Raw genomic sequence first — 72089 nt, 5'->3', positions numbered from 1 at the left:
CGTTATAACGTTTGACCACAAGGTGGCGCTGCCCCCAAATTTTTTGTGTACATTCAGGGCCTGGTACCGAACATTTTTGTAATTATTTGCGAAACGATACGCTAATGCGTTCTTAAGATACAGCAATTTAAAGGTAAATTCAAAATGGCCGACGCCCAAAATGGCTGAATTGGGAAAATTGGATATCGATCGACTCGGCATGATGTACTGAATCTAAAGACACCAGTTTTGTGATTTTTGGTCAGAGCATTCAGAAGTTATGAGCAAAAATATGCAATTTTTATATCTCCTGACCACCAGGGGGCACAGCGCCGAAACACTGCAGGTAGTCTCAGGTCATGCTTGTTACAACACACACCCAGTTTGGTCTCAATAGGCCAAACTGTTGCGGAGATATAGCCTCACGTTCACTTTGACGTGGTTTTCGTAGAATTTGTTCGTGGGCTATTCGGAAATGGTTTGACAAATCAACTTGAATTCCATAACTTTTTGCCAGCATGGTCTGTAGATGATCTGGTTCAATTTTCGTGAGATTCGGTGCAACGGCCTAGGACGAGTTCGAAAGAGTAGGTTTTACGAACAATTGAAAATAGCGAAAAAACTAAACCTTACGATTTTTGAATTTTGGTGTCCATTCGACTCAGCATGAGCCAAGGAATCAGAGGAAAAAAGAATTTTCATTTTGTGGCTTACGGTTCAAATGTTATTAGCATTTAAAAATCGCATTTTTGGACAATTGGTGGCGCTAGAGAGTTTGAGTTAGAGACTCCAAATTTGCTACGTTTAATGGTGAGACTGGCCTCTATCAGTGTGCCAAATTTTACAACTTTCCCGCAATCGGTTCTATGGGCTGCCATTGAATCGCGGCGGAAGAAGAAGAAGAAAAAGAAATATAGCTGCAAGCAGCAATCACGGGGCCAAGCACTCCAATGGCAAAGTCAGGAGCTAAACATGGCACGGAGCATCAGACCAAATGCAACAATGAGTAACACAAGCAATAATTGCACGATTGTAATTGAAATGGCTGAAAATTATAAATAAAACCACCAGTAATATGATTAAATGGCTTATCACTTTTGGCCAATAGGTGACGCTCTAATCAAAGCACTTTGTTGCGTTCTGTGTGAGTCGACAATGGCACACACAAAGTTTGGTGTAATTACGTCAAAGCTTTGCATAGATATAGTCTCAGACTCATTTTGGCAACATGCATAAAATTTGTAGCAGCACTACACCAAAACGGTTTTATCTGTCGACATGAAATCCATAACCTTTTGTCAGCGTGGTCTGAAGATGATCCCATTCAATTTTGGTGAAAATCGGACGAACGGTCTAGGAGGAGTTCGAAAAAGTAGGTTTTCAACATGAATCAATATGGCGGACAGGAAGATCGACTTATTATAGAATAATTGGTATGTATGTTGTCGGCATGACCCAAGGAATATTTTGAGACCAGTTTCATGACAATAGGCTGATGCAATCAAAAGTTATTAGCATTTATGTAAGTTCAATATTCAATGGTTACTGAATGATCTATTACTCTTGACCTATAGGTGGCGCTGTGACCAAAATTACGTGGCTTGGTCAGATTGAGGTGACAATGACACATGCAAAGTTTGGTGTAAATATCTCAAAGCTTTGCAGAGATACAGCCTCAGATGCAGTTTGGCATATTTCCAGCAAATTTGTTGATACGTTAAACGAAAACCGTTTCGTGTATCGTCACGAAATCCATAACTTTTTGCCAGCATGGTCTGAAGATGATCAGAGTCAAATTTGGTGAAAATCGGACGAACGGTCTCGGAGGAGTTCGAAAAAGTAGGTTTTCAACATGAATCAAAATGGCGGACAGGAAGTTCAGCCAATTATGGCAAAATTGGTATCAACGTTCTCGGCACGAACCAAGGAATCTAGCAATACCAGTTGGATAACAATAGGCTAATGTACGCAAACGTTATTAGCATTTTTCGAAATTTCGTTATAACCTTTGACCACAAGGTGGCGCTGCCCCCAAATTTTTTGTGTACATTCAGGGCCTGGTACCGAACATTTTTGTAATTATTTGCGAAACGATACGCTAATGCGTTCTTAAGATACAGCAATTAAAAGGTAAATTCAAAATGGCCGACGCCCAAAATGGCTGAATTGGGAAAATTGGATATCGTTCGACTCGGCATGATGTACTGAATCTAAAGACACCAGTTTTGTGATTTTTGGTGAGAGCATTCAGAAGTTATGAGCAAAAATATGCAATTTTTATATCTCCTGACCACCAGGGGGCAGAGCGCTGAAACACTGTAGGTAGTCTCAGGTCATGATTGTTACAACACACACCCAGTTTGGTCTCAATAGGCCAAACTGTTGCGGAGATATAGCCTCACGTTCACTTTTACGTGGTTTTCGTAGAATTTGTTCGTGGGCTATTCGGAAATGGTTTGACAAATCAACTTGAATTCCATAACTTTTTGCCAGCATGGTCTGAAGATGATCTGGTTCAATTTTCGTGAGATTCGGTGCAACGGCCTAGGACGAGTTCGAAAGAGTAGGTTTAACGAACAATTGAAAATAGCGAAAAAACTAAACCTTACGATTTTTGAATTTTGGTGTCCATTCGACCCAGCATGAGCCAAGGAATCAGATGAAAAAAGAATTTCCATTTTGTGGCTTACGGTTCAAAAGTTATTAGCATTTCAAAATCGCATTTTTGGACAATTGGTGGCGCTAGAGAGTTTGAGTTAGAGACTCCAAATTTGCTACGGTTAATGTTGAGACTGGCCTCTATCAGTGTGCCAAATTTTACAACTTTCCCGCAATCGGTTCTATGTGCTGCCATTGAAACGCGGCGGAAGAAGAAGAAGAAAAAGAATAATAACAATATAGCTGCAAGCAGCAATGACGGGGCCAAGCACACCAGCAGCAAAACGAGGAGCAAAGCATAGCACGGAGCATCTGACCAACTGCAGAAATTAGAAATTGAAGCCATTTTAAGATTATTGCAGTCCAAATGAGTGAAAAATCATTCAAAACTAGCAGTAATAGGATTGATTGACTTTTCACTTTTGACCAACAGGTGGCACCGTCAACAAATCGATGTGATGTGTTCTGTGTGATGTGACAATGACACACACAAAGTTTTGTATCAATATGCCAAAGCATTGTAGAGATACGGCCTCAAGTGTCATTTTGGCCTCATACCTCAAATTCGTTGTTGTGGTATGTCAAAACCAGATAACTGACTATGGCAACGTTGGTATGACTGTTCTCAGCATGACCCAAGGAATCTATTAATAACAGTCTCGTCACAATAGGTAAAATTCACAGAAAGATATAAGCACTTTTTTGCCATTTCATTATGAATTTTGACCACAAGATGGCACTGTCTGAAAACATTTTGAGTACTTTCAGGTCGTGGTCTCCATGATACATATAAAGTTTCGGAATGGTACACCAATGCATTCGTAAGATAGTCAATGACAATTTCATGTTTTGTTCAATTATAGCGCCACCAAGAGGCACAATCCCACCTAATTTTTTAAGTGTCCTTAGAGTGTGCCCATACATATGCGTGTCAAATTTGGTGAAAATATCTCATTTTGTTTTGGAGTTATAGACATATTTGTGAGTAAGTAGATAAAAAATGACTGACTGTTGACTTTGTTTGCATTTTTGTGCCACTTACGATCAAAATTTTGGCAATTGGTCAATGGATAAAATTACCGGGACGCTAAGTTTCCGAACTTCCTACGGTGGTTTCGTGTCGATCGGAGTAACGGTTTCTACGATATTGCCAGATGTTTTTTAAGCGCAAAAATGCTACGTAGCGCAAACCATAAGGCTAAACCTGACAAATTTGGTAACAATGGACTCGGCTACGATTCAGCAGTCTAAAAAGGTGACTGCTGTGAAAATATGTGAACCCCACCCAAAGTGATAAGCATGTGAAAATTTGATTTTACCACTAGGTGGCGCTGCTTCGAAACTTCTCAGGCTCCTTCAGGGCGTCGTGCTAATGACCCATACCAAGTTTTGTAACGATACGTTAATTCGTTCGTAAAATATAGCATTTTACTACAAAATTCAACATGGCCGACGCCTAAAATGGCTTACATGGTAAAATTTGATATGATTGGACTCGGCATGATGATCTGAATCCAATGAGACCTGTTTTGTGATTTTTGGCCAAATCATTCACAAGTTATAAGCAAAAATATGAATTTTTCATATCTCCAGACCACTAGGTGGCACAGCACCGAATCACTGCACGCAGCCTCAGCTCATGCTTGGTATAACATACACCAAGATTCGTGTCAATACGCCAAACCCTTGCGGAGATATAGCCTCAGATCCATTTTTGCGTGCTTTTCAGCAAATTCGTTAGTGTGGTATTCGAGAACGCTTGGACGAATCGACTTTAATTGCATAACTTTTGCCCTCCATGGTCTATAGATGATCTGAGCCAATTTTGGTGAGAATCGGACGAATCGTCTAGGACGAGTTCGACAAAGTAGGTTTTACGAACAATTGAAGATAGCGAAAAAACTAAACCTTGCGATTTTTGAATTTTGGACATGAGTCAACTCGGCTTGAGCCAATGATTCAGAGGAATTTTAATTTGAATTTTGTGGCTTACGGATCAAACGTTATTAGCATTTCAAAATTGAATATTTGGACAAGTGGTGGCGCTAGAGAGTTTGAGTTAGAGACTCCAAATTTGGTGTGATTAGTATTTACAGTATCCTCTATCAGTGTGCCAATTTGTACAACTTTCCCGCAATTGGTTCTATGGGCTGCCATTGACTTTGCGGCGGAAGAAGAATAATAATAATAATAATAATAATAATAAGAATTCTAACAATTACAATAGGTGCCTAAGCACCTTCGGTGCTTGGCCCCTAAATATAGCTGCAAGCAGCAATCACGGGGCCAAGCACTCCAATGGCAAAGTCAGGAGCTAAACATGGCATGGAGCATCAGACCAAATGCAACAATGAGTAACGAAAGCAATAATTGCACGATTGTAATTAAAATGGCCGAAAATTAGACATAAAACCACCAGTAATATGATTAAATGGCTTATCACTTTTGGCCAATAGGTGACGCTCTAATCAAAGCACTTTGTTGCGTTCTGTGTGAGTTGACAATGGCACACACAAAGTTTGGTGTAATTACGTCAAAGCTTTGCATAGATATAGTCTCAGACTCATTTTGGCAACATGCCTAAAATTTGTAGCAGCACTATACAAAAACGGTTTTATCTGTCGACATGAAATCCATAACTTTTTGTCAGCATGGTCTGAAGATGATCTCATTCAATTTTGGTGAAAATCGGACGAACGGTCTAGGAGGAGTTCGAAAAAGTAGGTTTTCAACATGAATCAATATGGCGGACAGGAAGATCGGCTTATTATAGAATAATTGGTATGTATGTTGTCGGCATGACCCAAGGAATATTTTGAGACCAGTTTCATGACAATAGGCTGATGCAATCAAAAGTTATTAGCATTTCTGTAACTTCAATATTCAATGGTTACTGAATGGTCTATTACTCTTGACCAATAGGTGGCGCTGTGACCAAAATGACGTGGCTTGGTCAGAGTGAGGTGACAATGACACATGCAAAGTTTGGTGTAAATATCTCAAAGATTTGCAGAGATACAGCCTCAGATGCAGTTTGGCATCTTTCCAGCAAATTTGTTGATACGTTAAACGAAAACCGTTTCGTGTATCGTCACGAAATCCATAACTTTTTGCCAGCATGGTCTGAAGATGATCAGAGTCAAATTTGGTGAAAATCGGACGAACGGTCTAGGAGGAGTTCGAAAAAGTAGGTTTTCAACATGAATCAAAATGGCGGACAGGAAGTTCAGCCAATTATGGCAAAATTGGTATCAATGTTCTCGGCACGAACCAAGGAATCTAGCAATACCAGTTTGATACCAATAGGCTAATGCACGCCAAAGTTATTAGCATTTTTCGAAATTTCGTTATAACGTTTGACCAGAAGGTGGCGCTGCCCCCAAATTTTTTGTGTACATTCAGGGCCTGGTACCGAACATTTTTGTAATTATTTGCGAAATGATACGCTAATGCGTTCTTAAGATACAGCAATTTAAAGGTAAATTCAAAATGGCCGATGCCCAAAATGGCCGAATTGGGAAAATTGGATATCGTTCGACTCGGCATGATGTACTGAATCTAAAGACATCAGTTTTGTGATTTTTGGTCAGAGCATTCAGAAGTTATGAGCAAAAATATGCAATTTTTATATCTCCTGACCACCAGGGGGCACAGCGCCGAAACACTGCAGGTAGTCTCAGGTCATGCTTGTTACAACACACACCCAGTTTGGTCTCAATAGGCCAAATTGTTGCGGAGATATAGCCTCACGTTCACTTTTACGTGGTTTTCGTAGAATTTGTTCGTGGGCTATTCGGAAACGGTTTGATAAATCAACTTGAATTCCATAACTTTTTGCCAGCATGGTCTGAAGATGATCTGGTTCAATTTTCGTGAGATTCGGTGCAACGGCCTAGGACGAGTTCAAAAAAGTAGGTTTTACGAACAATTGAAAATAGCGAAAAAACTAAACCTTACGATTTTTGAATTTTGGTGTCCATTCGACTCAGCATGAGCCAAGGAATCAGAGGAAAAAAGAATTTTCATTTTGTGGCTTACGGTTCAAACGTTATTAGCATTTCAAAATCGCATTTTTGGACAATTGGTGGCGCTAGAGAGTTTGAGTTAGAGACTCCAAATTTGCTACGTTTAATGGAGAGACTGGCCTCTATCAGTGTGCCAAATTTTACAACTTTCCCGCAATCGGTTCTATGGGCTGCCATTGAATCGCGGCGGAAGAAGAAGAAGAAGAAGAAAAAGAAATATAGCTGCAAGCACATCAGCAGCAAAACGAGGAGCAAAGCATAGCACGGAGCATCAGACCAACTGCAGAAATGGGAAATTGAAGCCATTTTAAGATTATTGTAGTCGAAATGGCTGAAAAATCATTTAAAAGTAGCAGTAATAGGATTGATTGACTTTTTACTTTTGACCAACAGGTGGCACCGTCAACAAATCGATGTGATGTGTTCTGTGTGATGTGACAATGACACACACAACATCATTTGGTATCAATATGCCAAAGCATTGTAGAGATACAGCCTCAAGTGTGATTTTGGCATCATCCCTCAAATTCGTTGTTGTGGTATGTGAAAACCAGATAACTGACCATGGCAACGTTGGTATAACTGTTCTCAGCATGACCCAAGGAATCTATTAATAACAGTCTCCATTATAGTCAATGACATTTTCATGTTTTGTTCAATTATAGCGCCACCAAGAGGCACAATCCCACCTAATTTTTTAAGTGTCCTTAGAGTGTGTCCATACATATGCGTGTCAAATTTGGTGAATATAGCTCATTTTGTTTTGGAGTTATAGACATATTTGTGTGTAAGTAGATAAAAAATGACTGACTGTTGACTTTGTTTGCATTTTTGTGCCACTTACGATCAAAATTTTGGCAATTGGTCAATGAATAAAATTACCGGGATGCTAAGTTTTCGAACTTCCTACGGTGGTTTCGTGTCGATCGGAGTAACGGTTTCTACGATATTGGCAGATGTTTTTTAAGCGCAAAAATGCAACGTAGCGCAAACCATAAGGCTAAACCTGACAAATTTGGTATCGATGGACTCGGCTACGATTCAGGAGTCTAAAAAGGTGACTGCTGTGAAAATATGTGAACCCCACCCAAAGTTATAAGCATGTGAAAATGTGATTTTACCACTAGGTGGCGCTGCTTCGAAACTTCGCAGGCTCCTTCAGGGTGTCGTGCTAATGACCCATACCAAGTTTCGTAACGATACGTTAATTCGTTCGTAAAATATAGCACTTTATTACAAAATTCAACATGGCCGACGCCTAAAATGGCTGACATGGGAAAATTGGATATGGTTGGACTCGGCATGATGTTCCGAATCCAATGAGACCAGTTTGTTGATTTTTGGTCAAACCAGTCACAAGTTATAAGCAAAAATATGAATTTTTCATATTTCCTGACCACTAGGTGGTACAGCGCCGAATCACTGCACGCAGCCTCAGCTCATGCTTGGTATAACATACACCAAGTTTCGTGTCAATACGCCAAACCCTTGCGGAGATATAGCCTCAGATCCATTTTTGCGTGCTTTTCAGCAAATTCGTTAGTGTGGTATTCGAGAACGCTTGGACGAATCGACTTTAATTGCATAACTTTTGCCCTCCATGGTCTGTAGATGATCTGAGCCAATTTTGGTGAGAATCGGACAAATCGTCTAGGACGAGTTTGACAAAGTAGGTTTTACGAACAATTTAATATAGCGAAAAAACTAAACCTCACGAATTTTGAATTTTGGACATGAGTCGACTCGGCTTGAGCCAATGATTCAGAGGAATTTTAATTTTAATTTTGTGGCTTACGGATCAAACGTTATTAGCATTTCAAAATTGAATATTTGGACAAGCGGTGGCGCTAGAGAGTTTGAGTTAGAGACTCCAAATTTGGTGTGATTAGTATTTACAGTATCATCTATCAGTGTGCCAAATTGTACAACTTTCCCGCAATTGGTTCTATGGGCTGCCATTGACTTTGCGGCGGAAGAAGAATAATAATAATAATAATAAATATAGCTGCAAGCAGCAATGACGGGGCCAAGCACACCAGCGGCAAAACGAGAAGCAAAGCATAGCATGGAGCATCAGAACAACTGCAAAAATTAGTAATTGAAGCCATTTTAAGATTATTGTAGTAAACATGGCTGAAAATTCATTCAAAACTAGCAGTAATAGGATTGATTGACTTTTTACTTTTGACCAACAGGTGGCAATGTCAACAAATCAATGTGATGTGTTCTGTGTGATGTGACAATGACACACACAAAGTTTGGTATCAATATGCCAAAGCATTGTAGAGATACGGCCTGAAGTGTCATTTTGGCGTCATACCTCAAATTCGTTGTTTTGGTGTGTGAAAACCAGATAACTGACTATGGCAACGTTGGTATGACTGTTCTCAGCATGACCCAAGGAATCTATTAATAACAGTCTCGTCACAATAGGTAAAATTCACAGAAAGATATAAGCACTTTTTTGCCATTTCATTATGAATTTTGACCACAAGATGGCACTGTCTCAAAACATTTTGAGTACTTTCAGGTCGTGGTCTCCATGATACATATAAAGTTTCGGAATGGTACACCAATGCATTCGTAAGATAGTCAATGATAATTTCATGTTTTGTTCAATTATAGCGCCACCAAGAGGCACAATCCCACCTAATTTTTTAAGTGTCCTTAGAGTGTTCCCATACATATGCGTGTCAAATTTGGTGAATATATCTCATTTTGTTTTGGAGTTATAGACATATTTGTGTGTAAGTAGATAAAAAATGACTGACTGTTGACTTTGTTTGCATTTTTGTGCCACTTACGATCAAAATTTTGGCAATTGGTCAATGAGAAAAATTACCGGGACGCTAAGTTTGCGAACTTCCTACGGTGGTTTCGTGTCGATCGGAGTAACGGTTTCTACGATATTGCCAGATGTTTTTTAAGCGCAAAAATGCAACGTAGCGCAAACCATAAAGCTAAACCTGACAAATTTGGTATCGATGGACTCGGCTACGATTCAGGAGTCTAAAAAGGTGACTGCTGTGAAAATATGTGAACCCCACCCAAAGTTATAAGCATGTGAAAATGTGATGTTACCACTAGGTGGCGCTGCTTCGAAACTTCGCAGGCTCCTTCAGGGCGTCGTGCTAATGACCCATACCAAGTTTCGTAACGATACGTTAATTCGTTCGTAAAATATAGCACTTTATTACAAAATTCAACATGGCCGACACCTAAAATGGCTGACATGGGAAAATTGGATATGGTTGGACTCGGCATGATGCTTTGAATCCAATGAGACCTGTTTTGTGATTTTTGGCCGAACCATTCACAAGTTATAAGCAAAAATATGAATTTTTCATATCTCCTGACCACTAGGTGGCACAGCGCCGAATCACTGCACGCAGCCTCAGCTCATGCTTGGTATAACATACACCAAGTTTCGTGTCAATACGCCAAACCCTTGCGGAGATATAGCCTCAGATCCATTTTTGCGTGCTTTTCTGCAAATTCGTTAGTGTGGTATTCGAGAACGCTTGGACGAATCGATTTGATTTCCATAACTTTTTGCCTCCATGGTCTGTAGATGATCTGAGCCAACTTTGGTGAGAATCGGACAAATCGTCTAGGACGAGTTCGATAAAGTAGGTTTTACGAACAATTGAAGATAGCGAAAAAACTAAACCTTGCGATTTTTGAATTTCGGACTTCATTCGACTCTGCTTGAGCCAACGGAGCATCAGACCAACTGCAGAAATGGGAAATTGAAGCCATTTTAAGATTATTGTAGTCGAAATGGCTGAAAAATCATTTAAAAGTAGCAGTAATAGGATTGATTGACTTTTTACTTTTGACCAACAGGTGGCACCGTCAACAAATCGATGTGATGTGTTCTGTGTGATGTGACAATGACACACACAACATCATTTGGTATCAATATGCCAAAGCATTGTAGAGATACAGCCTCAAGTGTGATTTTGGCATCATCCCTCAAATTCGTTGTTGTGGTATGTGAAAACCAGATAACTGACCATGGCAACGTTGGTATAACTGTTCTCAGCATGACCCAAGGAATCTATTAATAACAGTCTCCATTATAGTCAATGACAATTTCATGTTTTGTTCAATTATAGCGCCACCAAGAGGCACAATCCCACCTAATTTTTTAAGTGTCCTTAGAGTGTGCCCATACATATGCGTGTCAAATTTGGTGAATATAGCTCATTTTGTTTTGGAGTTATAGACATATTTGTGTGTAAGTAGATAAAAAATGACTGACTGTTGACTTTGTTTGCATTTTTGTGCCACTTACGATCAAAATTTTGGCAATTGGTCAATGGATAAAATTACCGGGACGCTAAGTTTCCGAACTTCCTACGGTGGTTTCGTGTCGATCAGAGTAACGGTTTCTACGATATTGCCAGATGTTTTTTAAGCGCAAAAATGCTACGTAGCGCAAACCATAAGGGTAAACCTGACAAATTTGGTAACAATGGACTCGGCTACGATTCAGGAGTCTAAAATGGTGACTGCTGTGAAAATATGTGAACCCCACCCAAAGTGATAAGCATGTGAAAATTTGATTTTACCACTAGGTGGCGCTGCTTCGAAACTTCTCAGGCTCCTTCAGGGCGTCGTGCTAATGACCGATACCAAGTTTCGTAACGATACGTTAATTCGTTCGTAAAATATAGCATTTTACTACAAAATTCAACATGGCCGACGCCTAAAATGGCTTACATGGTAAAATTTGATATGATTGGACTCGGCATGATGATCTGAATCCAATGAGACCTGTTTTGTGATTTTTGGCTAAATCATTCACAAGTTATAAGCAAAAATATGAATTTTTCATATCTCCTGACCACTAGGTGGCACAGTGCCGAATCACTGCACGTAGCCTTAGGTCATGCTTGGTATAACATACACCAAGTTTCGTGTCAATTCGCCAAACCCTTGCGGAGATATAGCCTCAGATCCATTTTTGCGTGCTTTTCGGCAAATTCGTTAGTGTGGTATTCGAAAACGCTTGGACGAATCGACATTAATTGCATAACTTTTGCCCTCCATGGTGTGTAGATGATCTGAGCCAATTTTGGTGAGAATCGGACAAATCGTCTAGGACGAGTTTGAAAAAGTAGGTTTTACGAACAATTGAATATAGCGAAAAAACTAAACCTTACGAATTTTGAATTTTGGACATGAGTCGACTCGGCTTGAGCCAATGATTCAGAGGAATTTTAATTTTAATTTTGTGGCTTACGGATCAAACGTTATTAGCATTTCAAAATTGAATATTTGGACAAGTGGTGGCGCTAGAGAGTTTGAGTTAGAGACTCCAAATTTGGTGTGATTAGTATTTACAGTATCATCTATCAGTGTGCCAAATTGTACAACTTTCCCGCAATTGGTTCTATGGGCTGCCATTGACTTTGCGGCGGAAGAAGAATAATAATAATAATAATAATAATAATAAGAATTCTAACGATTACAATAGGTGCCTAAGCACCTTCGGTGCTTGGCCCCTAATAATAATAAGAATTCTAACGATTACAATAGGTGCCTAAGCACCTTCGGTGCTTGGCCCCTAATAATAAGAATTCTAACGATTACAATAGGTGCCTCAGCACCTTCGGTGCTTGGCACCTAAATATAGCTGCAAGCAGCAATTGCGGGGCCAAGCACATCAGCAGCAAAACGAGGAGCAAAGCATAGCACAGAACATCAGACGAACTGCAGAAATGAGAAATTGAAGCCATTTTAAGATTATTGCAGTCCAAATGAGTGAAAAATCATTTAAAACTAGCAGTAATAGGATTGATTGACTTTTTACTTTTGACCAACAGGTGGCACCATCAACAAATCGATTTGATGTGTTCTGTGTGATGTGACAATGACACACACAACATCATTTGGCATCAATATGCCAAAGCATTGTAGAGATACAGCCTCAAGTGTGATTTTGGCATCATACCTCAAATTCGTTGTTGTGGTATGAGAAAACCAGATAACTGACTATGGCAACGTTGGTATAACTGTTCTCAGCATGACCCAAGGAATCTATTAATAACAGTCTCCATTATAGTCAATGACAATTTCATGTTTTGTTCAATTATAGCGCCACCAAGAGGCACAATCCCACCTAATTTTGTAAGTGTCCTTAGAGTGTGCCCATACATATGCGTGTCAAATTTGGTGAATATATCTCATTTTGTTTTGGAGTTATAGACATATTTGTGTGTAAGTAGATAGAAAATGACTGACTGTTGACTTTGTTTGCATTTTTGTGCCGCTTACGATCAAAATTTTGGCAATTGGTCAATGGATAAAGTTACCGGGACGCTAAGTTTTCGAACTTCCTACGGTGGTTTCGTGACGATCGGAGTAACGGTTTCTACGATATTGGCAGATGTTTTTTAAGCGCAAAAATGCAACGTAGCGCAAACCATAAGGCTAAACCTGAAAAATTTGGTAACAATGGACTCGGCTACGATTCAGGAGTCTAAAAAGGTGACTGCTGTGAAAATATGTGAACCCCACCCAAAGTGATAAGCATGTGAAAATGTGATTTTGCCACTAGGTGGCGCTGCTTCGAAACTTTGCAGGGTCCTTCAGGGCGTCGTGCTAATGACCCATACCAAGTTTCGTAACGATACGTTAATTAGTTCGTAAAATATAGCATTTTACTACTAAATTCAACATGGCCGACGCCTAAAATGGCTGACATGGGAAAATTTGATATGATTGGACTCGGCATGATGCTCTGAATGCAATGAGACCTGTTTTGTGATTTTTGGTCAAATCATTCACAAGTTATAAGCAAAAATATGAATTTTGCATATCTCCTGACCACTAGGTGGCACAGCGCCGAATCACTGCACGTGGCCTCAGCTCATGCTTGGTATAACATACACCATGTTTCGTGTCAATACGCCAAACCCTTGCGGAGATATAGCCTTAGATCAATTTTTGCGTGCTTTTCGGCAAATTCGTTAGTGTGGTATTCGAGAACGCTTGGACGAATCGACTTGAATTGCATAACTTTTGCCTTCCATGGTCTGTAGATGATCTGAGCCAATTTTGGTGAGAATCGGACAAATCGTCTAGGACGAGTTCGACAAAGTAGGTTTTACGAACAATTGAAGATAGCGAAAAAACTAAACCTTACGAATTTTGAATTTTGGACATGAGTCGACTCGGCTTGAGCCAATGATTCAGAGGAATTTTAATTTGAATTTTGTGGCTTACGGATCAAACGTTATTAGCATTTCAAAATTGAATATTTGGACAAGTGGTGGCGCTAGAGAGTTTGAGTTAGAGACTCCAAATTTGGTGTGATTAGTACTTACAGTATCATCTATCAGTGTGCCAAATTGTACAACTTTCCCGCAATTGGTTCTATGGGCTGCCATTGACTTTGCGGCGGACGAAGAATAATAATAATAAATATAGCTGCAAGCAGCAATTGCGGGGCCAAGCACACCAGCAGCAAAACGAGGAGCAAAGCATAGCACGGAACATCAGACCAACTGCAGAAATGAGAAATTGAAGCCATTTTAAGATTATTGCAGTCCAAATGAGTGAAAATTCATTTAAAACTAGCAGTAATAGGATTGATTGACTTTTTACTTTTGACCAACAGGTGGCACCATCAACAAATCGATTTTATGTGTTCTGTGTGATGTGACAATGACACACACAACATCATTTGGTATCAATATGGCAAAGCATTGTAGAGATACAGCCTCAAGTGTGATTTTGGCATCATACCTCAAATTCGTTGTTGTGGTATGTGAAAACCAGATAACTGACTATGGCAACGTTGGTATAACTGTTCTCAGCATGACCCAAGGAATCTATTAATAACAGTCTCGTCACAATAGGTAAAATTCACAGAAAGATATAAGCACTTTTGTGCCATTTCATTATGAATTTTGACCACAAGATGGCACTGTCTTAAAACATTTTGAGTACTTTCAGGTCGTGGTCTCCATGATACATATAAAGTTTCAGAATGGTACACCAATGCATTCGTAAGATAGTCAATGACAATTTTGTTCAATTATAGCGCCACCACGAGGCACAATACCACCTAATTTTGTAAGTGTCCTTAGAGTGTTCCCATACATATGCGTGTCAATTTTGGTGAAAATATCTCATTTTGTTTTGGAGTTATAGACATATTAGTGTGTAAGTAGATAGAAAATGACTGACTGTTGATTTTGTTTGCATTTTTGTGCCGCTTACGATCAAAATTTGAGCAATTGGTCAAAGGATAAAGTTACCGGGACGCTAAGTTTCCGAACTTCCTACGGTGGTTTCGTGACGATCGGAGTAACGGTTTCTATGATATTGGCAGATGTTTTTTAAGCGCAAAAATTCAACGTAGCGCAAACCATAAGGCTAAACCTGACAAATTTGGTATCAATGGACTCGGCTACGATTCAGGAGTCTAAAAAGGTGACTGCTGTGAAAATATGTGAACCCCACCCAAAGTGATAAGCATGTGAAAATGTGATTTTGCCACTAGGTGGCGCTGCTTCGAAACTTCGCAGGGTCCTTCAGGGCGTCGTGCTAATGACCCATACCAAGTTTCGTAACGATACGTTAATTCGTTCGTAAAATATAGCATTTTACTACAAAATTCAACACGGCCGACGCCTAAAATGGCTTACATGGTAAAATTTGATATGATTGGACTCGGCATGATGATCTGAATCCAATGAGACCTGTTTTGTGATTTTTGGCCAAATCATTCACAAGTTATAAGTAAAAATATGAATTTTTCATATCTCCTGACCACTAGGTGGCACAGCGCCGAATCACTGCACGCAGCCTCAGCTCATGCTTGGTATAACATACACCAAGATTCGTGTCAATACGCCAAACCCTTGCGGAGATATAGCCTCAGATCCATTTTTGCGTGCTTTTCAGCAAATTCGTTAGTGTGGTATTCGAGAACGCTTGGACGAATCGACTTTAATTGCATAACTTTTGCCCTCCATGGTCTATAGATGATCTGAGCCAATTTTGGTGAGAATCGGACGAATCGTCTAGGACGAGTTCGACAAAGTAGGTTTTACGAACAATTGAAGATAGCGAAAAAACTAAACCTTGCGATTTTTGAATTTTGGACATGAGTCGACTCGGCTTGAGCCAATGATTCAGAGGAATTTTAATTTGAATTTTGTGGCTTACGGATCAAACGTTATTAGCATTTCAAAATGTTATATTTGGACAAGTGGTGGCGCTAGAGAGTTTGAGTTAGAGACTCCAAATTTGGTGTGATTAGTATTTACAGTATCCTCTATCAGTGTGCCAATTTGTACAACTTTCCCGCAATTGGTTCTATGGGCTGCCATTGACTTTGCGGCGGAAGAAGAATAATAATAATAATAATAATAATAAGAATTCTAACGATTACAATAGGTGCCTAAGCACCTTCGGTGCTTGGCCCCTAATAAATATAGCTGCAAGCAGCAATGACGGGGCCAAGCACACCAGCGGCAAAACGAGAAGCAAAGCATAGCATGGAGCATCAGAACAACTGCAAAAATTAGTAATTGAAGCCATTTTAAGATTATTGTAGTAAACATGACTGAAAATTCATTCAAAACTAGCAGTAATAGGATTGATTGACTTTTTACTTTTGACCAACAGGTGGCAACGTCAACAAATCAATGTGATGTGTTCTGTGTGATGTGACAATGACACACACAAAGTTTGGTATCAATATGCCAAAGCATTGTAGAGATACGGCCTCAAGTGTCATTTTGGCATCATACCTCAAATTCGTTGTTGTGGTATGTGAAAACCAGATAACTGACTATGGCAACGTTGGTATGACTGTTCTCAGCATGACCCAAGGAATCTATTAATAACAGTCTCGTCACAATAGGTAAAATTCACAGAAAGATATAAGCACTTTTTTGCCATTTCATTATGAATTTTGACCACAAGATGGCACTGTCTCAAAACATTTTGAGTACTTTCAGGTCGTGGTCTCCATGATACATATAAAGTTTCGGAATGGTACACCAATGCATTCGTAAGATAGTCAATCACAATTTCATGTTTTGTTCAGTTATAGCGCCACCAAGAGGCACAATCCCACCTAATTTTTTAAGTGTCCTTAGAGTGTGCCCATACATATGCGTGTCAAATTTGGTGAATATATCTCATTTTGTTTTGGAGTTATAGACATATTTGTGTGTAAGTAGATAAAAAATGACTGACTGTTGACTTTGTTTGCATTTTTGTGCCACTTACAATCAAAATTTTGGCAATTGGTCAATGGATAAAATTACCGGGACGCTAAGTTTGCGAACTTCCTACGGTGGTTTCGTGTCGATCGGAGTAACGGTTTCTACGATATTGCCAGATGTTTTTTAAGCGCAAAAATGCAACGTAGCGCAAACCATAAGGCTAAACCTGACAAATTTGGTATCGATGGACTCGGCTACGATTCAGGAGTCTATAAAGGTGACTGCTGTGAAAATATGTGAACCCCACCCAAAGTTATAAGCATGTGAAACTGTGATGTTACCACTAGGTGGCGCTGCTTCGAAACTTCTCAGGCTCATTCACGCCGTCGTGCTAATGACACATACCAAGTTTCGTAACGATACTTTAATTCGTTCGTAAAATATAGCATTTTACTACAAAATTGAACATGGCCGACGCCCAAAATGGCTGACATGGGAAAATTGGATATGGTTGGACTCGGCATGATGCTTTGAATCCAATGAGACCCGTTTTGTGATTTTTGCCCAAATCATTCACAAGTTATAAGCAAAAATAAGAATTTTTCATATCTCCTGACCACTAGGTGGCACAGCGCCGAATCACTGCACGTAGCCTCAGATCATGCTTGTTATAACACTCACCAAGTTTCGTGTCAATATGCCAAACCCTTGCGGAGATATAGCGTCAGATCTATTTCTGCACGCTTTTCGGCAAATTCGTTAGTGTGGTATTCGAGAATGCTTGGACGAATCGATTTGAATTCCATAACTTTTTGCCTCCATGGTCTGTAGATGATCTGAGCCAATTTTGGTGAGAATCGGATAAATCGTCTAGGACGAGTTCGATAAAGTAGGTTTTACGAACAATTGAAGATAGCGAAAAAACTAAACCTTACAATTTTTGAATTCTGGACATGATTCGACTCGGCTTGAGGCAAGGATTCAGAGGAAAGGATAATTGTCAATTTGTGGCTTACTGTTCAAACGTTATTAGCATTTCAAAATTGAATTTTTGGACAAGTGGTGGCGCTAGAGAGTTTGAGTTAGAGACTCAGAATTTGGTGTGATTACTATTGACAGTATCATCTATCAGTGCGCCAAATTTTACAACTTTCCCGCAATCGGTTCTATGGGCTGCCATTGACTTTGCGGCGGAAGAAGTATAATAATAAATATAGCTGCAAGCAGCAATGACGGGGCCAAGCACATCAGCGGCAAAACGAGAAGCAAAGCATAGCATGGAGCATCAGAACTGCAAAAATGAGTAATTGAAGCCATTTTAAGATTACTGCAGTCCAAATGAGTGAAAAATCATTTAAAACTACTAGTAATATGATAGACTGACTTTTTACTTTTGACCAACAGGTGGCAACGTCAACAAATCAATGTGATGTGTTCTGTGTGATGTGACAATGACACACACAAAGTTTGGTATCAATATGCCAAAGCATTGTAGAGATACGGCCTCAAGTGTCATTTTGGCGTCATACCTCAAATTCGTTGTTGGGGTATGTGAAAACCAGATAACTGACTATGGCAACGTTGGTATGACTGTTCTCAGCATGACCCAAGGAATCTATTAATAACAGTCTCGTCACAATAGGTAAAATTCACAGAAAGATATAAGCACTTTTTTGCCATTTCATTATGAATTTTGACCACAAGATGGCACTGTCTCAAAACATTTTGAGTACTTTCAGGTCGTGGTCTCCATGATACATATAAAGTTTCGGAATGGTACACCAATGCATTCGTAAGATAGTCAATGACAATTTTGTTCAATTATAGCGCCACCAAGAGGCACAATCCCACCTAATTTTTTTAAGTGTCCTTAGAGTGTGCCCATATATATGCGTGTCAAATTTGGTGAAAATATCTAATTTAGTTTTGGAGTTATAGACATATCTGTGCGTAAGTAGATAAAAAATGACTGACTGTTGACTTTGTTTGCATTTTTGTGCCGCTTACTATCAAAATTTTGGCAATTGGTCAATGGATAAAATTACCGGGACGCTAAGTTTCCGAACTTCCTATGGTGGTTTCGTGTCGATCGGAGTAACGGTTTCTACGATATTGGCAGATGTTTTTTAAGCGCAAAAATGCAACGTAGCGCAAACCATAAGGCTAAACCTGACAAATTTGGTATCAATGGACTCGGCTACGATTCGGGAGTCTAAAAAGGTGAGTGCTGTGAAAATATGTGAACCCCACCCAAAGTGATAAGCATGTGAAAATGTGATTTTACCACTAGGTGGCGCTGCTTCGAAACTTCGCAGGCTCCTTCAGGGCGTCGTGCTAATGACCCATACCAAGTTTCGTAACGATACGTTAATTCGTTCGTAAAATATAGCACTTTATTACAAAATTCAACATGGCCGACGCCTAAAATGGCTGACATGGGAAAATTGGATATGGTTGGACTCGGCGTGATGTTCCGAATCCAATGAGACCAGTTTGTTGATTTTTGGCTGAACCATTCACAAGTTATAAGCAAAAATATGAATTTTTCATATCTCCTGACCACTAGGTGGCATAGCGCTGAATCACTGCACGTAGCCTCAGCTCATGCTTGGTATAACATACACCAAGTTTCGTGTCAATACGCCAAACCCTTGCGGAGATATAGCCTCAGATCCATTTTTGCGTGCTTTTCGGCAAATTCGTTAGTGTGGTATTCGAGAACGCTTGGACGAATCGACTTGAATTGCATAACTTTTGCCCTCCATGGTCTGTAGATGATCTGAGCCAATTTTGGTGAGTATTGGACAAATCGTCTAGGACGAGTTCGATGAAGTAGGTTTTACGAACAATTGAATATTGCAAAAAAACTAAACCTTACGAATTTTGAATTTTTGACATGAGTCGACTCGGCTTGAGCCAATGATTCAGAGGAATTTTAATTTGAATTTTGTGGCTTACGGATCAAACGTTATTAGCATTTCAAAATTGAAAATTTGGACAAGTGGTGGCGCTAGAGAGTTTGAGTTAGAGACTCCAAATTTGGTGTGATTAGTATTTACAGTATCATCTATCAGTGTGCCAAATTGTACAACTTTCCCGCAATTGGTTCTATGGGCTGCCATTGACTTTGCGGCGGAAGAAGAATAATAATAATAAATATAGCTGCAAGCAGCAATGACGGGGCCAAGCACACCAGCGGCAAAACGAGAAGCAAAGCATAGCATGGAGCATCAGAACAACTGCAAAAATTTGTAATTGAAGCCATTTTAAGATTATTGTAGTAAAAATGGCTGAAAATTCATTCAAAACTAGCAGTAATAGGATTGATTGACTTTTTACTTTTGACCAACAGGTGGCAATGTCAACAAATCAATGTGATGTGTTCTGTGTTCTCAGCATGACCCAAGGAATCTATTAATAACAGTCCCGTCACAATAGGTAAAATTCACAGAAAGATATAAGCACTTTTTTGCCATTTCATTATGAATTTTGACCACAAGATGGCACTGTCTGAAAACATTTTGAGTACTTTCAGGTCGTGGTCTCCATGATACATATAAAGTTTCGGAACGGTACACCAATGCATTCGTAAGATAGTCAATGACAATTTCATGTTTTGTTCAATTATAGCGCCACCAAGAGGCACAATCCCACCTAATTTTTTAAGTGTCCTTAGAGTGTGCCCATACATATGCGTGTCAAATTTGGTGAATATAGCTCATTTTGTTTTGGAGTTATAGACATATTTGTGTGTAAGTAGATAAAAAATGACTGACTGTTGACTTTGTTTGCATTTTTGTGCCACTTACGATCAAAATTTTGGCAATTGGTCAATGGATAAAATTACCGGGACGCTAAGTTTGCGAACTTCCTACGGTGGTTTCGTGTCGATCGGAGTAACGGTTTCTACGATATTGCCAGATGTTTTTTAAGCGCAAAAATGCTAAGTAGCGCAAACCATAAGGCTAAACCTGACAAATTTGGTAACAATGGACTCGGCTACGATTCAGGAGTCTAAAATGGTGATTGCTGTGAAAATATGTGAACCCCACCCAAAGTGATAAGCATGTGAAAATTTGATTTTACCACTAGGTGGCGCTGCTTCGAAACTTCTCAGGCTCCTTCAGGGCGTCGTGCTAATGACCCATACCAAGTTTCGTAACGATACGTTAATTTGTTCATAAAATATAGCATTTTACTACAAAATTCAACATGGCCGACGCCTAAAATGGCTTACATGGTAAAATTTGATATGATTGGACTCGGCATGATGATCTGAATCCAATGAGACCTGTTTTGTGATTTTTGGCCAAATCATTCACAAGTTATAAGCAAAAATATGAATTTTTCATATCTCCTGACCACTAGGTGGCACAGTGCCGAATCACTGCACGTAGCCTTAGGTCATGCTTGGTATAACATACACCAAGTTTCGTGTCAATTCGCCAAACCCTTGCGGAGATATAGCCTCAGATCCATTTTAGCGTGCTTTTCGGCAAATTCGTTAGTGTGGTATTCGAAAACGCTTGGACGAATCGACATTAATTGCATAACTTTTGCCCTCCATGGTCTGTAGATGATCTGAGCCAATTTTGGTGAGAATCGGACAAATCGTCTAGGACGAGTTTGACAAAGTAGGTTTTACGAACAATTGAATATAGCGAAAAAACTAAACCTCACGAATTTTGAATTTTGGACATGAGTCGACTCGGCTTGAGCCAATGATTCAGAGGAATTTTAATTTTAATTTTGTGGCTTACGGATCAAACGTTATTAGCATTTCAAAATTGAATATTTGGACAAGCGGTGGCGCTAGAGAGTTTGAGTTAGAGACTCCAAATTTGGTGTGATTAGTATTTACAGTATCATCTATCAGTGTGCCAAATTGTACAACTTTCCCGCAATTGGTTCTATGGGCTGCCATTGACTTTGCGGCGGAAGAATAATAATAATAATAATAATAATAATAATAAGAATTCTAACGATTACAATAGGTGCCTAAGCACCTTCGGTGCTTGGCCCCTAATAATAATAGGAATTCTAACAATAACAATAGGTGCCTAAGCACCTTCGGTGCTTGGCCCCTAATAAATATAGCTGCAAGCAGCAATCACGGGGCCAAGCACTCCAATGGCAAAGTCAGGAGCTAAACATGGCATGGAGCATCAGACAAAATGCAACAATGAGTAACAAAAGCAATAATTGCACGATTGTAATTGAAAGGGCTGAAAATTATAAATAAAACCAACAGTAAATGGCTTATCACTTTTGGCCAATAGGTGACGCTCTAATCAAAGCACTTTGTTGCGTTCTGTGTGAGTCGACAATGGCACACACAAAGTTTGGTGTAATTACGTTAAAGCTTTGCATAGATATAGTCTCAGACTCATTTTGGCAACATGCCTAAAATTTGTAGCAGTACTATACGAAAACAGTTTTATCTGTCGACATGAAATCCATAACTTTTTGTCAGCGTGGTCTGAAGATGATCCCATTCAATTTTGGTGAAAATCGGACGAACGGTCTAGGAGGAGTTCGAAAAAGTAGGTTTTCAACATGAATCAATATGGCGGACAGGAAGATCGGCTTATTATAGAATAATTGGTATGTATGTTGTCGGCATGACCCAAGGAATATTTTGAGACCAGTTTCATGACAATAGGCTGATGCAATCAAAAGTTATTAGCATTTCTGTAAGTTCAATATTCAATGGTTACTGAATGATCTATTACTCTTGACCAATAGGTGGCGCTGTGACCAAAATGACGTGGCTTGGTCAGAGTGAGGTGACAATGACACATGCAAAGTTTGGTGTAAATATCTCAAAGCTTTGCAGAGATACAGCCTCAGATGCAGTTTGGCATCTTTCCAGCAAATTTGTTGATACGTTAAACGAAAACCGTTTCGTGTATCGTCACGAAATCCATAACTTTTTGCCAGCATGGTCTGAAGATGATCAGAGTCAAATTTGGGGAAAATCGGACGAACGGTCTAGGAGGAGTTCGAAAAAATAGGTTTTCAACATGAATCAAAATGGCGGACAGGAAGTTCAGGCCATTATGGCAAAATTGGTATCAATGTTCTCGGCACGAAGCAAGGAATCTAGCAATACCAGTTTGATAACGATAGGCTAATGTACTCAAAAGTTATTAGCATTTTTCGAAATTTTGTTATAACTTTTGACCACAAGGTGGCGCTGCCCCCAAATTTTTTGTGTACATTCAGGGCCTGGTACCGAACATTTTTGTAATTATTTGCGAAACGATACGCTAATGCGTTCTTAAGATACAGCAATTTAAAGGTAAATTCAAAATGGCCGACGCCCAAAATGGCTGAATTGGGAAAATTGGATATCGTTCGACTCGGCATGATGTACTGAATCTAAAGACACCATTTTTGTGATTTTTGGTCTGAGCATTCAGAAGTTATGAGCAAAAATATGCAATTTTTATATCTCCTGACCACCAGGGGGCACAGCGCCGAAACACTGTAGGTAGTCTCAGGTCATGCTTGTTACAACACACACCCAGTTTGGTCTCAATAGGCCAAACTGTTGCGGAGATATAGCCTCACGTTCACTTTTACGTGGTTTTCGTAGAATTTGTTCGTGGGCTATTCGGAAATGGTTTGACAAATCAACTTGAATTCCATAACTTTTTGCCAGCATGGTCTGAAGATGATCTGGTTCAATTTTCGTGAGATTCGGTGCAACGGCCTAGGACGAGTTCGAAAGAGTAGGTTTTACGAACAATTGAAAATAGCGAAAAAACTAAACCTTACGATTTTTGAATTTTGGTGTCCATTCGACTCGGCTTGAGCCAAGGAATCAGAGGAAAAAATAATTTTCATTTTGTGGCTTACGGTTCAAAAGTTATTCGCATTTCAAAATCGCATTTTTGGACAATTGGTGGCGCTAGAGAGTTTGAGTTAGAGACTCCAAATTTGCTACGGTTAATGGTGAGACTGGCCTCTATCAGTGTGCCAAATTTTACAACTTTCCCGCAATCGGCTCTATGGGCTGCCATTGAATCGCGGCGGAAGAAGAAGAAGAAGAAGAAGAAGCAAAAGAATAAATATAGCTGCAAGCAGCAATTGCGGGGCCAAGCACATCAGCAGCAAAACGAGGAGCAAAGCATAGCACGGAGCATCAGACCAACTGCAGAAATGGGAAATTGAAGCCATTTTAAGATTATTGTAGTCGAAATGGCTGAAAAATCATTTAAAAGTAGCAGTAATAGGATTGATTGACTTTTTACTTTTGACCAACAGGTGGCACCGTCAACAAATCGATGTGATGTGTTCTGTGTGATGTGACAATGACACACACAACATCATTTGGTATCAATATGCCAAAGCATTGTAGAGATACAGCCTCAAGTGTGATTTTGGCATCATCCCTCAAATTCGTTGTTGTGGTATGTGAAAACCAGATAACTGACCATGGCAACGTTGGTATAACTGTTCTCAGCATGACCCAAGGAATCTATTAATAACAGTCTCCATTATAGTCAATGACAATTTCATGTTTTGTTCAATTATAGCGCCACCAAGAGGCACAATCCCACCTAATTTTTTAAGTGTCCTTAGAGTGTGCCCATACATATGCGTGTCAAATTTGGTGAATATAGCTCATTTTGTTTTGGAGTTATAGACATATTTGTGTGTAAGTAGATAAAAAATGACTGACTGTTGACTTTGTTTGCATTTTTGTGCCACTTACGATCAAAATTTTGGCAATTGGTCAATGGATAAAATTACCGGGACGCTAAGTTTACGAACTTCCTACGGTGGTTTCGTGTCGATCGGAGTAACGGTTTCTACGATATTGCCAGATGTTTTTTAAGCGCAAAAATGCTACGTAGCGCAAACCATAAGGCTAAACCTGACAAATTTGGTAACAATGGACTCGGCTACGATTCAGGAGTCTAAAATGGTGACTGCTGTGAAAATATGTGAACCCCACCCAAAGTGATAAGCATGTGAAAATTTGATTTTACCACTAGGTGGCGCTGCTTCGAAACTTCTCAGGCTCCTTCAGGGCGTCGTGCTAATGACCCATACCAAGTTTCGTAACGATACGTTAATTCGTTCGTAAAATATAGCACTTTATTACAAAATTCAACATGGCCGACGCCTAAAATGGCTTACATGGTAAAATTTGATATGATTGGACTCGGCATGATGATCTGAATCCAATGAGACCTGTTTTGTGATTTTTGGCCAAATCATTCACAAGTTATAAGCAAAAATATGAATTTTTCATATCTCCTGACCACTAGGTGGCACAGTGCCGAATCACTGCACGTAGCCTTAGGTCATGCTTGGTATAACATACACCAAGTTTCGTGTCAATTCGCCAAACCCTTGCGGAGATATAGCCTCAGATCCATTTTTGCGTGCTTTTCGGCAAATTCGTTAGTGTGGTATTCGAAAACGCTTGGACGAATCTACATTAATTGCATAACTTTTGCCCTCCATGGTCTGTAGATGATCTGAGCCAATTTTGGTGAGAATCGGACAAATCGTCTAGGACGAGTTTGACAAAGTAGGTTTTACGAACAATTGAATATAGCGAAAAAACTAAACCTTACGAATTTTGAATTTTGGACATGAGTCGACTCGGCTTGAGCCAATGATTCAGAGGAATTTTAATTTTAATTTTGTGGCTTACGGATCAAACGTTATTAGCATTTCAAAATTGAATATTTGGACAAGTGGTGGCGCTAGAGAGTTTGAGTTAGAGACTCCAAATTTGGTGTGATTAGTATTTACAGTATCATCTATCAGTGTGCCAAATTGTACAACTTTCCCGCAATTGGTTCTATGGGCTGCCATTGACTTTGCGGCGGAAGAAGAATAATAATAATAAATATAGCTGCAAGCAGCAATGACGGGGCCAAGCACACCAGCGGCAAAACGAGAAGCAAAGCATAGCATGGAGCATCAGAACAACTGCAAAAATTTGTAATTGAAGCCATTTTAAGATTATTGTAGTAAAAATGGCTGAAAATTCATTCAAAACTAGCAGTAATAGGATTGATTGACTTTTTACTTTTGACCAACAGGTGGCAATGTCAACAAATCAATGTGATGTGTTCTGTGTTCTCAGCATGACCCAAGGAATCTATTAATAACAGTCCCGTCACAATAGGTAAAATTCACAGAAAGATATAAGCACTTTTTTGCCATTTCATTATGAATTTTGACCACAAGATGGCACTGTCTGAAAACATTTTGAGTACTTTCAGGTCGTGGTCTCCATGATACATATAAAGTTTCGGAATGGTACACCAATGCATTCGTAAGATAGTCAATGACAATTTCATGTTTTGTTCAATTATAGCGCCACCAAGAGGCACAATCCCACCTAATTTTTTAAGTGTCCTTAGAGTGTGCCCATACATATGCGTGTGAAATTTGGTGAATATAGCTCATTTTGTTTTGGAGTTATAGACATATTTGTGTGTAAGTAGATAAAAAATGACTGACTGTTGACTTTGTTTGCATTTTTGTGCCACTTACGATCAAAATTTTGGCAATTGGTCAATGGATAAAATTACCGGGACGCTAAGTTTCCGAACTTCCTACGGTGGTTTCGTGTCGATCGGAGTAACGGTTTCTACGATATTGCCAGATGTTTTTTAAGCGCAAAAATGCTACGTAGCGCAAACCATAAGGCTAAACCTGACAAATTTGGTAACAATGGACTCGGCTACGATTCAGGAGTCTAAAATGGTGACTGCTGTGAAAATATGTGAACCCCACCCAAAGTGATAAGCATGTGAAAATTTGATTTTACCACTAGGTGGCGCTGCTTCGAAACTTCTCAGGCTCCTTCAGGGCGTCGTGCTAATGACCCATACCAAGTTTCGTAACGATACGTTAATTCGTTCGTAAAATATAGCATTTTACTACAAAATTCAACATGGCCGACGCCTAAAATGGCTTACATGGTAAAATTTGATATGATTGGACTCGGCATGATGATCTGAATCCAATGAGACCTGTTTTGTGATTTTTGGCCAAATCATTCACAAGTTATAAGCAAAAATATGAATTTTTCATATCTCCTGACCACTAGGTGGCACAGTGCCGAATCACTGCACGTAGCCTTAGGTCATGCTTGGTATAACATACACCAAGTTTCGTGTCAATTCGCCAAACCCTTGCGGAGATATAGCCTCAGATCCATTTTAGCGTGCTTTTCGGCAAATTCGTTAGTGTGGTATTCGAAAACGCTTGGACGAATCGACATTAATTGCATAACTTTTGCCCTCCATGGTCTGTAGATGATCTGAGCCAATTTTGGTGAGAATCGGACAAATCGTCTAGGACGAGTTTGACAAAGTAGGTTTTACGAACAATTGAATATAGCGAAAAAACTAAACCTCACGAATTTTGAATTTTGGACATGAGTCGACTCGGCTTGAGCCAATGATTCAGAGGAATTTTAATTTTAATTTTGTGGCTTACGGATCAAACGTTATTAGCATTTCAAAATTGAATATTTGGACAAGCGGTGGCGCTAGAGAGTTTGAGTTAGAGACTCCAAATTTGGTGTGATTAGTATTTACAGTATCATCTATCAGTGTGCCAAATTGTACAACTTTCCCGCAATTGGTTCTATGGGCTGCCATTGACTTTGCGGCGGAAGAAGAATAATAATAATAATAATAATAATAATAAGAATTCTAACGATTACAATAGGTGCCTAAGCACCTTCGGTGCTTGGCCCCTAATAATAATAAGAAGAAGAATTCTAACGATTACAATATGTGCCTAAGCACCTTCGGTGCTTGGCCCCTAATAATAGGAATTCTAACAATAACAATAGGTGCCTAAGCACCTTCGGTGCTTGGCCCCTAAATATAGCTGCAAGCAGCAATGACGGGGCCAAGCACACCAGCGGCAAAACGAGAAGCAAAGCATAGCACGGAGCATCAGAACAACTGCAAAAATTAGTAATTGAAGCCATTTTAAGATTATTGTAGGAAACATGGCTGAAAATTCATTCAAAACTAGCAGTAATAGGATTGATTGACTTTTTACTTTTGACCAACAGGTGGCAATGTCAACAAATCATTGTGATGTGTTCTGTGTGATGTGACAATGACACACAAAGTTTGGTATCAATATGCCAAAGCATTGTAGAGATACGGCCTCAAGTGTCATTTTGGCCTCATACCTCAAATTCGTTGTTGTGGTATGTGAAAACCAGATAACTGACTATGGCAACGTTGGTATGACTATTCTCAGCATGACCCAAGGAATCTATTAATAACAGTCTCGTCACAATAGGTTAAATTCACAGAAAGATATAAGCAGTTTTTTGCCATTTCATTATGAATTTTGACCACAAGATGGCACTGTCTCAAAATATTTTGAGTACTTTCAGGTTGTGGTCTCCATGATACATATAAAGTTTCGGAATGGTACACCAATGCATTCGTAAGATAGTCAATGATAATTTCATGTTTTGTTCAATTATAGCGCCACCAAGAGGCACAATCCCACCTAATTTTTTAAGTGTCCTTAGAGTGTGCCCATACATATGCGTGTCAAATTTGGTGAATATATCTCATTTTGTTTTGGAGTTATAGACATATTTGTGTGTAAGTAGATAAAAAATGACTGACTGTTGACTTTGTTTGCATTTTTGTGCCACTTACGATCAAAATTTTGGCAATTGGTCAATGAATAAAATTACCGGGATGCTAAGTTTTCGAACTTCCTACGGTGGTTTCGTGTCGATCGGAGTAACGGTTTCTACGATATTGGCAGATGTTTTTTAAGCGCAAAAATGCAACGTAGCGCAAACCATAAGGCTAAACCTGACAAATTTGGTATCGATGGACTCGGCTACGATTCAGGAGTCTAAAAAGGTGACTGCTGTGAAAATATGTGAACCCCACCCAAAGTTATAAGCATGTGAAAATGTGATTTTACCACTAGGTGGCGCTGCTTCGAAACTTCGCAGGCTCCTTCAGGGTGTCGTGCTAATGACCCATACCAAGTTTCGTAACGATACGTTAATTCGTTCGTAAAATATAGCACTTTATTACAAAATTCAACATGGCCGACGCCTAAAATGGCTGACATGGGAAAATTGGATATGGTTGGACTCGGCATGATGTTCCGAATCCAATGAGACCAGTTTGTTGATTTTTGGTCAAACCAGTCACAAGTTATAAGCAAAAATATGAATTTTTCATATTTCCTGACCACTAGGTGGCACAGCGCCGAATCACTGCACGCAGCCTCAGCTCATGCTTGGTATAACATACACCAAGTTTCGTGTCAATACGCCAAACCCTTGCGGAGATATAGCCTCAGATCCATTTTTGCGTGCTTTTCTGCAAATTCGTTAGTGTGGTATTCGAGAACGCTTGGACGAATCGACTTTAATTGCATAACTTTTGCCCTCCATGGTCTATAGATGATCTGAGCCAATTTTGGTGAGAATCGGATGAATCGTCTAGGACGAGTTCGACAAAGTAGGTTTTACGAACAATTGAAGATAGCGAAAAAACTAAACCTTGCGATTTTTGAATTTCGGACTTGATTCGACTCGGCTTGAGCTAAGGATTCAGAGGATGAATTAATTTTGATTTTGTGGCTTACTGATCAAACGTTATTAGCATTTCAAAATTGAATATTTGGACAAGTGGTGGCGCTAGAGAGTTTGAGCTAGAGACTCCAAATGTGGTGTGGTTTGTATTGGCAGTATCATCTATCAGTGTGCCAAATTGTACAACTTTCCCGCAATCGGTTCTATGGGCTGCCATTGACTTTGCGGCGGAAGAAGAATAATAATAATAATAATAATAATAATAATAATAATAATAATAAGAAGAAGAATTCTAACGATTACAATAGGTGCCTAAGCACCTTCGGTGCTTGGCCCCTAAATATAGCTGCAAGCAGCAATCACGGGGCCAAGCACTCCAATGGCAAAGTCAGGAGCTAAACATGGCACGGAGCATCAGACCAAATGCAACAATGAGTAACAAAAGCAATAATTGCACGTTTGTAATTAAAAGGGCTGAAAATTATAAATAAAACCACCAGTAATATGATTAAATGGCTTATCACTTTTGGCCAATAGGTGACGCTCTAATCAAAGCACTTTGTTGCGTTCTGTGTGAGTCGACAATGGCACACACAAAGTTTGGTGTAATTACGTCAAAGCTTTGCATAGATATAGTCTCAGACTCATTTTGGCAACATGCCTAAAATTTGTAGCAGCACTATACGAAAACGGTTTTATCTGTCGACATGAAATCCATAACTTTTTGTCAGCGTGGTCTGAAGATGATCCCATTCAATTTTGGTGAAAATCGGACGAATGGTCTAGGAGGAGTTCGAAAAAGTAGGTTTTCAACATGAATCAATATGGCGGACAGGAAGATCGGCGTATTATAGAATAATTGGTATGTCTGTTGTTGGCATGACCCAAGGAATATTTTGAGACCAGTTTCATGACAATAGGCTGATGCAATCAAAAGTTATTAGCATTTCTGTAAGTTCAATATTCAATGGTTACTGAATGATCTATTACTCTTGACCAATAGGTGGCGCTGTGACCAAAATGGCGTGGCTTGGTCAGAGTGAGGTGACAATGACACATGCAAAGTTTGGTGCAAATATCTCAAAGCTTTGCAGAGATACAGCCTCAGATGCAGTTTGGCATCTTTCCAGCAAATTTGTTGATACGTTAAACGAAAACCGTTTCGTGTATCGTCACGAAATCCATAACTTTTTGCCAGCATGGTCTGAAGATGATCAGAGTCAAATTTGGTGAAAATCGGACGAACGGTCTAGGAGGAGTTCGAAAAAGTAGGTTTTCAACATGAATCAAAATGGCGGACAGGAAGTTCAGCCCATTATGGCAAAATTGGTATCAATGTTCTCGGCACGAACCAAGGAATCTAGCAATACCAGTTTGATAACAATAGGCTAATGTACGCAAAAGTTATTAGCATTTTTCGAAATTTCGTTATAACTTTTGACCACAAGGAGGCGCTGCCCCCAAATTTTTTGTGTACATTCAGGGCCTGGTACCGAACATTTTTGTAATTATCTGCGAAACGATACGCTAATGCGTTCTTAAGATACAGCAATTTAAATGTAAATTCAAAATGGCCGACGCCCAAAATGGCTGAATTGGGAAAATTGGATATCGTTCGACTCGGCATGATGTACTGAATCTAAAGACACCAGTTTTGTGATTTTTGGTCAGAGCACTCAGAAGTTATGAGCAAAAATATGCAATTTTTATATCTCCTGACCACCAGGGGGCACAGCGCCGAAACACTGTAGGTAGTCTCAGGTCATGCTTGTTACAACACACACCCAGTTTGGTCTCAATAGGCCAAACTGTTGCGGAGATATAGCCTCACGTTCACTTTTACGTGGTTTTCGTAGAATTTGTTCGTGGGCTATTCGGAAATGGTTTGACAAATCAACTTGAATTCCATAACTTTTTGCCAGCATGGTCTGAAGATGATCTGGTTCAATTTTCGTGAGATTCGGTGCAACGGCCTAGGACGAGTTCGAAAGAGTAGGTTTTACGAACAATTGAAAATAGCGAAAAAACTAAACCTTACGATTTTTGAATTTTGGTGTCCATTCGACTCAGCATGAGCCAAGGAATCAGAGGAAAAAAGAATTTTCATTTTGTGGCTTACGGTTCAAACGTTATTAGCATTTTAAAATCGCATTTTTGGACAATTGGTGGCGCTAGAGAGTTTGAGTTAGAGACTCCAAATTTGCTACGTTTAATGGTGAGACTGGCCTCTATCAGTGTGCCAAATTTTACAACTTTCCCGCAATTGGTTCTATGGGCTGCCATTGAATCGCGGCGGAAGAAGAAGAAGAAGAAGAAGCAAAAGAATAATAACACTAACAAACACAATAGATGCCTACGCACCTTCGGTGCTTGGCCCCTAATAATAACACCAACAAACACAGTAGGTGCCTACGCACCTTCGGTGCTTGGCCCCTAAATATAGCTGCAAGCAGCAATGACGGGGCCAAGCACACCAGCAGCAAAACGAGAAGCAAAGCATAGCATGGAGCATCAGAACAACTGCAAAAATTAGTAATTGAAAGCATTTTAAGATGCATTGCTTTGGCCTAATTGTGGCCCAAATCTGGCAAACAGGAGCGGACCGCCCAAGTGCCATCATTCCACGCGGTATGTGGGCCAGATGAAAACGTAAAGTGTGGGCCGGATCTGGGCCACAGCAATTTTGGTGTCTGGGCCAGATGTGGGCCAGTTCTGCTTCATTTGTTTTGTTTATGGCTGACATGCGGCATTGCTTTGGCCTAATTGTGGCCCAAATCTGGCAAACAGGAGCGGACTGCCCAAGTGCCATCATTCCACGCGGTATGTGGGCCAGATGAAAACGTAAAGTGTGGGCCGGATCTGGGCCACAGCAATTTTGGTGTCTGGGCCAGATGTGGGCCAGTTCTGCTTCATTTGTTTTGTTTATGGCTGACATGCGGCATTGCTTTGGCCTAATTGTGGCCCAAATCTGGCAAACAGGAGCGGACCGCCCAAGTGCCATCATTCCACGCGGTATGTGGGCCAGATGAACATTATGGCACTTAAGGCAGTCCACTCCTGTTTGCCAGATTTGGGCCACAATTAAGCCATAGCAATGCCACATGTAACCCAACAACAAACCAAATAAACCACACCTGGCCACAGTTGATTTTTATACAAACCCTGGTCTTTCCCAACATTCCTCATGCAGCATGGAATGGTGGCACTTTTGCAATGCACTCCTGTTTGCCAGATCTGCTCCACAAGTAGGCCAGTTGTTCAGCCACATGTTAGCCAAGAATTACATAAATAAACCATAACTGTGTGTTTTTGTGTGTGCATGCTGTGCCATATCATTGACACTAAGAGATATAAACTAAAGAGAAATTTAAAAATGCCCACTTTTTATGTTAAGAGAAGTTACAACAGATGATTTAAACACGTTTCTGAAAACATTTGCATTATTTATTAATATTGTCAAAGAACAACCAAGTGCAAGTTTCCATTTTCAAAACTGGAAAGCAATCTAAAAAAAATAGCAATAATAATAAAAACACAAAATATGTGCATATAAAGCATCTTAGAACTAAACAAAAAACAAAACAAAACATGTTTCCAGTTGGTCATCCAAAAAAAAACAGACAACGCAGAAGTAAACACACTAGAAGACATTGGCAAATGGAGCCATCCAAAATTAAAGAATTTGACCACCTTGGCTGGGCCCATCTGCGTCATCATGGCAATCTTGCAAGCCTTTATTGGATACACACAAAAACAAAATACACTGTTGAATGCTGATTTTACAATAGTGTTTTAATAGCAATAGCACATTAATACTGAATGGGGAAAAAATCGACTGGAACTACCAGTGCATTAAACTGTTTGGTAACTCTAAGGCCTTAATTGTTAACATTAATTAATGTATTAACTAGTATTAACTAACATGAACTGCATTATTTATTAAGCTTTTTTAATGTTACAGTCATTCACTGTTTGTTCATGTTAGTTCAACCATAAGTTTATCAAGCGACGAGAATACTTTTTGTGCGCAAAAAAACAAACAAAAATAACGACTTTATTCCACTATTCATTTTCGGCTGCTTGTTGTTTTTGTTTTATCGAGTCAGGCAGAGTACATCAAAATGATTATCTGTGATCATTTCATTTACAATAACTGCTTTGGGTGCGAGTGATCTAATATTTAGGAGCCCAAGCTTTAAAAATAGTTTTTGTTCGTTTTTCTGGTTTAATCACGGTCAGATTTTTTCTAGATCCTGCATTAAATTTATATTTAGACCTCGCTATTCGGGGAACAGACACAGTCTGTATAGATTGGACAACGCAATTACTTCTATCTTTTAAGTGGGTAGAACAAAAGTCATCATGGCAGTTATTTGAGAATTGTCTTACTAGTCAGATGGAGCGTAGCGTCCTGGAGATGTTGTCCGACAGGAGTTCCGCTCCGACTCTGCTGGGGTGCAGGCCATCAGCACGAAAAAGCCTAGGACGCTCCCAGAAAAGATTCCAATTATTAACAAAGAGCAGTTTCTGTTCTTTACACCATGACGATAACCATTCGTTTAAAGCAAACAGTCTACTGAACCTTTCGTTTCCTTGTCGATACGTGGGAAGCAGTCCTAACACGATGATCGTCGCCGCGGGCGATGTGCTGCGTACCGTCTCGATCAGGCTCCTGTAGTCCCTCTTCAGTGTCTCCATCTGCCGCAGCTTGATGTCGTTTGGCCCCCGCGTGCAGCACGACAGCACCGATGTTCTCGTTGCCCTTCAGGATCGCGGGTAAACATTCGCAGAAACATTGAGAACACGAGCACCGGGGAAACAGTGAGTGTGCACTCTACCTTCAGCTGACGTAGCACGGACGTGCCGGACGATGGAGCCTCTGACGATCACAGCATCGCGTTCCGTCTCGCGGAGGGGGGCGAAGCGGTTTCGGGTGGAGATGAAGGACATCTGGGAAGATCGCATTCTGGGTGCACAGGGTCTGTGCAGAGAAACACACGGAGTAGAGGTAGACTAACAAATCTAAGATCAGATTCAATCTCTTTTAGTAGTGACACAATGTCATCATGGTCAGAGTTTGAGGCCGAACAAGTAATAATGTTAGTCAAACGATTTTGGAAAATAATCTAAATGTGTTTTTTATTTAAAAATTAATTTTTTTACTTTTTTTTTTTTTTACTAATAATGCGATTTAATATACTAGTTGTTTAAGCTCTTTATGTTCTGTATTATTCAACAAAGACAAGCAATAAATCATTGTATAATATGGCTGGGAACTGGGAATCTTTAGTCACCTCATGATCATGATTGAGTCACCTCAAAAAAATTTTTTGGATGGAATTACATACTGTATGTATTTATAAGAACTGTTTAAAAATAATAATTACACTTTAAAGTTTTAAGTTTTACACTTTAAATTACACTTTTAAATTGTAGCTTATATAAACGAACAAAACAAAAAAAAAATTCCTTGATACTTTTTTATTTTGTACCACATGAAATGTATCAGCAGCTTACCTTAATGGTGACAGTGAACTCTAAACTGTAGCATTTTATTCCCACCAGCAGTTTTCTGTAGCAAATCACATTAACATGTCTTCCCAGATAGCAGACGGATGTGGGCCACTTCAGGCATTGATGCGGCACTGGTGGCCTTCTTATGGCCCGCACCAAATGTGTCTGAGCCTGAAGTGGCCCAAATGTAAAATGGCAAATATGGCCCAAAAACTGTAAATCACATCTGGGCCATTTTAGGCAAAGATGCGGCACTCATGACAATGTGTAATCTGAATCTGAGCCTAAAGTGGCCCATATGATAGATAATAAACATGGCCCAAATATGACAAACCAAATGTGGGCCACCTATGGCAAAAACGTGGCACAATTGACAATGACTAATCTGGATGTAAACCAAATATGGCCCACATATGTTTCAGCAAATGTGGCCCAATTATCTTAAAACATATCTGGGCCAGGTTGGGCAAAGATATGGCACAGTGGCACTGGCTGATCTGGATGTGAGCCAAAAGTGGCCCACATATAATCCTGAAAATGTGGCCCAGTTATCTCAAAACATATCTGGGCCCGGTTTGGCAAAGATATGGCACAGTGGCACTGGCTCACCTCGATGTGAGCCAAAAGTGGCCCACATATAATCCTGAAAATGTGGCCCAGTTATCTTATAACATATCTGGGCCAGGTTTGGCAAAGATATGGCTCAGTGAATACTGGCTCATCTGGATGTGAGCCAAAAGTGGCCCACATATAATGTCGCAAATGTGGCCCAGTTATCTTAAAACATATCTTTGCCAGGTTTGGCAAATATATGGCACAGTGGCACTGGCTCATCTGGATGTGAGCCAAAAGTGGCCCACATATAATGTTGCAAATGTGGCCCAGTTATCTTATAACACATCTGGGCCAGGTTTGGCAAAGATATGGCACAGTGACCACTGGCTCATCTGGATGTGAGCCAAAAATGGCCCACATATAATGTTGAAAATGTGGCCCAGTTATCTTAACACACATTTGGGCCAGGTTTGGCAAAGATATGGCTCAGTGACCCCTGGCTCATCAGGATGTGAGCCAAAAGTGGCCCACATATAATGTTGCTAATGTGGCCCAGTTATCTTATAACACATCTGCGACAGGTTTGGCAAATATATGGCTCAGTGACCCCTGGCTCATCTGGATGTGAGCCAAAAATGGCCCACATATAATGTTGAAAATGTGGCCCAGTTATCTTAACACACATTTGGGCCAGGTTTGGCAAAGATATGGCTCAGTGACCACTGGCTCATCTGGATGTGAGCCAAAAGTGGCCCACATATAATATTGCAAATTTGGCCCAGTTATCTCAAAACATATCTGGGCCAGGTTTGGCAAAGATATGGCTGAGTGACCACTGGCTCATCAGGATGTGAGCCAAAAGTGTCCCACATATAATATTGAAAATGTGTCCCAGTTATCTTAAAACACATCTGGGCCAGGTTTGGCAAAGATATGGCTCATTGGCCACTGGCTCATCTGGATGTGAGCCAAAAGTGGCCCACATATAATTTTGCAAATGTGGCCCAGTTATCTTATAACACATCTGGGCCAGGTTTGGCAAAGTTATGGCTAAGTGACCACTGGCTCATCTGGATGTGAGCCAAAAGTGGCCCACATATAATATTGAAAATGTGGCCCAGTTATCTTATAACACATCTGGGCCAGGTTTGGCAAAGATATGGCTCAGTGACCACTGGCTCATCTGGATGTGAGCCAAAAGTGGCCCACATATAATGTTGCAAGTGTCGCCCAGTTATCTTATAACATATCTGGGCCAGGTTTGGCAAAGATATGGCTGAGTGACCACTGGCTCATCAGGATGTGAGCCAAAAGTGGCCCACATATAATATTGAAAATGTGGCCCAGTTATCTTAAAACACATCTGGGCCAGGTTTGGCAAAGATATGGCTCAGTGGCCACTGGCTCATCAGGATGTGAGCCAAAAGTGGCCCACATGTAATGTTGCTAATGTGGCCCAGTTATCTTATAACACATCTGGGACAGGTTTGGCAAATATATGGCTCAGTGACCCCTGGCTCATCTGGATGTGAGCCAAAAATGGCCCACATATAATGTTGAAAATGTGGCCCAGTTATCTTAACACACATTTGGGCCAGGTTTGGCAAAGATATGGCTCAGTGACCCCTGGCTCATCAGGATGTGAGCCAAAAGTGGCCCACATATAATGTTGCTAATGTGGCCCAGTTATCTTAACACACATTTGGGCCAGGTTTGGCAAAGATATGGCTAAGTGACCACTGGCTCATCTGGATGTGAGCCAAAAGTGGCCCACATATAATATTGAAAATGTGGCCCAGTTATCTTATAACACATCTGGGCCAGGTTTGGCAAAGATATGGCTGAGTGACCACTGGCTCATCTGGATGTGAGCCAAAAGTGGCCCACATATAATGTTGCAAGTGTCGCCCAGTTATCTTATAACATATCTGGGCCAGGTTTGGCAAAGATATGGCTGAGTGACCACTGGCTCATCAGGATGTGAGCCAAAAGTGGCCCACATATAATATTGAAAATGTGGCCCAGTTATCTTAAAACACATCTGGGCCAGGTTTGGCAAAGATATGGCTCAGTGGCCACTGGCTCATCAGGATGTGAGCCAAAAGTGGCCCACATATAATGTTGCTAATGTGGCCCAGTTATCTTATAACACATCTGGGACAGGTTTGGCAAATATATGGCTCAGTGACCCCTGGCTCATCTGGATGTGAGCCAAAAATGGCCCACATATAATGTTGAAAATGTGGCCCAGTTATCTTAACACACATTTGGGCCAGGTTTGGCAAAGATATGGCTCAGTGACCCCTGGCTCATCAGGATGTGAGCCAAAAGTGGCCCACATATAATGTTGCTAATGTGGCCCAGTTATCTTATAACACATCTGGGACAGGTTTGGCAAATATATGGCTCAGTGACCCCTGGCTCATCTGGATGTGAGCCAAAAATGGCCCACATATAATGTTGAAAATGTGGCCCAGTTATCTTAACACACATTTGGGCCAGGTTTGGCAAAGATATGGCTCAGTGACCACTGGCTCATCTGGATGTGAGCCAAAAGTGGCCCACATATAATATTGCAAATTTGGCCCAGTTATCTCAAAACATATCTGGGCCAGGTTTGGCAAAGATATGGCTGAGTGACCACTGGCTCATCAGGATGTGAGCCAAAAGTGGCCCACATATAATATTGAAAATGTGTCCCAGTTATCTTAAAACACATCTGGGCCAGGTTTGGCAAAGATATTGCTCAGTGGCCACTGGCTCATCTGGATGTGAGCCAAAAGTGGCCCACATATAATGTTGCAAATTTGGCCCAGTTATCTCAAAACATATCTGGGCCAGGTTTGGCAAAGATATGGCTGAGTGACCACTGGCTCATCAGGATGTGAGCCAAAAGTGGCCCACATATAATTTTGCAAATGTGGCCCAGTTATCTTATAACACATTTGGGCCAGGTTTGGCAAAGTTATGGCTAAGTGACCACTGGCTCATCTGGATGTGAGCCAAAAGTGGCCCACATATAATATTGAAAATGTGGCCCAGTTATCTTAACACACATTTGGGCCAGGTTTGGCAAAGATATGGCTCAGTGACCCCTGGCTCATCAGGATGTGAGCCAAAAGTGGCCCACATATAATGTTGCTAATGTGGCCCAGTTATCTTAACACACATTTGGGCCAGGTTTGGCAAAGATATGGCTAAGTGACCACTGGCTCATCTGGATGTGAGCCAAAAGTGGCCCACATATAATATTGAAAATGTGGCCCAGTTATCTTATAACACATCTGGGCCAGGTTTGGCAAAGATATGGCTGAGTGACCACTGGCTCATCTGGATGTGAGCCAAAAGTGGCCCACATATAATGTTGCAAGTGTCGCCCAGTTATCTTATAACATATCTGGGCCAGGTTTGGCAAAGATATGGCTGAGTGACCACTGGCTCATCAGGATGTGAGCCAAAAGTGGCCCACATATAATATTGAAAATGTGGCCCAGTTATCTTAAAACACATCTGGGCCAGGTTTGGCAAAGATATGGCTCAGTGGCCACTGGCTCATCAGGATGTGAGCCAAAAGTGGCCCACATATAATGTTGCTAATGTGGCCCAGTTATCTTATAACACATCTGGGACAGGTTTGGCAAATATATGGCTCAGTGACCCCTGGCTCATCTGGATGTGAGCCAAAAATGGCCCACATATAATGTTGAAAATGTGGCCCAGTTATCTTAACACACATTTGGGCCAGGTTTGGCAAAGATATGGCTCAGTGACCCCTGGCTCATCAGGATGTGAGCCAAAAGTGGCCCACATATAATGTTGCTAATGTGGCCCAGTTATCTTATAACACATCTGGGACAGGTTTGGCAAATATATGGCTCAGTGACCCCTGGCTCATCTGGATGTGAGCCAAAAATGGCCCACATATAATGTTGAAAATGTGGCCCAGTTATCTTAACACACATTTGGGCCAGGTTTGGCAAAGATATGGCTCAGTGACCACTGGCTCATCTGGATGTGAGCCAAAAGTGGCCCACATATAATATTGCAAATTTGGCCCAGTTATCTCAAAACATATCTGGGCCAGGTTTGGCAAAGATATGGCTGAGTGACCACTGGCTCATCAGGATGTGAGCCAAAAGTGGCCCACATATAATATTGAAAATGTGTCCCAGTTATCTTAAAACACATCTGGGCCAGGTTTGGCAAAGATATTGCTCAGTGGCCACTGGCTCATCTGGATGTGAGCCAAAAGTGGCCCACATATAATGTTGCAAATTTGGCCCAGTTATCTCAAAACATATCTGGGCCAGGTTTGGCAAAGATATGGCTGAGTGACCACTGGCTCATCAGGATGTGAGCCAAAAGTGGCCCACATATAATTTTGCAAATGTGGCCCAGTTATCTTATAACACATTTGGGCCAGGTTTGGCAAAGTTATGGCTAAGTGACCACTGGCTCATCTGGATGTGAGCCAAAAGTGGCCCACATATAATATTGAAAATGTGGCCCAGTTATCTTATAACACATCTGGGCCAGGTTTGGCAAAGATATGGCTCAGTGACCACTGGCTCATCTGGATGTGAGCCAAAAGTGGCCCACATATAATATTGAAAATGTGGCCCAGTTATCTTATAACACATCTGGGCCAGGTTTGGCAAAGATATGGCTCAGTGACCACTGGCTCATCTGGATGTGAGCCAAAAGTGGCCCACATATAATATTGAAAATGTGGCCCAGTTATCTTATAACACATCTGGGCCAGGTTTGGCAAAGATATGGCTGAGTGACCACTGGCTCATCTGGATGTGAGCCAAAAGTGGCCCACATATAATGTTGCAAGTGTCGCCCAGTTATCTTATAACACATCTGGGCCAGGTTTGGCAAAGATATGGCTAAGTGACCACTGGCTCATCTGGATGTGAACCAAAAGTGGCCCACATATAATATTGAAAATGTGGCCCAGTTATCTTATAACACATCTGGGCCAGGTTTGGCAAAGATATGGCTGAGTGACCACTGGCTCATCTGGATGTGAGCCAAAAGTGGCCCACATATAATGTTGCAAGTGTCGCCCAGTTATCTTATAACACTTCTGGGCCACGTTTGGCAAAGATATGGCTAAGTGACCACTGGCTCATCTGGATGTGAGCCAAAAGTGGCCCACATATAACGCTGTAAAAAGGCACAGTTATCTCAGAATGTATTTGGGCCAGTTTTGGCAAAGATATGCTACAGTGGCACTGCCTCAGGTGTGAGCCGAAAGTGCCACCTATATGGCATGGCAAATATGGTCCATATAATTCATAATAATTTGGGCCACATTTGGAAAATATACGGCACAGTCAGCATTGGCTAATCAGGGTGTAAGTCTAACTTGGCCCACATTCGAAATATGCCCCCCAAAAATGTAAACCTACGTGGTAAGTCCATTTCTGGCTTAGATGCAACACTTCTGACAATGGCTAATTTAGCTTAAAAAGGACAGACTTTGAAACTGCCTTGAATTTTTTTTTAACAACATTTAACAATATTTTTTGGTATAGATGCAGCAGGCACTTAGGCTGTGTGTCGTGTCCACCAATGCGTTTTTTTTCACGCGACTGGTGTGTTTACTCAATTGTTTTCAATGGGAGTGCCGCGTTTTTAAAACGCCATGCATTTTTATGGCTATAAAGCGCTGAACACTCAGCGGTTTTTATAGATCGGCGAGAGTTAAAGAATGTTAAACTTTGGTTAAAACGCTCATCACTGTCACTTTCTACCAGACCGTCCAATCACAATGGAGGAGGGGCGGGAAAAATACCACACCGACCAACTGTCACAACATTATTTCTGAACAACATCAAATAGCAGAGTAGATGGAAAAATTATATTTCTGGTTTCCGAACATACGTGTCTATACCATATGACATCCGTACTATACAACATTATTAGTATTATACAAATTATCAGCGAAATCAGTTACAAGTAAACTGTGCTACGGATATTCTGTATAGCAACAAAGCGTCTCAAAAAAAAAAAAAAAAAAACAACAACAACAAAAACGCTGCACTGCCAAAACACTTTCAATCGCCCACAGCTAGGCGTTTTCAGCAGATTGCCTAGCATTTTCGGCTGGCTAAAAACGCTTTGGTGGACATGTCCTTAGGCTGGATGTGAGGCTACATGTACTTACATCTATAACATATATGCTATTGCTGACATATGTTTTGTAGGTAGAGTGTCTCGAAAAGTTCAAGTGTCTAAGTTCAAACTTATGAAGAGTTTTTTATGGTTTTGGGATGTGCAAGAAGATACTTTAGTTGCTGTTTGTGCAAAGCTTGGGGCACAATGATTTTGCCAAGTACTGTATCAACATATTTTTGTTGATCTTGGAACATCATTCCTGTCCATAAAATTAGTCCTAACCCTAACCCTACAATCAGAGGGAAATGATAATAACACTGATCTAGAAGCATGGTTGAAAGCCTAAACTTGGCATAACTTCAAACTTCAATTCTAATTGGTCGATATGAATGCTGTTCCAGGATCAATAAAGATGTTGAGCCAGGAACATGTTAGCCTACTCTGTGAAACCTTGCTTATCTTGCTAGCAGTGTCATATAGGCCTAACTTCTAAAGCAGACACGGATAAACTTCCAATGAGGCCTCAAGATGAGTTAAAATTATGACAAATTAGTCAATCAAGATTCTTATTATTTGGCTATTTTTATAACAAATGTACTGGATTTGTTGTGAAGAATAGGACTATAAGGAGACATTGAAGTCAAAAAGGTTGTGATTCACTGTTCCTATGTGTCTCAAGTGACCCCACAAAGTGTAATATTTGAAACCCCCTTAAAATATTCAAATATTTAAAAATAATCCAATTAAAATATTCAAATATTGAAAATATATTAAAAAAATATTTAAAAAATGAAATAAACATATTTTAAATAAATAAATAAACATTTAATTTTATTACATTCAGGGTTCTCAAGTTTTATCAAAATCTTGATGCGGTTAGGGGAGGAGCCCTAATGGAGCCCCAATTTTACCCATTGTTCATAATTAACCAGCACAAATTGAAATTATAACAATTGGTAAATCTGATAAATGACAGAGCAATTAATCACATCAAAAATACTCTTTAATGTTATATTTCAAAATGACAAATATACACAAATTACAAAAATATAACAAATTGCTCAAGAGTACACACTCCAGCTTATGAAATGTGTTTTGTGTTGTAAGTGTTTGTTGCACATTTTGATGCCTTGATAACAGGGGTAGGGGGCTCCCAGACATCTTCACTGTCATAATGGATGACAGTGTTCCGTCCAGAGCCAACCTGTTTCTAGTTTTGGTTTTGTTCAAACCTATCTCCATCAGGACGTGTGTTCGCGCGATGTTGTTGGTTGCCTAGTAACGAACGTACAGTGGCAGAGAATGTTCCGTCAACTTTGTTCGCGCATCTATGTTGCCTATACGTGCTGGCAGCAGGAAACGTCACTTTGGCTGTATCAGAAATCGCCCCCGGTTGGCATTGCCTTTTCAGCGTGAGAAATACACGGTGTGGCGTACAGCGTGTGAACTGGTTGAATTGCGTGTGTCTCACGCCCACATTTCTGGCTTAATATAATTTACATTTATACAACTGTCATTTTTAGGCTATAAATAATCTTTCTTAAAGATAAAAAATATATAATTTTAATTGACATTATAATTGATGAAATACGATTAAATGAACGACAAAGCTCTTGTGAGAAAATATTATTATTTTGATAATTAACTTTTTCAGCCCCCTGCATTCATGAAAAAATTGTCACATTTTTTTGCTTCAGCTTACTTATTTATTAGAGATACGATCTCTATTTTGTTTATAACAAAATATTTACTGCATTTGAAGTTGTCTTTGAAAAAAAAAAATCAAACTGATTCGGCCCTTTAAATTTAAACAGCCGTAAGGCGCGAAAAAGGCGCTCGAAACCAGAAGGATTGTCGGTTGGAGGGAGGACGAATACAACAAACAATCAATCAAGGTAAGATCGATACATTTATATTTTCTTAGCGATTGCTTCGTTATATCCATGTTGTATGAGTTAATGGAATAACTTCTAATTTCGAAGTAACATTATTTTGGCAGTTTATAGCTCTAAGCTAGATCTATTATGGTTATCGAATGCGAAATGAACAAGTATCTATTGAACGGCGTGCCAATACATTTAGATTTGCTCATGTTGCTCCGATCTTGCCAACCTTCAGTCAGTTCTGCACGGTGAAAGTATTTAACTCTTGTCTTATTTTGGCACAACAATGAAAAATGTATATATAATAGCCTATAGTGTAATTTTTCATTCATGTTTATACATTGGGCATACAGTAATACTGCAGTAACTGCACTAGTTTTATTACTTTGTGACAGCATTTTTCGTTAACTAGCAATAATGCACAAATTACTACATGCTTTTTCTTACAATAAAAGCTTTTATGAGATGATTACAAAGTAACAATAGCCTAATAGATATTATTGAGCAAGTTGGTTCAGGTATTATTACTCTATGTATTTCACATTTTTAGTATACCCTAGTAATTTTAAAATTAGTTTGCCTGCTTTTTTTTTTTTCATTTAATGTTTTGAGTCAGGATGTTTTTCACCTTAAAGCATCTTAGAACTAAACAAAAAACAAAACAAAACATGTTTCCAGTTGGTCATCCAAAAAAAAACAGACAACGCAGAAGTAAACACACTAGAAGACATTGGCAAATGGAGCCATCCAAAATTAAAGAATTTGACCACCTTGGCTGGGCCCATCTGCGTCATCATGGCAATCTTGCAAGCCTTTATTGGATACACACAAAAACAAAATACACTGTTGAATGCTGATTTTACAATAGTGTTTTAATAGCAATAGCACATTAATACTGAATGGGGAAAAAATGGACTGGAACTACCAGTGCATTAAACTGTTTGGTAACTCTAAGGCCTTAATTGTTAACATTAATTAATGTATTAACTAGTATTAACTAACATGAACTGCATTATTTATTAAGCTTTTTTAATGTTACAGTCATTCACTGTTTGTTCATGTTAGTTCAACCATAAGTTTATCAAGCGACGAGAATACTTTTTGTGCGCAAAAAAACAAACAAAAATGACGACTTTATTCCACTATTCATTTTCGGCTGCTTGTTGTTTTTGTTTTATCGAGTCAGGCAGAGTACATCAAAATGATTATCTGTGATCATTTCATTTACAATAACTGCTTTGGGTGCGAGTGATCTAATATTTAGGAGCCCAAGCTTTAAAAATAGTTTTTGTTCGTTTATTTTGTGTTTTTCTGGTTTAATCACGGTCAGATTTTTTCTAGATCCTGCATTAAATTTATATTTAGACCTCGCTATTCGGGGAACAGACACAGTCTGTATAGATTGGACAACGCAAGTACTTCTATCTTTTAAGTGGGTAGAACAAAAGTCCTCATGGCAGTTATTTGAGAGCTGGCTTACTAGTCAGATGGAGCGTAGCGTCCTGGAGATGTTGTCCGACAGGATCCCACTCCGACTCTGCTGGGGTGCAGGTCATCAGCACGGAAAAGCCTAGGACGCTCCCAGAAAAGATTCCAATTATTAACAAAGAGCAGTTTCTGTTCTTTACACCATGACGATAACCATTCGTTTAAAGCAAACAGTCTACTGAACCTTTCGTTTCCTTGTCGATACGTGGGAAGCAGTCCTAACACGATGATCGTCGCCGCGGGCGATGTGCTGCGTACCGTCTCGATCAGGCTCCTGTAGTCCCTCTTCAGTGTCTCCATCTGCCGCAGCTTGATGTCGTTTGTCCCCGCGTGCAGCACGACAGCACCGATGTTCTCGTTGCCCTTCAGGATCGCGGGTAAACATTCGCAGAAACATTGAGAACACGAGCACCGGGGAAACAGTTAGTGTGCACTCTACCTTCAGCTGACGTAGCACGGACGTGCCGGACGAAGGAGCCTCCGACGATCACAGCATCGCGTTCCGTCTCGCGGAGGGGGGCGAAGCGGTTTCGGGTGGAGATGAAGGACATCTGGGAAGATCGCATTCTGGGTGCACAGGGTCTGTGCAGAGAAACACACGGAGTAGAGGTAGACTAACAAATCTAAGATCAGATTCAATCTCTTTTAGTAGTGACACAATGTCATCATGGTCAGAGTTTGAGGCCAAACAAGTAATAATGTTAGTCGAACGATTTTGGAAAATAATCTAAATGTGTTTTTTATTTAAAAATTATTTTTTTTACTTTTTTTTTTTTTTTACTAATAGTGTGATTTAATATACTAGTTGTTTAAGCTCTTTATCTTCTGTATTATTCAACAAAGACAAGCAATAAATCATTGTATAATATGGCTGGGAACTGGGAATCTTTAGTCACCTCATGATCATGATTGAGTCACCTCAAAAAAAATTTTGGGATGGAATTACATACTGTATGTATTTATAAGAACTGTTTAAAAATAATAATTACACTTTAAAGTTTTAAGTTTTACACTTTAAATTACACTTTTAAATTGTAGCTTATATAAACGAACAAAACAAAAAAAAAATTCCTTGATACTTTTTTATTTTGTACCACATGAAATGTATCAGCAGCTTACCTTAATGGTGACAGTGAACTCTAAACTGTAGCATTTTATTCCCACCAGCAGTTTTCTGTAGCAAATCACATTGACATGTGTTATTAAGGTGAAAAACATCCTGACTCAAAACATTAAATGAAAAAAAAAAAAAAAAAAAGCAGGCAAACTAATTTTAAAATTACTAGGGTATACTAAAAATGTGAAATACATAGAGTAATAATACCTGAACCAACTTGCTCAATAATATCTATTAGGCTATTGTTACTTTGTAATCATCTCATAAAAGCTATTATTTTAAGAAAAAGCATGTAGTAATTTGTGCATTATTGCTAGTTAACGAAAAATGCTGTCACAAAGTAATAAAACTAGTGCAGTTACTGCAGTATTACTGTATGCCCAATGTATAAACATGAATGAAAAATTACACTATAGGCTATTATATACACATTTTTCATTGTTGTGCCAAAATAAGACAAGAGTTAAATACTTTCACCGTGCAGAACTGACTGAAGGTTGGCAAGATCGGAGCAACATGAGCAAATCTAAATGTATTGGCGCGCCGTTCAATCGATACTTGTTCATTTCGCATTCGATAACCATAATAGATCTAGCTTAGAGCTATAAACTGCCAAAATAATGTTACTTCGAAATTAGAAGTTATTCCATTAACTCATACAACATGGATATAACGAAGCAATCGCTAAGAAAATATAAATGTATCGATCTTACCTTGATTGATTGTTTGTTGTATTCGTCCTCCCTCCAACCGACAATCCTTCTGGTTTCGAGCGCCTTTTTCGCGCCTTACGGCTGTTTAAATTTAAAGGGCCGAATCAGTTTGATTTTTTTTTTTCAAAGACAACTTCAAATGCAGTAAATATTTTGTTATAAACAAAATAGAGATCGTATCTCTAATAAATAAGTAAGCTGAAGCAAAAAAATGTGACAATTTTTTCATGAATGCAGGGGGCTGAAAAAGTTAATTATCAAAATAATAATATTTTCTCACAAGAGCTTTGTCGTTCATTTAATCGTATTTCATCAATTATAATGTCAATTAAAATTATATATTTTTTATCTTTAAGAAAGATTATTTATAGCCTAAAAATGACAGTTGTATAAATGTAAATTATATTAAGCCAGAAATGTGGGCGTGAGACACACGCAATTCAACCAGTTCACACGCTGTACGCCACACCGTGTATTTCTCACGCTGAAAAGGCAATGCCAACCGGGGGCGATTTCGGATACAGCCAAAGTGACGTTTCCTGCTGCCAGCACGTGTAGGCAACATAGATGCGCGAACAAAGTTGACGGAACATTCTCGGCCACTGTACGTTCGTTACTAGGCAACCAACAACATCGCGCGAACACACGTCCTGATGGAGATAGGTTTGAACAAAACCAAAACTAGAAACAGGTTGGCTCTGGACGGAACACTGTCATCCATTATGACAGTGAAAATGTCTGGGAGCCCCCTACCCCTGTTATCAAGGCATCAAAATGTGCAACAAACACTTACAACACAAAACACATTTCATAAGCTGGAGTGTGTACTCTTGAGCAATTTGTTATATTTTTGTAATTTGTGTATATTTGTCATTTTGAAATATAACATTAAAGAGTATTTTTAATGTGATGAATTGCTCTGTCATTTATCAGATTTACCAATTGTTATAATTTCAATTTGTGCTGGTTAATTATGAACAATGGGTAAAATTGGGGCTCCATTAGGGCTCCTCCCCTAACCGCATCAAGATTTTGATAAAACTTGAGAACCATGAATGTAATAAAATTAAATGTTTATTTATTTATTTAAAATATGTTTATTTCATTTTTTAAATATTATTTTTTTAATATATTTTCAATATTTGAATATTTTAATTGGATTATTTTTAAATATTTGAATATTTTAAGGGGGTTTCAAATATTACCCTTTGTGGGGTCACTTGAGACACATAGGAACAGTGAATCACAACCTTTTTGACTTCAATGTCTCCTTATAGTCCTATTCTCCACAACAAATCCAGTACATTTGTTATAAAAATAGCCAAATAATAAGAAATATCTTGATTGACTAATTTGTCATAATTTTAACTCATCTTGAGGCCTCATTGGAAGTTTATCCGTGTCTGCTTTAGAAGTTAGGCCTATATGACACTGCTAGCAAGATAAGCAAGGTTTCACCGAGTAGGCTACAACATGTTCCTGGCTCAACATCTTTATTGATCCTGGAACAGCATTCATATCGACCAATTAGAATTGAAGTTTGAAGTTATGCCAAGTTTAGGCTTTCAACCATGCTTCTAGATCAGTGTTATTATCATTTCCCTCTGATTGTAGGGTTAGGGTTAGGACTATTTTTATGGACAGGAATGATGTTCCAAGATCAACAAAAATATGTTGATACAGTACTTGGCAAAATCATTGTGCCCCAAGCTTTGCACAAACAGCAACTAAAGTATCTTCTTGCACATCCCAAAACCATAAAAAACTCTTCATAAGTTTGAACTTAGACACTTGAACTTTTCGAGACACTCTACCTACAAAACATATGTCAGCAATAGCATATATGTTATAGATGTAAGTACATGTAGCCTCACATCCAGCCTAAGGACATGTCCACCAAAACGTTTTTAGCCAGCCGAAAATGCTAGGCAATCTACTGAAACCGCCTAGCTGTGGGCGATTGAAAGTGTTTTGGCAGTGCAGCGTTTTTGTTGTTGTTTTTTTGTTTTTTTTGAGACGCTTTGTTGCTATACAGAATATCCGTAGCACAGTTTACTTGTAACTGATTTCGCTGATAATTTGTATAATAATAATGTTTGTATAGTACGGATGTCATATGGTATAGACACGTATGTTCGGAAACCAGAAATATAATTTTTCCATCTACTCTGCTATTTGATGTTGTACAGAAAGAATGTTGTGACAGTTGGTCGGTGTGGTATTTTTCCCGCCCCTCCTCCATTGTGATTGGACGGTCTGGTAGAAAGTGACAGTAATGAGTGTTTTAACCAAAGTTTAACATTCTTTAACTCTCGCCGATCTATAAAAAACGCTGAGTGTTCAGCGCTTTATAGCCAGAAAAATGCATGGCGTTTTAAAAACGCGGCACTCCCATTGAAAACAATTGAATAAACACACCAGTCGCGTGAAAAAAAAACACATTGGTGGACACGACACACAGCCTAAGTGCCTGCTGCATCTATACCAAAAAATATTGTTAAATGTTGTTAAAAAAAAATTCAAGGCAGTTTCAAAGTCTGTCCTTTTTAAGCTAAATTAGCTATTGTCAGAAGTGTTGCATCTAAGCCAGAAATGGACTTACCACGTAGGTTTACATTTTTGGGGGGCATATTTCGAATGTGGGCCAAGTTAGACTTACACCCTGATTAGCCAATGCTGACTGTGCCGTATATTTTCCAAATGTGGCCCAAATTTGCAACATTATATGTGGGCCACTTTTGGCTCACATCCAGATGAGCCAGTGGTCACTTAGCCATATCTTTGCCAAACCTGGCTCAGATGTGTTATAAGATAACTGGGCCACATTTTCAATATTATATGTGGGCCACTTTTGGCTCACATCCAGATGAGCCAGTGGTCACTTAGCCATATCTTTGCCAAACCTGGCCCAGATGTGTTATAAGATAACTGGGCGACACTTGCAACATTATATGTGGGCCACTTTTGGCTCACATCCAGATGAGCCAGTGGTCACTCAGCCATATCTTTGCCAAACCTGGCCCAGATGTGTTATAAGATAACTGGGCCACATTTTCAATATTATATGTGGGCCACTTTTGGCTCACATCCAGATGAGCCAGTGGTCACTTAGCCATATCTTTGCCAAACCTGGCCCAGATGTGTTATAAGATAACTGGGCCACATTTTCAATATTATATGTGGGCCACTTTTGGCTCACATCCAGATGAGCCAGTGGTCACTGAGCCATATCTTTGCCAAACCTGGCCCAGATGTGTTATAAGATAACTGGGCCACATTTTCAATATTATATGTGGGCCACTTTTGGCTCACATCCAGATGAGCCAGTGGTCACTTAGCCATAACTTTGCCAAACCTGGCCCAGATGTGTTATAAGATAACTGGGCCACATTTGCAAAATTATATGTGGGCCACTTTTGGCTCACATCCTGATGAGCCAGTGGTCACTCAGCCATATCTTTGCCAAACCTGGCCCAGATATGTTTTGAGATAACTGGGCCAAATTTGCAACATTATATGTGGGCCACTTTTGGCTCACATCCAGATGAGCCAGTGGTCACTTAGCCATATCTTTGCCAAACCTGGCCCAGATGTGTTATAAGATAACTGGGCCACATTTTCAATATTATATGTGGGCCACTTTTGGCTCACATCCAGATGAGCCAGTGGTCACCGAGCCATATCTTTGCCAAACCTGGCCCAGATGTGTTATAAGATAACTGGGCCACATTTGCAACATTATATGTGGGCCACTTTTGGCTCACATCCAGATGAGCCAGTGGTCACTGAGCCATATCTTTGCCAAACCTGGCCCAAATGTGTGTTAAGATAACTGGGCCACATTTTCAACATTATATGTGGGCCATTTTTGGCTCACATCCAGATGAGCCAGGGGTCACTGAGCCATATATTTGCCAAACCTGTCCCAGATGTGTTATAAGATAACTGGGCCACATTAGCAACATTATATGTGGGCCACTTTTGGCTCACATCCAGATGAGCCAGTGGTCACTGAGCCATATATTTGCCAAACCTGGCCCAGATGTGTTATAAGATAACTGGGCCACATTAGCAACATTATATGTGGGCCACTTTTGGCTCACATCCAGATGAGCCAGTGGTCACTGAGCCATATATTTGCCAAACCTGGCCCAGATGTGTTATAAGATAACTGGGCCACATTAGCAACATTATATGTGGGCCACTTTTGGCTCACATCCTGATGGGCCAGTGGTCACTCAGCCATATATTTGCCAAACCTGGCCCAGATGTGTTATAAGATAACTGGGCCACATTTTCAACATTATATGTGGGCCACTTTTGGTTCACATCCTGATGAGCCAGTGGTCACTCAGCCATATCTTTGCCAAACCTGGCCCAGATGTGTTATAAGATAACTGGGCCACATTTGCAACATTATATGTGGGCCACTTTTGGCTCACATCCAGGTGAGCCAGTGGTCACTGAGCCATATCTTTGCCAAACCTGGCCCAGATGTGTTATAAGATAACTGGGCCACATTTGCAACATTATATGTGGGCCACTTTTGGCTCACATCCAGATGAGCCAGTGGTCACTGAGCCATATCTTTGCCAAACCTGGCCCAGATGTGTTTTAAGATAACTGGGCCACATTTTCAACATTATATGTGGGCCATTGTTGGCTCACATCCAGATGAGCCAGTGGTCACTTAGCCATATCTTTGCCAAACCTGGCCCAGATGTGTTATAAGATAACTGGGCCACATTAGCAACATTATATGTGGGCCACTTTTGGCTCACATCCAGATGAGCCAGTGGTCACTGTGCCATATCTTTGCCAAACCTGGCCCAGATGTGTTATAAGATAACTGGGCCACATTTGCAACATTATATGTGGGCCACTTTTGGCTCACATCCAGATGAGCCAGTGCCACTGTGCCATATATTTGCCAAACCTGGCAAAGATATGTTTTAAGATAACTGGGCCACATTTGCGACATTATATGTGGGCCACTTTTGGCTCACATCCAGATGAGCCAGTGGTCACTGAGCCATATCTTTGCCAAACCTGGCCCAGATGTGTTTTAAGATAACTGGGCCACATTTTCAACATTATATGTGGGCCACTTTTGGCTCACATCCAGATGAGCCAGTGGTCACTTAGCCATATCTTTGCCAAACCTGGCCCAGATGTGTTATAAGATAACTGGGCCACATTAGCAACATTATATGTGGGCCACTTTTGGCTCACATCCAGATGAGCCAGTGGTCACTTAGCCATATCTTTGCCAAACCTGGCCCAGATGTGTTATAAGATAACTGGGCCACATTTTCAATATTATATGTGGGCCACTTTTGGCTCACATCCAGATGAGCCAGTGGTCACCGAGCCATATCTTTGCCAAACCTGGCCCAGATGTGTTATAAGATAACTGGGCCACATTTGCAACATTATATGTGGGCCACTTTTGGCTCACATCCAGATGAGCCAGTGGTCACTGAGCCATATCTTTGCCAAACCTGGCCCAAATGTGTGTTAAGATAACTGGGCCACATTTTCAACATTATATGTGGGCCATTTTTGGCTCACATCCAGATGAGCCAGGGGTCACTGAGCCATATATTTGCCAAACCTGTCCCAGATGTGTTATAAGATAACTGGGCCACATTTTGAACATTATATGTGGGCCATTTTTGGCTCACATCCAGATGAGCCAGTGGTCACTTAGCCATATCTTTGCCAAACCTGGCCCAGATGTGTTATAAGATAACTGGGCCACATTAGCAACATTATATGTGGGCCACTTTTGGCTCACATCCAGATGAGCCAGTGGTCACTGTGCCATATCTTTGCCAAACCTGGCCCAGATGTGTTATAAGATAACTGGGCCACATTTGCAACATTATATGTGGGCCACTTTTGGCTCACATCCAGATGAGCCAGTGCCACTGTGCCATATATTTGCCAAACCTGGCAAAGATATGTTTTAAGATAACTGGGCCACATTTGCGACATTATATGTGGGCCACTTTTGGCTCACATCCAGATGAGCCAGTATTCACTGAGCCATATCTTTGCCAAACCGGGCCCAGATATGTTTTGAGATAACTGGGCCACATTTTCAGGATTATATGTGGGCCACTTTTGGCTCACATCCAGATGAGCCAGTGCCACTGTGCCATATCTTTGCCCAACCTGGCCCAGATATGTTTTAAGATAATTGGGCCACATTTGCTGAAACATATGTGGGCCATATTTGGTTTACATCCAGATTAGTCATTGTCAATTGTGCCACGTTTTTGCCATAGGTGGCCCACATTTGGTTTGTCATATTTGGGCCATGTTTATTATCTATCATATGGGCCACTTTAGGCTCAGATTCAGATTACACATTGTCATGAGTGCCGCATCTTTGCCTAAAATGGCCCAGATGTGATTTACATTTTTTGGGCCATATTTGCCATTTTACATGTGGGCCACTTCAGGCTCAGACACATTTGATGCGGGCCATAAGAAGGCCACCAGTGCCGCATCAATGCCTGAAGTGGCCCACATCCGTCTGCTATCTGGGTAGTGCTGTGTTTAGTGCAAATAAAGAGAAAGCAAAGCCTGAGATGCTGAAAAGCTTCTTTCTCAGTGAGAGAAAGTTGGTTTATTAAATTTTAAGAGTAAACTTGAAGTAGGTGAAAAATATTTCTTTATCATGAAATGAAATGTTATTTGCACTGCAGGTGACAGATTTTCATCTGTTAGAGTATTTTTGCAGACCAAGTCATGTTATAGCTTCAGTGCACATAATCACTGGTTTAGAGCTTGTAAGAACACTAGTGCTGTGTTTTAGTGCAAATAAAGAGAAAGCAAGGCAACAGATTCTGAAAAGCTTCTTTCTCAGTGAGAGAAAGTTGGTTTATGCAATTTTAAGAGTAAAGCTGAAGTACATGAATAATGTTAATGTCTCATTAAATGAAATGTTATTTGCAATGCAGGTGACAGATTTTCATCTGTTAGAGTATTTTTGCAGACCAAGTCATGTTATAGCTTCAGTGCACATAATCACTGGTTTAGAGCTTGTAAGAACACTAGTGCTGTGTTTTAGTGCCAATAAAAAGAAAGCAAGGCCACAGATGCTGAAAAGCTTCTTTCTCAGTGAGAGAAAGATGGTTTATGTAATTTTAAGAGTAAAGCTGAAGTAGGTAAAAAATATTTCTTTATCATGAAATTAAACGTTATTTGCAATGCAGAAGATAGATTTTCTTGAAATTAAATATTTGCAATGCAGAAGACAGCTTTTCATGAAAAATGTTATTTGCAATGCAGAAGACAGATTTTTATGTGTTAGAGGTTTTTTGCAGACCAAGTCATGTTATAGCCTCAATGCACATAATCACTGGTTTAGAGCTTGTAAGAACACTAGTGCTGTGTTTAGTGCAAATAAAGAGAAGGCAAAGCCTGAGATGCTGAAAAGCTTCTTTCTCAGTGAGAGAAAGTTGGTTTATTAAATTTTAAGAGTAAACTTGAAGTAGGTGAAAAATATTTGTTTATCATGAAATGAAATGTTATTTGCACTGCAGGTGACAAATTTTCATCTGTTTGAGTATTTTTGCAGACCAAGTCATGTTATAGCTTCAGTGCACATGTTAAAGTCATGTTCAAAGTCATGTAGGAACTTCATTAGTTTTAGAGCTTTTTAAGAACATTAATGCTGTCTGAAGTGCAACTATGCAAATAAACAGAAAGCAAGGCCACAGATGCTGAAAAGCTTCTTTCTCAGTGAGAGAAAGTTGGTTTAGTAAATTTTAAGAGTAAACTTGAAGTAGGTGACAAATGTTTCTTTATCATGAAATGAAATGTTATTTGCAATGCAGAAGATAGATTTTCATGAAATTAAATATTTGCAATGCAGAAGACAGCTTTTCATGAAAAATGTTATTTGCAATGCAGAAGACAGATTTTCATCTGTTAGAGTATTTTTGCAGACCAAGTCATGTTATAGCTTCAGTGCACATAATCACTGGTTTAGAGCTTGTAAAAACACTAGTGCTGTGTTTAGTGCAAATAAAGAGAAAGCAAGGCCTGAGATGCTGAAAAGCTTCTTTCTCAGTGAGAGAAAGTTGGTTTATTAAATTTTAAGAGTAAACTTGAAGTTGGTGAAAAATGTTTCTTTATCATGAAATGAAATGTTATTTGCAATGCAGAAGACAAATTTTTATGTGTTAGAGGTTTTTTGCAGACCAAGTCATGTTAGATCTTCAATGCACATGTTAAAGTCATGTTCAAAGTCATGTAGGAACTTCTTTAGTTTTAGAGCTTTTTTAGAACATTAATGCTGTCTGAAGTGCAACTATGTAAATAAACAGAAAGCAAGCCCACAGATGCTGAAAAGCTTCTTTCTCAGTGAGAGAAAGTTGGTTTATGCAATTTTAAGAGTAAAGCTGAAGTAGGTGAAAAATATTTCTTTATCATGAAATTAAACGTTATTTGCAATGCAGAAGACAGCTTTTCATGAAAAATGTTATTTGCAATGCAGAAGACAGATTTTTATGTGTTAGAATTTTTTTTGCATACCAAGACATGTTATAGCTTCAATGCACATAATCACTGGTTTAGAGCTTGTAATACACTATTGCTGTGTTTAGTGCAAATAAAGAGAAAGCAAGGCCTGAGATGCTGAAAAGCTTCTTTCTCAGTGAGAGAAAGTTGGTTTATTAAATTTTAAGAGTAAACTTGAAGTAGGTGAAAATTGTTTCTTTATCATGAAATGAAATGTTATTTGCAATGCAGAAGACAGATTTTTATGTGTTAGAGGTTTTTTGCAGACCAAGTCATGTTATAGCCTCAATGCACATAATCACTGGTTTAGAGCTTGTAAGAACACTAGTGCTGTGTTTAGTGCAAATAAAGAGAAAGCAAGGCCTGAGATGCTGAAAAGCTTCTTTCTCAGTGAGAGAAAGTTGGTTTATTAAATTTTAAGAGTAAACTTGAAGTTGGTGAAAAATGTTTCTTTATCATGAAATGAAATGTTATTTGCAATGCAGAAGACAGATTTTTATGTGTTAGAGGTTTTTTGCAGACCAAGTCATGTTATAGCCTCAATGCACATAATCACTGGTTTAGAGCTTGTAAGAACACTAGTGCTGTGTTTTAGTGGCAATAAAGAGAAAGCAAGGCCACAGATGCTGAAAAGCTTCTTTCTCAGTGAGAGAAAGTTGGTTTATGCAATTTTAAGAGTAAAGCTGAAGTAGGTGAAAAATATTTCTTTATCATGAAATTAAACGTTATTTGCAATGCAGAAGATAGATTTTCATGAAATTAAATATTTGCAATGCAGAAGACAGCTTTTCATGAAAAATGTTATTTGCAATGCAGAAGACTGATTTTTATGTGTTAGAATTTTTTTTGCATACCAAGACATGTTATAGCTTCAATGCACATAATCACTGGTTTAGAGCTTGTAAGAACACTAGTGCTGTGTTTAGTGCAAATAAAGAGAAAGCAAGGCCTGAGATGCTGAAAAGCTTCTTTCTCAGTGAGAGAAAGTTGGTTTATTAAATTTTGAGTAAACTTGAAGTTGGTGAAAAATGTTTCTTTATCATGAAATGAAATGTTATTTGCAATGCAGGTGACAGATTTTCATCTGTTAGAGTAATTTTGCAGACCAAGTCATGTTATAGCTTCAGTGCACATAATCACTGGTTTAGAGCTTGTAAGAACACTAGTGCTGTGTTTTAGTGCCAATAAAAAGAAATCAAGGCCACAGATGCTGAAAAGCTTCTTTCTCAGTGAGAGAAAGATGGTTTATGCAATTTTAAGAGTAAAGCTGAAGTAGGTGAAAAATATTTATTTATCATGAAATTAAGCGTTATTTGCAATGCAGAAGATGGATTTTCATGAAATTAAATATTTGCAATGCAGAAGACAGATTTTTATGTGTTAGAATTTTTTTGCAGACCAAGTCATGTTATAGCCTCAATGCACATAATCACTGGTTTAGAGCTTGTAAGAACACTAGTGCTGTGTTTTAGTGCCAATAAAAAGAAATCAAGGCCACAGATGCTGAAAAGCTTCTTTCTCAGTGAGAGAAAGATGGTTTATGCAATTTTAAGAGTAAAGCTGAAGTAGGTGACAAATGTTTCTTTATCATGAAATGAAATGTTATTTGCAATGCAGAAGACAGATTGTCATGAAATTAAATGTTATTTGCAATGCAGAAGATAGATTTTCATGAAATTAAATATTTGCAATGCAGAAGACAGCTTTTCATGAAAAATGTTATTTGCAATGCAGAAGACAGATTTTTATGTGTTAGAATTTTTTTTGCATACCAAGTCATGTTATAGCTGCAATGCACATAATCACTGGTTTAGAGCTTGTAAGAACACTAGTGCTGTGTTTAGTGCAAATAAAGAGAAAGCAAGGCCTGAGATGCTGAAAAGCTTCTTTCTCAGTGAGAGAAAGTTGGTTTATTAAATTTTAAGAGTAAACTTGAAGTTGGTGAAAAATGTTTCTTTATCATGAAATGAAATGTTATTTGCAATGCAGAAGACAGATTTTTATGTGTTAGAGGTTTTTTGCATACCAAGTCATGTTATAGCCTCAATGCACATAATCACCGGTTTAGAGCTTGTAAGAACACTAGTGCTGTGTTTTAGTGCAAATAAAGAGAAAGCAAGGCCTGAGATGCTGAAAAGCTTCTTTCTCAGTGAGAAAAGTTGGTTTATTAAATTTTAAGAGTAAACTTGAAGTAGGTGAAAAATGTTTCTTTATCATGAAATGAAATTTTATTTGCAATGCAGTAGACAGATTTTTATGTGTTAGAGGTTTTTTGCAGACCAAGTCATGTTAGATCTTCAATGCACATGTTAAAGTCATGTTCAAAGTCATGTAGGAACTTCATTAGTTTTAGAGCTTTTTTAGAACATTAATGCTGTCTGAAGTGCAACTATGTAAATAAACAGAAAGCAAGCCCACAGATGCTGAAAAGCTTCTTTCTCAGTGAGAGAAAGTTGGTTTATGCAATTTTAAGAGTAAAGCTGAAGTAGGTGAAAAATATTTCTTTATCATGAAATTAAACGTTATTTGCAATGCAGAAGATAGATTTTCATGAAATTAAATATTTGCAATGCAGAAGACAGATTTTTATGTTATAATTTTTTTGCATACCAAGTCATGTTATAGCTTCAATGCACATAATCACTGGTTTAGAGCTTGTAAGAACACTAGTGCTGTGTTTTAGTGCCAATAAAAAGAAAGCAAGGCCACAGATACTGAAAAGCTTCTTTCTCAGTGAGAGAAAGTTGGTTTATGCAATTTTAAGAGTAAAGCTGAAGTACATGAATAATGTTAATTTCTCATTAAATTCTCATGTAGGAACTTCATTAGTTTTAGAGCTTTTTTAGAACATTAATGCTGTCTGAAGTGCAACTATGTAAATAAACAGAAAGCAAGGCCACAGATGCTGAAAAGCTTCTTTCTCAGTGAGAGAAAGTTGGTTTATGCAATTTTAAGAGTAAAGCTGAAGTAGGTGAAAAATATTTCTTTATCATGAAATTAAACGTTATTTGCAATGCAGAAGATAGATTTTCATGAAATTAAATATTTGCAATGCAGAAGACAGCTTTTCATGAAAAATGTTATTTGCAATGCAGAAGACTGATTTTTATGTGTTAGAGGTTTTTTGCAGACCAAGTCATGTTATAGCCTCAATGCACATGGTTTAGAGCTTGTAAGAACACTAGTGCTGTGTTTAGTGCAAATAAAGAGAAAGCAAGGCCTGAGATGCTGAAAAGCTTCTTTCTCAGTGAGAGAAAGTTGGTTTAGTAAATTTTAAGAGTAAACTTGAAGTTGGTGAAAAATGTTTCTTTATCATGAAATGAAATGTTATTTGCAATGCAGGTGACAGATTTTCATCTGTTAGAGTAATTTTGCAGACCAAGTCATGTTATAGCTTCAGTGCACATAATCACTGGTTTAGAGCTTCTAAGGACACTAGTGCTGTGTTTAGTGCAACTAATCAACTAAAGAGAAAGCAAGGCCACAGATGCTGAAAAGATTCTCAGTGAGAGAAAGTTGGTTTATGCAATTTTAAGAGTAAAGCTGAAGTAGGTGAAAAATATTTATTTATCATTTAATTAAGCGTTATTTGCAATGCAGAAGATGGATTTTCATGAAATTAAATATTTGCAATGCAGAAGACAGATTTTTATGTGTTAGAATTTTTTTGCAGACCAAGTCATGTTATAGCCTCAATGCACATAATCACTGGTTTAGAGCTTGTAAGAACACTAGTGCTGTGTTTTAGTGCCAATAAAAAGAAAGCAAGGCCACAGATGCTGAAAAGCTTCTTTCTCAGTGAGAGAAAGATGGTTTATGCAATTTTAAGAGTAAAGCTGAAGTAGGTGAAAAATATTTCTTTATCATGAAATTAAACGTTATTTGCAATGCAGAAGATAGATTTTCTTGAAATTAAATATTTGCAATGCAGAAGACAGCTTTTCATGAAAAATGTTATTTGCAATGCAGAAGACAGATTTTTATGTGTTAGAGGTTTTTTGCAGACCAAGTCATGTTATAGCCTCAATGCACATAATCACTGGTTTAGAGCTTGTAAGAACACTAGTGCTGTGTTTAGTGCAAATAAAGAGAAGGCAAAGCCTGAGATGCTGAAAAGCTTCTTTCTCAGTGAGAGAAAGTTGGTTTATTAAATTTTAAGAGTAAACTTGAAGTAGGTGAAAAATATTTGTTTATCATGAAATGAAATGTTATTTGCACTGCAGGTGACAAATTTTCATCTGTTTGAGTATTTTTGCAGACCAAGTCATGTTATAGCTTCAGTGCACATGTTAAAGTCATGTTCAAAGTCATGTAGGAACTTCATTAGTTTTAGAGCTTTTTAAGAACATTAATGCTGTCTGAAGTGCAACGATGCAAATAAACAGAAAGCAAGGCCACAGATGCTGAAAAGCTTCTTTCTCAGTGAGAGAAAGTTGGTTTAGTAAATTTTAAGAGTAAACTTGAAGTAGGTGACAAATGTTTCTTTATCATGAAATGAAATGTTATTTGCAATGCAGAAGACAGATTGTCATGAAATTAAATGTTATTTGCAATGCAGAAGATAGATTTTCATGAAATTAAATATTTGCAATGCAGAAGACAGCTTTTCATGAAAAATGTTATTTGCAATGCAGAAGACAGATTTTTATGTGTTAGAATTTTTTTTGCATACCAAGTCATGTTATAGCTTCAATGCACATAATCACTGGTTTAGAGCTTGTAAGAACACTAGTGCTGTGTTTAGTGCAAATAAAGAGAAAGCAAGGCCTGAGATGCTGAAAAGCTTCTTTCTCAGTGAGAGAAAGTTGGTTTATTAAATTTTAAGAGTAAACTTGAAGTAGGTGAAAAATGTTTCTTTATCATGAAATGAAATTTTATTTGCAATGCAGTAGACAGATTTTTATGTGTTAGAGGTTTTTTGCAGACCAAGTCATGTTAGATCTTCAATGCACATGTTAAAGTCATGTTCAAAGTCATGTAGGAACTTCATTAGTTTTAGAGCTTTTTTAGAACATTAATGCTGTCTGAAGTGCAACTATGTAAATAAACAGAAAGCAAGCCCACAGATGCTGAAAAGCTTCTTTCTCAGTGAGAGAAAGTTGGTTTATGCAATTTTAAGAGTAAAGCTGAAGTAGGTGAAAAATATTTCTTTATCATGAAATTAAACGTTATTTGCAATGCAGAAGATAGATTTTCATGAAATTAAATATTTGCAATGCAGAAGACAGATTTTTATGTGTTAGAATTTTTTTGCATACCAAGTCATGTTATAGCTTCAATGCACATAATCACTGGTTTAGAGCTTGTAAGAACACTATTGCTGTGTTTAGTGCAAATAAAGAGAAAGCAAGGCCTGAGATGCTGAAAAGCTTCTTTCTCAGTGAGAGAAAGTTGGTTTATTAAATTTTAAGAGTAAAGCTGAAGTAGGTGAAAAATATTTCTTTATCATGAAATGAAATGTTATTTGCAATGCAGAAGACAGATTGTCATGAAAATAAATGTTATTTGCAATGCAGAAGACAGATTGTCATGAAATTAAATGTTATTTGCAATGCAGAAGACAGATTTTTATGTGTTAGAATTTTTTTGCATACCAAGTCATGTTATAGCTTCAATGCACATAATCACTGGTTTAGAGCTTTTAAGAACGCTAGTGCTGTGATTTAGTGCAAATAAAAAGAAAGCAAGGCCTGAGATGCTGAAAAGCTTCTTTCTCAGTGAGAGAAAGTTGGTTTATTAAATTTTAAGAGTAAACTTGAAGTAGGTGAAAAATGTTTCTTTATCATGAAATGAAATGTTATTTGCAATGCAGGTGACAGATTTTCATCTGTTAGAGTATTTTTGCAGACCAAGTCATGTTATAGCTTCAGTGCACATAATCACTGGTTTAGAGCTTCTAAGGACACTAGTGCTTTGTTTAGTGCAACTAATCAACTAAAGAGAAAGCAAGGCCACAGATGCTGTAAAGCTTCTTTCTCAGTGAGAGAAAGTTGGTTTATGCAATTTTAAGAGTAAAGCTGAAGTAGGTGAAAAATATTTCTTTATCATGAAATTAAACGTTATTTGCAATGCAGAAGATAGATTTTCATGAAATTAAATATTTGCAATGCAGAAGACAACTTTTCATGTAAAATGTTATTTGCAATGCAGAAGACAGATTTTTATGTGTTAGAGGTTTTTTGCAGACCAAGTCATGTTATAGCCTCAATGCACATAATCACTGGTTTAGAGCTTGTAAGAACACTAGTGCTGTGTTTAGTGCAAATAAAGAGAAAGCAAAGCCTGAGATGCTGAAAAGCTTCTTTCTCAGTGAGAGAAAGTTGGTTTATTAAATTTTAAGAGTAAACTTGAAGTAGGTGAAAAATATTTCTTTATCATGAAATGAAATGTTATTTGCACTGCAGGTGACAGATTTTCATCTGTTAGAGTATTTTTGCAGACCAAGTCATGTTATAGCTTCAGTGCACATAATCACTGGTTTAGAGCTTGTAAGAACACTAGTGCTGTGTTTTAGTGCAAATAAAGAGAAAGCAAGGCAACAGATTCTGAAAAGCTTCTTTCTCAGTGAGAGAAAGTTGGTTTATGCCATTTTAAGAGTAAAGCTGAAGTACATGAATAATGTTAATGTCTCATTAAATGAAATGTTATTTGCAATGCAGGTGACAGATTTTCATCTGTTAGAGTATTTTTGCAGACCAAGTCATGTTATAGCTTCAGTGCACATAATCACTGGTTTAGAGCTTGTAAGAACACTAGTGCTGTGTTTTAGTGCCAATAAAAAGAAAGCAAGGCCACAGATGCTGAAAAGCTTCTTTCTCAGTGAGAGAAAGATGGTTTATGCAATTTTAAGAGTAAAGCTGAAGTAGGTGAAAAATATTTCTTTATCATGAAATTAAACGTTATTTGCAATGCAGAAGATAGATTTTCTTGAAATTAAATATTTGCAATGCAGAAGACAGCTTTTCATGAAAAATGTTATTTGCAATGCAGAAGACAGATTTTTATGTGTTAGAGGTTTTTTGCAGACCAAGTCATGTTATAGCCTCAATGCACATAATCACTGGTTTAGAGCTTGTAAGAACACTAGTGCTGTGTTTAGTGCAAATAAAGAGAAGGCAAAGCCTGAGATGCTGAAAAGCTTCTTTCTCAGTGAGAGAAAGTTGGTTTATTAAATTTTAAGAGTAAACTTGAAGTAGGTGAAAAATATTTGTTTATCATGAAATGAAATGTTATTTGCACTGCAGGTGACAAATTTTCATCTGTTTGAGTATTTTTGCAGACCAAGTCATGTTATAGCTTCAGTGCACATGTTAAAGTCATGTTCAAAGTCATGTAGGAACTTCATTAGTTTTAGAGCTTTTTAAGAACATTAATGCTGTCTGAAGTGCAACTATGCAAATAAACAGAAAGCAAGGCCACAGATGCTGAAAAGCTTCTTTCTCAGTGAGAGAAAGTTGGTTTAGTAAATTTTAAGAGTAAACTTGAAGTAGGTGAAAAATATTTCTTTATCATGAAATGAAATGTTATTTGCAATGCAGAAGACAAATTTTTATGTGTTAGAGGTTTTTTGCAGACCAAGTCATGTTAGATCTTCAATGCACATGTTAAAGTCATGTTCAAAGTCATGTAGGAACTTCTTTAGTTTTAGAGCTTTTTTAGAACATTAATGCTGTCTGAAGTGCAACTATGTAAATAAACAGAAAGCAAGCCCACAGATGCTGAAAAGCTTCTTTCTCAGTGAGAGAAAGTTGGTTTATGCAATTTTAAGAGTAAAGCTGAAGTAGGTGAAAAATATTTCTTTATCATGAAATTAAACGTTATTTGCAATGCAGAAGCTAGATTTTCATGAAATTAAATATTTGCAATGCAGAAGACAGCTTTTCATGAAAAATGTTATTTGCAATGCAGAAGACAGATTTTTATGTGTTAGAATTTTTTTTGCATACCAAGACATGTTATAGCTTCAATGCACATAATCACTGGTTTAGATTTTGTAATAACACTATTGCTGTGTTTAGTGCAAATAAAGAGAAAGCAAGGCCTGAGATGCTGAAAAGCTTCTTTCTCAGTGAGAGAAAGTTGGTTTATTAAATTTTAAGAGTAAACTTGAAGTAGGTGAAAATTGTTTCTTTATCATGAAATGAAATGTTATTTGCAATGCAGAAGACAGATTTTTATGTGTTAGAGGTTTTTTGCAGACCAAGTCATGTTATAGCCTCAATGCACATAATCACTGGTTTAGAGCTTGTAAGAACACTAGTGCTGTGTTTAGTGCAAATAAAGAGAAAGCAAGGCCTGAGATGCTGAAAAGCTTCTTTCTCAGTGAGAGAAAGTTGGTTTATTAAATTTTAAGAGTAAACTTGAAGTTGGTGAAAAATGTTTCTTTATCATGAAATGAAATGTTATTTGCAATGCAGAAGACAGATTTTTATGTGTTAGAGGTTTTTTGCAGACCAAGTCATGTTATAGCCTCAATGCACATAATCACTGGTTTAGAGCTTGTAAGAACACTAGTGCTGTGTTTTAGTGGCAATAAAGAGAAAGCAAGGCCACAGATGCTGAAAAGCTTCTTTCTCAGTGAGAGAAAGTTGGTTTATGCAATTTTAAGAGTAAAGCTGAAGTAGGTGAAAAATGTTTCTTTATCATGAAATTAAACGTTATTTGCAATGCAGAAGATAGATTTTCATGAAATTAAATATTTGCAATGCAGAAGACAGCTTTTCATGAAAAATGTTATTTGCAATGCAGAAGACTGATTTTTATGTGTTAGAATTTTTTTTGCATACCAAGACATGTTATAGCTTCAATGCACATAATCACTGGTTTAGAGCTTGTAAGAACACTAGTGCTGTGTTTAGTGCAAATAAAGAGAAAGCAAGGCCTGAGATGCTGAAAAGCTTCTTTCTCAGTGAGAGAAAGTTGGTTTATTAAATTTTAAGAGTAAACTTGAAGTTGGTGAAAAATGTTTCTTTATCATGAAATGAAATGTTATTTGCAATGCAGGTGACAGATTTTCATCTGTTAGAGTAATTTTGCAGACCAAGTCATGTTATAGCTTCAGTGCACATAATCACTGGTTTAGAGCTTGTAAGAACACTAGTGCTGTGTTTTAGTGCCAATAAAAAGAAATCAAGGCCACAGATGCTGAAAAGCTTCTTTCTCAGTGAGAGAAAGATGGTTTATGCAATTTTAAGAGTAAAGCTGAAGTAGGTGAAAAATATTTATTTATCATGAAATTAAGCGTTATTTGCAATGCAGAAGATGGATTTTCATGAAATTAAATATTTGCAATGCAGAAGACAGATTTTTATGTGTTAGAATTTTTTTGCAGACCAAGTCATGTTATAGCCTCAATGCACATAATCACTGGTTTAGAGCTTGTAAGAACACTAGTGCTGTGTTTTAGTGCAAATAAAGAGAAAGCAAGGCCTGAGATGCTGAAAAGCTTCTTTCTCAGTGAGAAAAGTTGGTTTATTAAATTTTAAGAGTAAACTTGAAGTAGGTGAAAAATGTTTCTTTATCATGAAATGAAATTTTATTTGCAATGCAGTAGACAGATTTTTATGTGTTAGAGGTTTTTTGCAGACCAAGTCATGTTAGATCTTCAATGCACATGTTAAAGCCATGTTCAAAGTCATGTAGGAACTTCATTAGTTTTAGAGCTTTTTTAGAACATTAATGCTGTCTGAAGTGCAACTATGTAAATAAACAGAAAGCAAGCCCACAGATGCTGAAAAGCTTCTTTCTCAGTGAGAGAAAGTTGGTTTATGCAATTTTAAGAGTAAAGCTGAAGTAGGTGAAAAATATTTCTTTATCATGAAATTAAACGTTATTTGCAATGCAGACGATAGATTTTCATGAAATTAAATATTTGCAATGCAGAAGACAGATTTTTATGTGTTAGAATTTTTTTGCATACCTAGTCATGTTATAGCTTCAATGCACATAATCACTGGTTTAGAGCTTGTAAGAACACTAGTGCTGTGTTTTAGTGCCAATAAAAAGAAAGCAAGGCCACAGATGCTGAAAAGCTTCTTTCTCAGTGAGAGAAAGATGGTTTATGCAATTTTAAGAGTAAAGCTGAAGTAGGTGACAAATGTTTCTTTATCATGAAATGAAATGTTATTTGCAATGCAGAAGACAGATTGTCATGAAATTAAATGTTATTTGCAATGCAGAAGATAGATTTTCATGAAATTAAATATTTGCAATGCAGAAGACAGCTTTTCATGAAAAATGTTATTTGCAATGCAGAAGACAGATTTTTATGTGTTAGAATTTTTTTTGCATACCAAGTCATGTTATAGCTGCAATGCACATAATCACTGGTTTAGAGCTTGTAAGAACACTAGTGCTGTGTTTAGTGCAAATAAAGAGAAAGCAAGGCCTGAGATGCTGAAAAGCTTCTTTCTCAGTGAGAAAAGTTGGTTTATTAAATTTTAAGAGTAAACTTGAAGTAGGTGAAAAATGTTTCTTTATCATGAAATGAAATTTTATTTGCAATGCAGTAGACAGATTTTTATGTGTTAGAGGTTTTTTGCAGACCAAGTCATGTTAGATCTTCAATGCACATGTTAAAGTCATGTTCAAAGTCATGTAGGAACTTCATTAGTTTTAGAGCTTTTTAAGAACATTAATGCTGTCTGAAGTGCAACTATGCAAATAAACAGAAAGCAAGGCCACAGATGCTGAAAAGCTTCTTTCTCAGTGAGAGAAAGTTGGTTTATGCAATTTTAAGAGTAAAGCTGAAGTAGGTGAAAAATATTTCTTTATCATGAAATGAAATGTTATTTGCAATGCAGAAGACAGATTGTCATGAAAATAAATGTTATTTGCAATGCAGAAGACAGATTGTCATGAAATTAAATGTTATTTGCAATGCAGAAGACAAATTTTTATGTGTTAGAATTTTTTTGCATACCAAGTCATGTTATAGCTTCAATGCACATAATCACTGGTTTAGAGCTTTTAAGAACGCTAGTGCTGTGATTTAGTGCAAATAAAAAGAAAGCAAGGCCTGAGATGCTGAAAAGCTTCTTTCTCAGTGAGAGAAAGTTGGTTTATTAAATTTTAAGAGTAAACTTGAAGTAGGTGAAAAATGTTTCTTTATCATGAAATGAAATGTTATTTGCAATGCAGGTGACAGATTTTCATCTGTTAGAGTATTTTTGCAGACCAAGTCATGTTATAGCTTCAGTGCACATAATCACTGGTTTAGAGCTTCTAAGGACACTAGTGCTTTGTTTAGTGCAACTAATCAACTAAAGAGAAAGCAAGGCCACAGATGCTGTAAAGCTTCTTTCTCAGTGAGAGAAAGTTTTTGCAGACCAAGTCATGTTATAGCCTCAATGCACATAATAACTGGTTTAGAGCTTGTAAGAACACTAGTGCTGTGTTTAGTGCAAATAAAGAGAAGGCAAAGCCTGAGATGCTGAAAAGCTTCTTTCTCAGTGAGAGAAAGTTGGTTTATTAAATTTTAAGAGTAAACTTGAAGTAGGTGAAAAATATTTGTTTATCATGAAATGAAATGTTATTTGCACTGCAGGTGACAGATTTTCATCTGTTTGAGTATTTTTGCAGACCAAGTCATGTTATAGCTTCAGTGCACATGTTAAAGTCATGTTCAAAGTCATGTAGGAACTTCATTAGTTTTAGAGCTTTTTAAGAACATTAATGCTGTCTGAAGTGCAACTATGCAAATAAAAAGAAAGCGAGGCCACAGATGCTGAAAAGCTTCTTTCTCAGTGAGAGAAAGATGGTTTATGCAATTTTAAGAGTAAAGCTGAAGTAGGTGAAAAATATTTCTTTATCATGAAATTAAACGTTATTTGCAATGCAGAAGATAGATTTTCTTGAAATTAAATATTTGCAATGCAGAAGACAGCTTTTCATGAAAAATGTTATTTGCAATGCAGAAGACAGATTTTTATGTGTTAGAGGTTTTTTGCAGACCAAGTCATGTTATAGCCTCAATGCACATAATCACTGGTTTAGAGCTTGTAAGAACACTAGTGCTGTGTTTAGTGCAAATAAAGAGAAGGCAAAGCCTGAGATGCTGAAAAGCTTCTTTCTCAGTGAGAGAAAGTTGGTTTATTAAATTTTAAGAGTAAACTTGAAGTAGGTGAAAAATATTTCTTTATCATGAAATGAAATGTTATTTGCACTGCAGGTGACAGATTTTCATCTGTTAGAGTATTTTTGCAGACCAAGTCATGTTATAGCTTCAGTGCACATAATCACTGGTTTAGAGCTTGTAAGAACACTAGTGCTGTGTTTTAGTGCAAATAAAGAGAAAGCAAGGCAACAGATTCTGAAAAGCTTCTTTCTCAGTGAGAGAAAGTTGGTTTATGCAATTTTAAGAGTAAAGCTGAAGTACATGAATAATGTTAATGTCTCATTAAATGAAATGTTATTTGCAATGCAGGTGACAGATTTTCATCTGTTAGAGTATTTTTGCAGACCAAGTCATGTTATAGCTTCAGTGCACATAATCACTGGTTTAGAGCTTGTAAGAAGACTAGTGCTGTGTTTTAGTGCCAATAAAAAGAAAGCAAGGCCACAGATGCTGAAAAGCTTCTTTCTCAGTGAGAGAAAGATGGTTTATGCAATTTTAAGAGTAAAGCTGAAGTAGGTGAAAAATATTTCTTTATCATGAAATTAAACGTTATTTGCAATGCAGAAGATAGATTTTCTTGAAATTAAATATTTGCAATGCAGAAGACAGCTTTTCATGAAAAATGTTATTTGCAATGCAGAAGACAGATTTTTATGTGTTAGAGGTTTTTTGCAGACCAAGTCATGTTATAGCCTCAATGCACATAATCACTGGTTTAGAGCTTGTAAGAACACTAGTGCTGTGTTTAGTGCAAATAAAGAGAAGGCAAAGCCTGAGATGCTGAAAAGCTTCTTTCTCAGTGAGAGAAAGTTGGTTTATTAAATTTTAAGAGTAAACTTGAAGTAGGTGAAAAATATTTGTTTATCATGAAATGAAATGTTATTTGCACTGCAGGTGACAGATTTTCATCTGTTTGAGTATTTTTGCAGACCAAGTCATGTTATAGCTTCAGTGCACGTTAAAGACATGTTCAAAGTCATGTAGGAACTTCATTAGTTTTAGAGCTTTTTAAGAACATTAATGCTGTCTGAAGTGCAACTATGCAAATAAACAGAAAGCAAGGCCACAGATGCTGAAAAGCTTCTTTCTCAGTGAGAGAAAGTTGGTTTATGCAATTTTAAGAGTAAAGCTGAAGTAGGTGAAAAATATTTCTTTATCATGAAATGAAATGTTATTTGCAATGCAGAAGACAGATTGTCATGAAAATAAATGTTATTTGCAATGCAGAAGACAGATTGTCATGAAATTAAATGTTATTTGCAATGCAGAAGACAAATTTTTATGTGTTAGAATTTTTTTGCATACCAAGTCATGTTATAGCTTCAATGCACATAATCACTGGTTTAGAGCTTTTAAGAACGCTAGTGCTGTGATTTAGTGCAAATAAAAAGAAAGCAAGGCCTGAGATGCTGAAAAGCTTCTTTCTCAGTGAGAGAAAGTTGGTTTATTAAATTTTAAGAGTAAACTTGAAGTAGGTGAAAAATGTTTCTTTATCATGAAATGAAATGTTATTTGCAATGCAGGTGACAGATTTTCATCTGTTAGAGTATTTTTGCAGACCAAGTCATGTTATAGCTTCAGTGCACATAATCACTGGTTTAGAGCTTCTAAGGACACTAGTGCTTTGTTTAGTGCAACTAATCAACTAAAGAGAAAGCAAGGCCACAGATGCTGTAAAGCTTCTTTCTCAGTGAGAGAAAGTTTTTGCAGACCAAGTCATGTTATAGCCTCAATGCACATAATAACTGGTTTAGAGCTTGTAAGAACACTAGTGCTGTGTTTAGTGCAAATAAAGAGAAGGCAAAGCCTGAGATGCTGAAAAGCTTCTTTCTCAGTGAGAGAAAGTTGGTTTATTAAATTTTAAGAGTAAACTTGAAGTAGGTGAAAAATATTTGTTTATCATGAAATGAAATGTTATTTGCACTGCAGGTGACAGATTTTCATCTGTTTGAGTATTTTTGCAGACCAAGTCATGTTATAGCTTCAGTGCACATGTTAAAGTCATGTTCAAAGTCATGTAGGAACTTCATTAGTTTTAGAGCTTTTTAAGAACATTAATGCTGTCTGAAGTGCAACTATGCAAATAAAAAGAAAGCGAGGCCACAGATGCTGAAAAGCTTCTTTCTCAGTGAGAGAAAGATGGTTTATGCAATTTTAAGAGTAAAGCTGAAGTAGGTGAAAAATATTTCTTTATCATGAAATTAAACGTTATTTGCAATGCAGAAGATAGATTTTCTTGAAATTAAATATTTGCAATGCAGAAGACAGCTTTTCATGAAAAATGTTATTTGCAATGCAGAAGACAGATTTTTATGTGTTAGAGGTTTTTTGCAGACCAAGTCATGTTATAGCCTCAATGCACATAATCACTGGTTTAGAGCTTGTAAGAACACTAGTGCTGTGTTTAGTGCAAATAAAGAGAAGGCAAAGCCTGAGATGCTGAAAAGCTTCTTTCTCAGTGAGAGAAAGTTGGTTTATTAAATTTTAAGAGTAAACTTGAAGTAGGTGAAAAATATTTGTTTATCATGAAATGAAATGTTATTTGCACTGCAGGTGACAGATTTTCATCTGTTTGAGTATTTTTGCAGACCAAGTCATGTTATAGCTTCAGTGCACGTTAAAGTCATGTTCAAAGTCATGTAGGAACTTCATTAGTTTTAGAGCTTTTTAAGAACATTAATGCTGTCTGAAGTGCAACTATGCAAATAAACAGAAAGCAAGGCCACAGATGCTGAAAAGCTTCTTTCTCAGTGAGAGAAAGTTGGTTTATGCAATTTTAAGAGTAAAGCTGAAGTAGGTGAAAAATATTTCTTTATCATGAAATGAAATGTTATTTGCAATGCAGAAGACAGATTGTCATGAAAATAAATGTTATTTGCAATGCAGAAGACAGATTGTCATGAAATTAAATGTTATTTGCAATGCAGAAGACAAATTTTTATGTGTTAGAATTTTTTTGCATACCAAGTCATGTTATAGCTTCAATGCACATAATCACTGGTTTAGAGCTTTTAAGAACGCTAGTGCTGTGATTTAGTGCAAATAAAAAGAAAGCAAGGCCTGAGATGCTGAAAAGCTTCTTTCTCAGTGAGAGAAAGTTGGTTTATTAAATTTTAAGAGTAAACTTGAAGTAGGTGAAAAATGTTTCTTTATCATGAAATGAAATGTTATTTGCAATGCAGGTGACAGATTTTCATCTGTTAGAGTATTTTTGCAGACCAAGTCATGTTATAGCTTCAGTGCACATAATCACTGGTTTAGAGCTTCTAAGGACACTAGTGCTTTGTTTAGTGCAACTAATCAACTAAAGAGAAAGCAAGGCCACAGATGCTGTAAAGCTTCTTTCTCAGTGAGAGAAAGTTGGTTTATGCAATTTTAAGAGTAAAGCTGAAGTAGGTGAAAAATATTTCTTTATCATGAAATTAAACGTTATTTGCAATGCAGAAGATAGATTTTCATGAAATTAAATATTTGCAATGCAGAAGACAGCTTTTCATGTAAAATGTTATTTGCAATGCAGAAGACAGATTTTTATGTGTTAGAGGTTTTTTGCAGACCAAGTCATGTTATAGCCTCAATGCACATAATCACTGGTTTAGAGCTTGTAAGAACACTAGTGCTGTGTTTAGTGCAAATAAAGAGAAAGCAAAGCCTGAGATGCTGAAAAGCTTCTTTCTCAGTGAGAGAAAGTTGGTTTATTAAATTTTAAGAGTAAACTTGAAGTAGGTGAAAAATATTTCTTTATCATGAAATGAAATGTTATTTGCACTGCAGGTGACAGATTTTCATCTGTTAGAGTATTTTTGCAGACCAAGTCATGTTATAGCTTCAGTGCACATAATCACTGGTTTAGAGCTTGTAAGAACACTAGTGCTGTGTTTTAGTGCAAATAAAGAGAAAGCAAGGCAACAGATTCTGAAAAGCTTCTTTCTCAGTGAGAGAAAGTTGGTTTATGCAATTTTAAGAGTAAAGCTGAAGTACATGAATAATGTTAATGTCTCATTAAATGAAATGTTATTTGCAATGCAGGTGACAGATTTTCATCTGTTAGAGTATTTTTGCAGACCAAGTCATGTTATAGCTTCAGTGCACATAATCACTGGTTTAGAGCTTGTAAGAAGACTAGTGCTGTGTTTTAGTGCCAATAAAAAGAAAGCAAGGCCACAGATGCTGAAAAGCTTCTTTCTCAGTGAGAGAAAGATGGTTTATGCAATTTTAAGAGTAAAGCTGAAGTAGGTGAAAAATATTTCTTTATCATGAAATTAAACGTTATTTGCAATGCAGAAGATAGATTTTCTTGAAATTAAATATTTGCAATGCAGAAGACAGCTTTTCATGAAAAATGTTATTTGCAATGCAGAAGACAGATTTTTATGTGTTAGAATTTTTTTTGCATACCAAGTCATGTTATAGCTGCAATGCACATAATCACTGGTTTAGAGCTTGTAAGAACACTAGTGCTGTGTTTAGTGCAAATAAAGAGAAAGCAAGGCCTGAGATGCTGAAAAGCTTCTTTCTCAGTGAGAGAAAGTTGGTTTATTAAATTTTAAGAGTAAACTTGAAGTTGGTGAAAAATGTTTCTTTATCATGAAATGAAATGTTATTTGCAATGCAGAAGACAGATTT

At 38.2% G+C, this 72089-nt stretch overlaps 1 long non-coding RNA gene across 1 annotated transcript; it reads right to left on the bottom strand.

Annotated features, from left to right (window-relative positions):
• Nucleotides 1-32845: 32845 nt before the first annotated feature.
• Nucleotides 32846-46864, bottom strand: LOC306867346. Its single transcript, XR_013784008.1, has 8 exons — nucleotides 46817-46864; nucleotides 46106-46160; nucleotides 45426-45568; nucleotides 44979-45349; nucleotides 44269-44310; nucleotides 34259-34401; nucleotides 33810-34182; nucleotides 32846-33152 (listed from the first exon to the last, which is right to left on the bottom strand). It is a non-coding gene; the product is annotated as an uncharacterized lncRNA (long non-coding RNA).
• Between the last annotated feature and the right edge of the window lie 25225 nt (nucleotides 46865-72089).

This window comes from Barbus barbus (genome assembly GCF_936440315.1).
Source record: "Barbus barbus genome assembly, chromosome: 49".
Taxonomy (NCBI): Eukaryota; Metazoa; Chordata; class Actinopteri; order Cypriniformes; family Cyprinidae; genus Barbus; species Barbus barbus.
The sequence above is the reverse complement of the archived record's forward strand: the minus strand, read 5'-3'. Positions and strand labels throughout refer to the sequence as shown.